General features: G+C 32.5%; 2 long non-coding RNA genes, 1 other non-coding gene and 1 pseudogene across 4 annotated transcripts; 1 reads left to right on the forward strand and 3 right to left on the reverse strand.

Moving 5' to 3' along the window:
- Positions 1–21195: 21195 nt before the first annotated feature.
- LOC110661913 (TPR repeat-containing thioredoxin TTL4-like) lies at positions 21196–24179 on the forward strand (annotated as a pseudogene).
- A 2628-nt stretch (positions 24180–26807) lies between these two features.
- Positions 26808–27342, reverse strand: LOC131177462 (uncharacterized). The gene is made up of 3 exons (XR_009146932.1): positions 27257–27342; positions 27020–27124; positions 26808–26905 (listed from the first exon to the last, which is right to left on the reverse strand). It is a non-coding gene; the product is annotated as an uncharacterized LOC131177462 (long non-coding RNA).
- A 10-nt stretch (positions 27343–27352) lies between these two features.
- Positions 27353–37000, reverse strand: LOC131177463 (uncharacterized). 2 transcript variants are annotated; one of them, XR_009146934.1, is made up of 5 exons: positions 35857–37000; positions 35695–35785; positions 33325–33552; positions 32529–32593; positions 27353–27545 (listed from the first exon to the last, which is right to left on the reverse strand). It is a non-coding gene; the product is annotated as an uncharacterized LOC131177463 (long non-coding RNA). The 2 variants fall into 2 exon arrangements; XR_009146933.1 differs by lacking the exon at positions 33325–33552.
- A 2977-nt stretch (positions 37001–39977) lies between these two features.
- On the reverse strand, positions 39978–40085 carry LOC131177464 (small nucleolar RNA R71). Its single transcript, XR_009146935.1, has one exon. It is a non-coding gene; the product is annotated as a small nucleolar RNA R71 (small nucleolar RNA).
- Positions 40086–58568: the final 18483 nt, after the last annotated feature.

Consider the following 58568-nt stretch of genomic DNA (forward strand, 5'->3'; position numbering starts at 1 on the left):
AGTTTGTATTTATGTCATGTCTTGGTGTTATGTAATGTTAATGTATGTGATGTTAATGTATGTGATGTTTTAGTAGATATATGTTTTTATGTCTATAATGTAGGCATGTATGTTTAATGTATGATAGTATGTGAATGTGCTTGCTAGTAGGATTGTGTATAGTTACATGCGTTAGTGAGTTATTTCCTTTAGAATGAAATGGAAGAGCATAACGAATATTGAAGGCATAAGATATAATTGAATATATCACACCCTACCCCTCTATAAGGCATAACATGATCCCGTAGTATACCTAATGAATTACCAACTTCGTCTACTGGTAACCCATTAAATACACTACAAGGGATTTTAAAACTTTTCTTACTTCTCTTTACAATGGTAAGCACTATTTACAGGTGTTAAAAACTTTTTGAATCAAGTGAAACATCTAACACATTTGAATTATTAGTAATTTCAGAAAATTTTGGAGGAGTGCCATCTGTATTTTGAATAAAGCAGTTCTTCAAAAACTCAGAAAAGCACTTCAAATATATTTCTCAATCTCAACTCCAATATTTGATCAACTCAATATGTTTCTCAACTCAAATCCACAGTAATTTTTCAGTATTTTCAAAGACTGAGATAAAAGAAATATAGTACAAATTTTACAAGTCAAAATAATTCACAATTTATTTTACAACTTCAATGTACAACTTTAATTTACAACTGCTCAAAACCAAGAACACTATATACATACAGTGAAAATACATTACAATATAAAATGCAAAATATGGTATATTCAATATACCCGATGATCTCTCAGTGTAGTACTAGCAGCCTAGTCTGCTGCCCTGTTAGTCTGTCTACCTGCAACAGCAATAAAAAGCTATCACTGAGTAAAATTTACTCAGTGGTGCACAATAATAATTTGAAATGTGATACATAAATCTTTTATTGACAATTCACAAATCAAATAGTTCACAATTCCATTTCACAATTTACAAAGTTCATATAATACAAATTTGATCAAATAACTGAATAGTACAGTTTTGTCAATCAATAATACCATTTGATCAAATAACTGAACAATACAGTTTTGCCAATCAATAACACAATTTGATTAAATAACTAAATAATATCGTTTTGCAAATCAATAACACAATTCGATCAAATAACTGAAGAATACAGTGTTGCCAATCTATAACACAATTTAGGTCATGACACAATTTTTCCGCATATGCCGTGTTGTACACCACGACAAGACACACTCACCCCAATAATCGAAATCAATGAGGGAGGAAGCTAGCTGAATAATGAGTACTCATCTACACTCACCTCAGACTGGCAAGTCAAAGAGGGAGGAACATAATCACACTCACCCTAGACTGATAAGTCAAAGAGGGAGGAATATAATCACACTCACCTCATAAATGGAGGAGGAACATAGTAACAGTGTCATGCCAAATGTGAATCAAAACAATTCCAAATCATAATATTTCATACAATTCCCAAATCACATTTTATCTCAAAATTTCCATTTGCAAAGTAGGCAACATAATAATTTCCAAATAAGATTCTCAAAACCAAAACAATAAAAAATTATTCATAACTCATTTCTCCAAATAAATTTGCTAGTAAAAGTAGTGAATATAAAAGTATTGTGCACGGACACAATTTAAAACTATAATGTTCAAATAAAATTTTAAGTAGAAAATAAGAAATCAAAAGTATTGTGCACAAACACAATTTAAAACAATAAAATACAAATAGTCATAATTTATTTTAATTGAAAAATTCAAAAGAAATAACTATTGTGCACAAATACAATTTAAAACAATAACATACAAATAATCATAATTTATTTCAATTGAAAAATTCAAAAGAAATAACTATTGTGCACAAACCTCTGATAACTGTCTCTTGGCTCTGACTCAGTGTTTCCTTTCCTTTCCCTGAGTCTTTACTAACTGAAACATACAATTTGAAGTGTTTTAGTACTCATTTAAATTGTCTCTAACGATAATGTTTAATAATTAATTCATTGAATTATATCATTTCCTTAGTCAACCTAAGATGTTGACCCTCGATGCAGTCTAGGTGAATTAGGTTTTAATGTTACCAATATGTCACATTTGATAGCCTTTTAGTGTTGGTATATGTTACCCAATTCATTTCCATATTTGTTGCGTTTTATTGCAATTTGTCGGATTTCGATATACTAATTTGACCTAGCCGGACGACCTAGTTCCCTCAGTTTTCGGGTTTCAGTCAAAACTACAAACATTTAGATCTATGTCTTATTGCACTCGGGGAAAAATTTCAGGTCATTCTGAGTTTACTAGACCAAGTTATGGTCATTTTACTATTGCTGGTCAGAATGTACCAAAATTGGTCACTTTAGGTCATTTTAGGTTCGGCCAGTTTTTGGACCCGAACTTGTGCAAGCTATTTGACTTGCTTATGGTCATTTCTGGGATTTGGTGTCTTCACAAGACTTGTAGATATATGTCTCAGCTATTCATGATAAAAAGTTCAGGTCAATTGGACCTGTTTTGAGTGAGTTATGGCCAAAACACTAACTGCTGCCCAAATGGTCAATTTTCAGGCCTTAAATGCACTAATCCGGATTTGGTCATTTTTCAAGTTACCTTACAAGCAGAATTTTGGTAAGCTTCCTTCATGAAAGTTGGCACATTTTGTGTCTAGTTTCACCTCCAATTGGTCTCATACCAATTGGAGTCACACACTTAAGGTTCTAAGCCAATGTACACACTGCCCTGCTATTCATGGTTCATCAATCATCAAATACACATTTAACACTTATCAAGTCACTTCCTTCATGCCATTTCTGTTTTGTACCATAACATAAACACATTTCACAACAGATTTTTGGTCATTTTGGTAACTTATAACCACACTCAATGTGCTCCTTATTGTACAGAATTTATCAAGTCTAAATTACAACAATTTAACTACATAACCAAGCTCATTCACATGTCCAAACTCTAACCCTTATACACATGTACAAGCTGCCATAACGAGTACCATAATTCAACCATAATATTCCATAAACCAAACCATAAAGCAACATATTTTTGGTCCATAATTCAGGCTGCCGATTCATATCTCTCCTTGGATTAAATTCCAAGTTTCCAAAATCAAGTGTACATTCACAATATACTTAGTATACATTACCCAATTTATTCCTACACATATAAACACTTAATCAACACTTTAATCTACCATTTATATGCAAAGATAAACTGCCCTTAAGGAGTTTCTATGGCTGCCAAAAATAAACATCTCCCTTAGAACATCAAACTCCAAAATTCTTTCCACAATTCAAGTACCCATAACATCCTCACAAACTTTAATGAAGCAATAATAAAAAACACATACTTACCACTTTTGAAACTCTTCAAAACCTCACCAAAACATGATCTTCTTGCTGCCTATCTACTGCCCAAGTGGTGTAGAACAATTTTAGTGAAGGAAAAGGTAAGAAAATTGGCTTGGAGATGAAGGGATGAAGCTTGCATGAAGCTTGTAACAAATGGCCATGGAGGTTTTCTTCCTCCTTGGTCTCGGCTGGATTTTGAGATGTAGAAGAAAGTGACTTTCTGCTGTCCAAAAATCAGATTAATGGTCCACTTTAGGTGATAGTGGAGCACTAAGTGGAAATATAATGTTAATTTAATCTTAAGGTTTCATTTTCCCATATTTAACTCTCAATTTTTGCTATTTAAACTATGTACCACCAATTTAATTTTCTATGGCATTTTCCAAGTGTAATATCATGTATTTTTAATGGAAATTTAGGTCAAAAGACAACTCGGGTGTCAAATGACTACAATGCCCCTGTTCGGGTTGCAATTCCGATTTTTCGGTAATACCGAGTTTTGTCGTTCTCTCGATTTCTCACTTTTCTTTATATTAATTAATTAATTTTTCTTTGATATTTCTAATGATATTTATACTTCAATAGGTCTTTATTTAAGTCCTAAAAATATTTTCCAGGGTTCTCCGCGGTCCAGGGCTAGTTAACGGTCCACGCCGCAACTTCCCGGTGCGATCACCCATCGCTAGGGTTCTCGGCTTGTTTAACTTGGTTACACTTCATTGCTATTATTTTCCTTTATTTTTCTTATCTTTCCTTTTCTTGTATTTCATTATTCTATGTCTCCTCACTAATATTTAAATATAGTTCTAGGCATTCTAGCTGTCTGGACAGACACTAGTCACCGGAACAGTAGAACGCACTACCGAACATAGGGGTGTTACAGAATAAGTTTAAAAAGGGAATGTGAAGTCCCCTAAAAGGAAATAGATGTAATTAGTGAAATGAAAAAGATAAAAGAATGGACTAATCGGTCAAGCCTCCTCCATAGTCAACTGAAATAGAATGCATAAATGAAGTAATGTTTAAAAGAGGAATTTGTGTCCTACTAATCACACTAAATAAGAGAAATGTAATAAAAGTCCTATTAGGGTAACTAAAGACCTTCTTAGGTATTTTAATACCAAGGATAGACTAAATGATAAAAAAAAAGTAAAGTTTAGTGTCATTAATAGGGTACAGTTAAAGTTAAAATAATATGACCACGTAAAAGAGGTTCCTTAAAGGAAACTTCCCAAAATTAAGGTATTAAATATGTTGTACAACTGTAAAAGAAATAAGAAAGTAAATGTTTATGAGTATACTATTTCTAGGGGAACAATTCTAAGTACTCTTTTATTTAACAAAATAAGGTTATTTAGCTCATAACAGTCTTATAAAGGATACAGAAAAAGCTTAGTTTTATACAAATGAAGTGTTGTACAGTAATAATGGTAATGAAAGACAGAAACAAAAAAAGAAATTTTCACATGATGCACTTAAAGTTTTAAACTCTTTCTATTAAGTTTGAGTTTTAGGGAATAAAGAACCTCCCTTAGACTTTAAGAAAAGTTCAAAATTAGTAAATGGGCCCTTAGTAAGTCAAAATCTATAATCTTAGGCTTGTTATAGGATTTGGTAGCTTTAAGTTGACTCGTTCCTTAGCGCCAGTTACGACCCCCAAGTCGGGTTGTGACAAAGTGGTATTAGAGCTCTAGGTTTAAAATGTTGGACTTAGAAGCAAAAAATGTTATATGTAAGAAGTAAAGTGTCTAGTTATGGTTAACACAGTGACATACATTCCCTTTTAAGTGTGTAAGGCTTAGAATATCTCTACAAGTATTAGGGATGCTAAGCTTAATCTATGTTATATTTATGATGACATGATGTGATAAGTGTATAATGTGTATGTACTGCATTAGTTGCTTTTAGGTTTGTCTTTCTCTCTGAGGGGAAAGTGTACCCGACAACGTAGTAGGTTGGCTTATGAACCTCTATAGGCAGGAAAGAAGGAGAGTTATCTCCCATCTCCAACTCTAGAAAGAAGTACAAAGAAAAAGTAAAGAATGAGCGATAGAACAGATGTAAAAAGGTAGTTCTTTTTATAATTTTGATAGATAAAGGAAAAATGAGAGAAGACTAGTGAAGAGAAAAGTGGGAAGATGGGAAGGTCTTCCCATGAACCATAGGTAGGAGACATCAAGGATTTCCTCATATGTCTTACAGAAAGGTAAAAAAGCAAGGAACGAATGGGACAGATGATATGAGAGAATAAGAGTAAGAATGACGATTACAAGTGAGATATAAGCAAAGAAATAAGTTGAAAAGTAGGTAAGTGTTAAATGAATAAAAAAAAATGGAAAGTAATGAAAGAAGTGAAAAGTAAGGATTAATAAGAAAGAAGTCTTAAATGAAAAAAAAAAAAAAAAAGGAATTCAGGATATGTTGCAAAGGAAAAGAAGAGATGAGTTAGCAAGGGTTTTAGTGTCATCATCGAATAGGTGTGATACATTGAGTACCATAAAGGAAAAATGGGCGAGTTTGACCTGCAAGAGAACAGAGGAACTTTTGAGGGAGTTGTGACCCTAGGAAACCTCACCACAAAAGTATACTTCTAATGTTAGAGGTACTATTCCATGAGCTATGAAGAGTAATGTATAGAAGGTTTTGGGATGGATCGCTTCTACCTAAAAAGGCAGTGGCAACCTTTTCTAAAAAGGTGGAGGCAAACCTAAGAAATAGAGGCCAGAAGTATAGTAAAGTTATCAGAGTATGCAGCGGAAGCATAATGGGTTGCGTCAGTGCCACCAAAATAGGTAAGATGGTGAGTAATAAAATAAATAATAGAAAAAAAGAGAATGTAATGTGTAAGAAAAAGAGAAGGTGAGAAAGGAAGTTGCTAGAAAGTGAAATAAAAAGAATGAGATAAGAGACGAGTTAAAAGATATAAGAAAAGTATGATTAGGGAGTCTAGATGTAAGAAGTATGTATGAAGTGCCTTGTGTTGTGGAATCTCCAATGCCAGGAATAACCATTAAATGTAAGGATTAAGAAATATCATAGCTTAGCATATAAAAGGAGACTCCCAACACTATTAAAGTGATGTGTTTCTATGTGAATTATGTTTTTCCCTTTGATGTTATGAGTTGTTCGTAAAGAGTAAATGTTTTCTCATGGTGCACCCCCAAATTGTTAAACATTCGAGGGTGAATGTTCCCAAAGGGAGAAGAATGTAACATCCACCATTTTCTAATGTTGAAATTCCTATCAGTGATGGGAAATCCCAGTGACACTTAGGGTTTCACGAATGGTGGATGTGACGGAATGTGCCTTATGTGTCAAGTGTTCGGTTGTAAGTTTAAGTATGAAGTTTCTTCTTGGGCAGTATGATATTTGATACACTTATATTATATAGATGTTTTTAAGAACATTTGTACAGCATTTCGTAGCATTTGGATAAGTAATTTCATGCATAATCATCAAATTCATTAACTTTCATAAATCTCATTACTCTGCACTAAATTCTATGTTTTCTACATATTTTCAGGTGTTTTGAGGGAGTTCCAAAGCATAGGAGTAAAGAAGGAAGCTTGGAAAAACTTAAGAAGAAGAGCATTATTACTGATACACTTTAATGAGTCATGTAAACATACCACAGACCCGTGCAACTTACTGCCAGGAGAAAATCAATGAAGTCAAAGAGGAGACGCAGTACACGGACTGTGTAACACGACCCGTGTAACCTGCGGAGAGCCATGTAAGATTTTGCCTGGCCAAGCTTGAAGAATTTTTAGAAGAACAACAGAACACTGGCCGTGTAATTAGACCCGTGTAACTAGCCAAGACCCGTGTAACCTTCTACCTAAAAACGAGATGCAACCTTTAAGTTCCAATAAGTTACATGACCCTGGGTCGTATAGTGACACACGAACCATATATCAACCGACAATCAATTTCCTAATTTGATTCCAGCTCTAGTTTTTACACTCAGAACAGACTTTTGATACCTTTGGGACTCTAAAAACTTAACCCTAGGACATTGAATATAAATAGAAGCAGCAGAAAATAGAGAAAGGAATTCGATCCTCATACATACATCCTCATATACATACATATTCATTATTCTCTCTAAGCTGTCTTGAAGAATAGTGCATGAGCATCAAGGGGAAGTTCTCAGCCAAAGTTTCGCAAGTTCAAAGCTGCAGAGAATTCTCCTCGGTTCTTTTGTTCTATTTCTTTAGGCTATTTTTATGTTCTTTTGTTTTACTTTTGTTATGTTTTTTAGACTCACCATGAGTGAGTAGTTTCTTTATTCTAGAATTAGGAGAGTAACGCTTGTAATCATTATTATGGATAAATATTGAGTTTTATCTTTGATTTAATGTTCTGTGTTCTTAATGCATGCTATGTTCTGGTACCCACTTAGACATGATATAAGATACTAATTGAAGAACTGAAAGGTGAAGGTTAGTATTGAAAAATTAGAGTATTAAACTTAGAAAATCTGACTTAGAGATAGGCTGAAATCCTTCGTGAAATTCCATAATTAATCATAGATCTTAAAGGGTTTTTATTAGGACTAATCACCAACAAAAGTAGGGTTTAGCTCTAATTGAAATACACCTTAGGTGCCTTGAGAGAGGACCTAGGATACCTGAGGATTAATTTCCATCAAAGAAATGATTCTCAAACCAATGAATAGACAAGATTGAATCCATAATAAAGTTAAAGTGTGAAATCTTAATTCTAAAATTGTTTTGATAGATTCTTTCATTTTAAGTTCATTGTTCTCTTAGTTTTAGCACTCAAAATAAATTAGATTCACCCTCCCATTATATTCGATAGCCTAGACAGCCATAATTGCTGTGTAGTTTAGTACTTGCTAATTAAATTCCTTGTGGGACGATACTCTACTCACTACTTTATTACTTGTTAGCAATCCATGTACTTGCGGGGTTATAAAACCAACAAACAACTTCGATAGCCAAAAATTTGGTTTTTGATAGCTGAAGGTCCTCTTATTATCGAGGCTTGGTTCTGGATAGCATGAACTTTGGTAATCGAAGCTAGGCTTTCGGCAACCAAAAGTCATTCTCCAACTTATGGTATAAAAGGCCTAGCTGACAAAATTTTGAGGAAGGACCTTGAAATTTTGTCAAGTAGGTTCCTTTTATCCTTTGTTTCCTTTTTTCTTTCTTTTTCTTATCAAGATAAGTTGTTTAAGTCAAGGATATTTCTTGATTTGCTTTTGCATGTTGGAGTTGCGTGAAGAATAAAAGACCTTAAGGAGATTCCTTTTCTTACTAGGAAAGAGTTCAAATTGAGGCTTCAAAAAGGTATGTCTTTCTTACCTTTTTCACTTACATGTAGGTTTTTTAGAGGGTTTGTTGTCCAAAAGCTTGATTTTATTGTATGACTAAGCTTTTGATATTAGGGTTTCAACTCACAATAAGAGTTTTGCAAATGAGTTTCAAATTAGTGAGAATTGTTTCCAGACCTAGTTTCCTTAGCAATTGGTAGTTGCATGTGCCTTGTAGGAAACTTTGTTATGGTATTGAAATGTTTGTTTCCTTTTTTGTTTGGATTGTTTTGGTCACGTTTGAAGTTGGAGGGGGTTTGAGAAACCTTGGGGGTTTAAAATTTTAGTTTTAGGGACTAAAATGTAATTTTTTAATTTTATGAGTATTGCTTGTTTTGGAGGGTCCAGGAGGGGTCACATGATGTTGATGAGATGTGGATATGGGAGATATAATTTAGAAGTGTTATTTGGATTATTTTGCAGATTGAGTAGGTCCTAGGTATAAGGGGAACTAGATTTTCGGCAAAATTTTGGATGTCCTTTGATTCTTTAAAGTTTTGCTTTAAGTAAGTATTGATAAATTTGTAATGTAATTGTTTAGGTGAGCTGGGCCAGCCTTCCTCCTTCGCACAGGAGCCGCAGTGACTTATGAAGTATTGTGAGTAGATATTGATTTTACTTATAATTTCAATATTATTATGTATTCACGGCATGTTCATGCATCACTTATAGATATATGTACATAGCTATTTGCTAGGCATGCCTTGTATTGCATTTGTATTTGATGACATTACTATGGGACAGGGATGGAGCTACAGTTAACTGGTAGTAGATAAAAAGATCCTTCCAGCAAACTTGGTTCCTTTGCTAGTGATGGACTTTGATGTAATCTTGGGAATGAATTGGCTATTAACTCTTTATGCCACCCTGGATTGCAGAAGTAAAAAGGTGTATTTTCATATACCTGGAGTAGAAGAGTTTAGTTTCAATGGTGATAAAAGCATGGCTCCATACAACCTAGTGTCAGCTATTAGCGCTAGGAATATGTTGATGCTCAGATGTCAGGGATATTTGGCATTAGTAAGGGACACATCTATTGAATGCGTCAATGTAAAGGATGTTCCTGTGGTCAAGGAATTTGTAGATGTATTTCTAGATGAGCTTCCAGGGTTGCCACCAGAGAGGGAAATAGAGTTCTATATAGACATTGTGCCAAGTACCAACCCCATCTTTATGCCACCTTACAGGATGGCACCAGCAGAGTTGAAGGAACTGAAGGAGCAACTATAAGAGCTTCTGGACAAGGATTTCATCCATCTAAGTACTTTACCCTGAGGTGCTCCTATTCTGTTTACGAGGAAAAAGAATGGATCTTTCAAATTGTGCATAGACTACAGGTAGTTAAACAAGGTGACAATTAAGAACAACTATCCACTTTCTCAGATTGATGACTTGTTTGACCAACTACAAGGAGCGAGGTACTTTTCCAAAATATACCTGCGGTCAGGTTATCACCAGCTAAGAATTCGAAGTTAGAATGTGCCAAAGACAGCGTCCAGGACTAGGTATGGTTATTATGAGTTCCTGGTAATGTCTTTAGGACTCACTAATGCACCAGCGGCCTTCATGGACTTAATGAACATGGTGTTTAGACCGTTCCTAGATCATTTTGTCATTGTATATATAGATGCCATTTTGGTGTATTCCCACACCAAAGAAGAGCATGTTTGGCATCTGAGGATGGTATTGCAGACTCTAAGGGAGTTCTAGTTGTATGCCAAATTTTCAAAATGTGAATTTTGGCTGGAGAGCATCTCATTCTTGGGCCATGTGGTTTCTAGTGAAGGTATTCAAGTGGATTTCAAGAAAATTGAGGTAGTAACTGACGGGCTTAGGTCCACAATAGTCACTGAAGTGCGGAGTTTTCTAAGCCTAGCAGGTTATTATGGGTGCTTTATGCAGAATTTCTTTAGGATAGCAGCTCCGCTAACCAAGTTAACTCGAAAGGATGTCCCATTCTTTTGGTTAGATGAGTGTGAGAAAAGCTTCCAGAAGCTGAAGGAATGTTTAACTGCAGCCCCTTTGTTGATGTTGCGTGTGAGTGGAGAAGGATATACGGTGTACTATGATACTTCTAGAGTTGGGTTGGGGTGTGTTTTAATGCAGCACAGAAAAGTAGTGGCTTATGCTTTAAGACAGCTAAAGAGACATGAGCAGAACTACCCCACTCAAGATCTAGAGATGGTGGCTGTATGTTTGCATTAAAGATTTGGAGGCACTATCTCTATGGTGAAGTATGTGAGATATACACTAACCATAAAAGCTTGAAGTATAATTTTCAGCAAAGGGACTTGAATCTGAGGTAGAGGAGGTGGATGGAACTTCTGAAAGATTATGATTACACCATTCAATACCATCTTGGAAAGGCAAATGTAGTGGCAGATGCTTTAAGTAAAAAATCATTGGGCAGTTTAGCACATATATCAACAGAAAGGAGGCCATTGATCCTAGAGTTGTATGAATTAATGGATCAAGGACAGGTCTTGGATATAGCAGATGCAGGTGCACTCTTAGCACATTTTAGAGAGAGGCCAGACCTACGGAATAGAATTAGAGTTTTTCAACACAGAGACCCGCAATTGATGAGAATTGTGGAAAAGGTACAATAGGAAGAAGACTGTGAGTTTGGATTTGGGGCAGATGGTGCTCTTATGCAAGGCTTCAGAATATGTGTGCAAGATGTGGACAACCTTAGAGCTGAGATCATGCAAGAGGCACACTACACACCCTATAATGTCCACCTAGGCTCCACCAAGATATATCATAATGTGAAGGATAGGTACTGGTGGAATAGCATGAAGAGAGACATAGCAGATTTTGTGTCCAAGTGCTTGACTTGTCAGAAGGTGAAGTTTGAATACCAAAGGCCATCAGGAAAGTTACAGGAGATTCTCATTCCGGAGTGGAAGTGGAAAATGATTACTATGGATTTCGTGATTGGGTTGCCTTGTACCACACGTGGATATGACTCAATATGGGTAATAGTGGATCATTTAACTAAGTCAGCTCATTTCTTACCTGTACGGACCACCTACTCTGCTACCCAATATGCTAGGCGCTGTATTCGTAAAATAGTCAGATTACATGGAGTTCCTACTTTCATAATATCTGACAGGGGATCCCAGTTTACTTCTCAATTTTGGAGAAAGCTGCAGGAGGCACTTGGCACACAGCTAAACTTTAGTACAACCTTTTACCCTCAGACAGATGGGTAGTCTAAAAGAACAATTCAAATATTAGAAGATATGCTTCGTATGTGTGTCTTGGATTTTTGGGGACAGTGGGATGATCAGTTGCTATTAGTGGAATTTGCCTATAACAACAGCTATGATTCTAGCATTGGAATGGCACCTTATGAGGCCCTACACGATAGAAAGTGTAGGTCCCCTCTGTGTTGGACAAAAGTTAGAGAGGTAAAGGTACATGATGTAAACCTAATGCAATACACTTCAGAGATGATCCCTTTAATCAGAGAATGGTTGAAGATAGCCTTTAGTAGACAAAAGAGCTATGTAAATCCTAGATAAAAGGATATAGAGTTCGCAGTGGGTGACTATGTATTCTTAAAGGTCTCCCCAATGAAAGGAGTCATGAGATTTGGGAAGAAAGGCAATTTGGCACTTAGATACATAGGACCTTTTAAGGTCATTAATAGAGTTGGGGTAGTTGCCTCTCGATTAGAGTTACTACCAAGCCTTTCTCATGTCTACCCAGTATTTCACATCTCCATGTTGAGGAAGTATGTTCTTGACCCTTCACATGTGTTGTAACCAGATGTAGTAGAGTTGAATGAGAACTTGACCTTCAAGGAGCAGCCTATAGCCATTGTGGACTATCAGATGAGGCAGCTAATGTCAAAGCGGTTCTCTATGGTTAAGGTTTTATAGTGGAGCCAGTCAGTGGAAGAATACACTTGGGAGTCAAAGCAAGATATACGCAGCAAGTACTCGTACTTATTCAATATGTAATCCTGTATTTCTATCTGCCTTGTGTAAAATTCAAGGACGAATTTTTATAAGGGGGGAAAAATGTAACACCCTGAATTTTTAATATAATTATTTTATATGTAAATATTAGTATTTTATTAAATATTTTGGAAATTTATTTGAAATTTTCTGAATTTTAAAAATCGGGTTTAATTTTCTTAAAATAATAAATTTCATTAATTTTTAGAAATTAATTTAAAGACCACGTGGCAAATTTAAAAATATATTTTGACTCCACGAATTTTTCTGAGTTTTTTGAAATTTTTTGGAAACTTTCAGGCCTTATTTTAGGTTTCAGGGTAGAGTAAAAATTTAATTTTGGGTATTCTGAATCGGGCTGACTGAATCAAATCGGACCAGATTAGACTGGTCGAATCAGGCAAGCCGTTTTTCCTTCTTTTTCTCCCCTACTTCGGCGAGCCTGACAGCACCCCTTTCCCCCTTGATTTCTCTCTCATCTCCCCTCGCCTCTCCCTTCCCCAGTCACCAGTGCACCACCCCCAAGCCTTCCCACCATTGGCCGATGTCCCATGTGGCTAGAAAACGCATCCAAAGAAGCCTTCACGTGCAGCGTGACTTTTGGTCTTTTAGGCCAAAATTTGGTCGATCCGGCCACCAATCAGATCGGGTCTTATCCCAAACACCTTCTACTCCTCGAGAGCTTTCCATAGACACTAAGATCACAAATTTTCATTGAGCGGATTGTCCAATTTTAGCCCAGAAAATTTTAGCCTATTTTGAAATTTGGGCTAAATTTCACCCAAACCGGAAGCCCCACAGAAATTTTGAGAGTACCAGTGTGCTCCACTCGACGAGAGCTTCACGACAATATAAAGTTCAAAATTTTTTGACATAAAAAATTCGATGAGTCCCATGGACTTCACAGTATTTTTTTTAGCTTCAAATGAGCTTACTTAATTTTGTAATAATTTTATTTTAACCCCTAGTGTTGTGGGCTTCGCATAGGTACCTTTGTTTCATAGAAATTTGACCATCACCCAAATCTGCAATTCCAGGCCGGACAGATAAGTTGTCGGAGTCGCTTCGGAATTGGGTCAAACTTATAATCTATCCTACCATTTTGAGACACCTCAAACACGTTCCAAGTGTCAGAATTGATGTAGATAAACCTGAACTCAAGTTTCTTCAATTAACTAGTGCTGGATTTAGAATAAAAGTCTATAAAATATTCATGGGTAGTTAGAAAATTTCAATTTCTTTTGCATTAGCTTTGTAATATTGTTAAGGACCGTGGGGCAAAATTTTAGAAATTTTAGAGCTCTTTTGAAGGATTTTTTAATAAAATATTAGTTTTAGAGACTAAAACGTATGTTTTCAATTTTGTGAGTATTGCCTGTTTTGGAGGGCCTAGAAGGAGCCATATGATATTGATGAGATGTGGATATGGGGGATGTGATTTAGAAGTATTATTTGGATCATTTTGTAAGTTGGATAGGCTTTAGGTATAAGAGAAACTCTGTCGAATTTTTGGTAAAACTTAGGATGTCCTTTGATTCTTTAAAGTTTTGCTTTAAGTAAATATTGATAAATTTGTAATATAATTGTTTAGGTGAGTCGGGCTAGCCTTCCTCCTCTGCCCAACCACCGCAGTGACTTTGTGAAGTACTGTGAGTAGATATTAATTTTACTTATAATTTCAATATTATTATATATTCAAGGCACGTTCATGCATCACTTATAGATATATGTACATAGCTATTTGCTAGGCATGCCTTGTATTGCATTTGTATTTAATGACATTGCTGTGGTTATTGCTTTGCGGCAATCAGGAGCTGCGTATGTGAGTCGGTATGCATGTGGTGTGTATATAGATATGGGTAGGACGGGTAGACGCGGTTGGAGCTTAATTCACTGGGGCCCGATCCTTATTATGGAAAAGTTGAGGTAGGCGCGGCTCGAGTTGATCTCACTAGCCCCCGCATTTGGATATTAAGAGAAAGTTCGGCTTTGAGTTGATATCACTTGCAGAAGTTGGAACTAAGAAAGCTGTATTGGGGATCAACTCCCATAAATATATATGTGTGAGTATGGATTTGACACACTAGTGTGTGAGTGCTCCAGATTGCCTTTGGTCTGATTATGACTTGACTTGTTTGAATTGAGTGAAGATGATATGTTTCATTCTTAGGGATGCACTAGACTTAGATAGTTATAGAAATTGTATGTAAAATCAATAGCTTACTTTATGAGTCGAATGCTCACTCTTGTTCATCCTTTTTTTTTAGGCTATAGAATGACTTACTTGTTTTCTTCCTCACAGGTCTATTAATCGTTGTATTTATACTTATGTTATGTTATTGATTTAAACTCTAGAACTCCGCATGTGCTAGAAATATTTTATTGATTTGAGGCTGTAGAAGATTATTAATTGAAGTTGTAAACTTAATATTATGAATGTATGGTTGAATGGGATGGATATATGTGTTGGATGAGGGAGCTAAACTCCCATTTAATAAAACTGATTGATTGTAGATTATGAGAGTGAACTGAGCTCCCCATATTTATATATAATGGGATCACAAGTTGGGCGAGCTAAAAACTCTCCGTTAGATAGTCTAGTTTATTGTCAGACTCTATCTGGTTAATCTATTGAAAATGGGCTTAAATATGGGCTTTAAAGTTGGGTAAATAATAATTAGACTTACTATAAGCTTTAGGGGCCTTATGCTGAACTAAGTCCTAGTGCCGACTTGGCTCAGAATATGAGTCGCGACAACAATATTTGTTCTTAAGAGTCTTATGTACTCTATTTATAGTTTGATTCTTTCTATTTTTTTTATTATCTAAAAGAAATTTTAAAAAATATGGCCTTTTAATTTTTTTTTAATTTAATTCAAGCAATAAAAAAAATAATCTTTTAAATTATTAAAATATTGGCACGTTAAATTTTTTTATTTAATCTGATCAATTAAAAATATCAATCAATGATCAATGCAACATTTAAATATAGAGGTCATAAAAATTTTGTTAGATGTGAGAGTTTATTTATATATATATATATATATATGAAAGCTATAGACTCAAAATTTGGTTAACAAAAACTTGCACATGTGTGTTCACAATTATTTGACACATGGCATAATTAAAATAATAATTTTATTTAATTTTAGTTTATCTATAAATCTAATTATTGGTATTAAATAATGCTTATATAAAAAAATAACAGTTTTTAATCAAATTTTCAATTAGATTAGAAAAAAGGTAAAATTATTTTTAAATAATATATATATATATATATATAATTATTCACTGCAAAAATTATTTATTAGATTTGAGAATTTATTTTAACAATATTTTTTATATTTAAAATTTAAGAATTTTAATACTGATAATTTAAATATAAAAAACGTCATGTGATATATGTATTTTTTCTTCTATTTTATTTATACTTTTATTTTAAAAATAACTTGGAATTTTTTTTTAACAGACTAACTTGGACTTCAATTTTTATGGAAAAAAACTGTGGGCATTTATTTTCCACCACTTCCAATTTACGGTTTACCATTGGAGATTGAGAATATGGAGCTCAAGTCTCACTCTCCACATCAATTGCTTGAGATTTTCTTTCTATCTAAAACCTACTGAACTAATTTCTATGGAATTTTGAATATTCAAACTAATGATCTATTTATATTTATATCTATATCTATATTTATCTATCTATCTACATTAAAGTTAAATAAAAAAGAAAGTGATTCTCTCTTTGTTTAGTATTTTATTTTTTTAATTTTATAAATTTTTTAATTTTTTCTATTTTTTTAAATTTTAATTGAACTAATTGAAATTTTATAATCTTAAATTAATATTTATCAAATATAACTATATTAATTATTATATTCATTAATATTTTTAATTCATGAATATTAATTAATATAAAAATATCTATCTATATATTTATATAATAAATAAATTAATAATAAAAAAATAATAAATAAATAAAAATAAAAGTCTATATAAATATATAAAGGTTGAAATAATGAGAAACTCACAATAATATCTATCTAAACAGCTTTTCTATTTTTTTTTTTTTTAGAATTTCAAGTTTTTACTATTTTTTTAAAAATTTAAAATTAATAAAAAATTAAAAAATTTAATATTGGTATAACACACCTATTTGGTATTAAAAAAATATGCCCATCCATTGTATCTATTTTGTTTAATGAAGCTGTCCTTCTTATACTACCTATTAATTAGGACAAATGCTATATATAATGAATTGCAAGCAATATTCAGAACAAAAATAAAAGGAACTTACTTCGCTAAACTATCCTAAAAAATTGATTGCTCGGTTACGCTCCAATATGTAGAGATACCATGGTTATGTTTCAACATTGTCCCAGAAATATGGGATCTGAATTCTCATGTCTGTTGGCGGGATTTACTCCACCGAAGTGGGTATGTCAAAAGATGGATTTCTATTTGAGAGAGACGAATGTGTACGGAATCGAACAGAAAGTTTTTAAAGTTTGGAGGTGAAAATAAACTTTTTTATTTGGTCTTTTTTTTTTTGTAATTTTATGAGTTGTTTTCTTTTTGTTACATGTAAAAAAACAATTAATTTTCTAAAACTAAATCAAAACCCTATGTTTTACCTTTAGAAAATTTAAATTATAAAATTAAAAAAAAAGAAATTTAGGCTGTATTACCTAAATAGACTTCTAATTGTTCTTAATTTTTTGAAATATAATTGTTCTTGATTTTTCTTTCAGTTGATTTGATTGAATAGATTATTTTATATCTATATAAATATATTAAAAATATATTTATCTTAGTTTATAAGCTAGTCAAACCAGCTTATAAGTTTTAAATATATGAATCTATTTGTTTATAATAATATATAGGCTTATTAATTCAATTCATAAGCTAAAAAAACAAGTTAGGAGGATTTAATTTTTTATTTTGGTACTTATAAGCCCTTTACTTATAATATAGTTTAATTAAATATTTTACTATATTATCATTATTTAATTTTTAAAATTTTATCATAAATCTCATTTATTCCTTGTTTATTATTTTAAAAATAAATATGCTTATAATCTATTTTTTACCAAACACATTAACTGATTATCAGTTACTTAGAAACACTTTAATCAAATATGTAACTACTTAAAATTTTAAATATTTATAAATTTAAATTAATTTATAAACTAATTTTTATAATTTAAGTAAGATATCCTCTAAGGTTTAAATAAAGACAAATTCTTACATATATACAAGAGTTTCTATTTTTTTTTATTAAGAGAATTTTGAACTTTTCTATGAAATTCTTGGATATTATTATGAATATTTCCTATTAAATTTAGGAATGTATTTGAAAACTTCATTAAAACGAATGGATTGTATAGAATATGTAAAATGTGCAGGGCGCAACTTTAGTTTATATCAACTCTTGTGCATTAAAAATAAAAAAATTAAAATAAAAAATAAAACTTAAAATATATAAAAAAAAGTAAAAATTAAGAAGCAAATGTTTTTAAAACATTTCAAAATAAAGAGAGATATTATGTAATATCTAATAAAAATATTATATTTTAATTTAATAAAAGTGTTTACATCTTCTATGTCTAATTTCACTTTATATTCGATTTTAATAATATATATTTATTAAAATATAAGATAAAATTAATTTTATATTAAAATATCAATTAAATAATTTAGCATTTATAATTATTCATGCATGGCGTGGTAATTTGATTAGTTTGAATTATTCTAAATTAAAAATTAATTTTTTTAAGGACAATGACTCTTTTTCAATCCCTAGAGTCCATTGTTGGACATGTGCAAAATTCTAACTTGTGTGTTGTGATTTTACTCACAAATTTAAATCTTTTAAAATTTTTTATTACTTAAAAGCGAATTTTAAAATATGAATCAATAAAAAATAATTTCTTTAAATTATTAAAATATGTGTTCATAATTTTTTTTAATTGAATAAAAAAATCAATCAAAAGTTTTTTGAAGAGATGAGAATCTATTAAATACATGTTCATATGAAAAATTCCTCAAAATTAAAAATTAAAATCTTTAAAGTTAGTAAGCTTCTGTTATCCCTTGGGTCTGTCGTTGCCTGGGAGACACAAGTTGAACTCCTTTATATATATATATATATATATATATATATATATATATATATATATATATATATATATATATTAATTTTCGAACTTATAAATTAAGTATATAAGTTAAAAAAAAATTAGAAGGATGCAGTTTTTCATTTTAACGTTTATAAGTGTTGTACTTATAATCTAATTTAATTAAGTATTTTATTATATTATTTTAATTTAATTTTTAAAATTTCATCATAAATATCAATTTATATCTTTGTTTGTCATTTTAATAATAAATATATTTATAAGCTATTTCTTTTTAAACACATAAATTATTTATCAATCACTTATAAATATTTTAACTAAATAAATTTTAAATATTTATAAGTTTATAATAGCTTTTAAATTGATTTTTATGAGTTAAGTCAAATATTCTTTAAAGTTTAAATAAAGACAAATTCTTACATATTTACTAGAGTTTTTTTTTTTTTAATTTTGAATTTTTTTTTTTTTTTTTTATTTATTATTATATATTATTATTATTTAATTTAGTATTATTTGTAAAAAAAAAAAAAAAAAATTATGGATTGTTATAGAATATGTAAAACATGCAGACAATTTTAGTTTATATCAAAGCATGTATATTATTAAAAATAAAACTTAAAATATAGAAAAGAGCAAAATTAAGAAGCAAATGTTTTTTTAAACATTTTAAAATAAAGAGAGATATAATATAATACCTAATAAAAGTAATATATTTTTAATTTAATGAAAGTGTTTATATTTTTTATATCTAATTTTATTTTATATTTAGTTTTAACAATATACATTTATCAAAATATAAGATAAATTAATTTTATATTAAAATATCAATTAAATAATTTAACATTTATAATTATTTGCACGGAACACGAGAATTTGACTAGTTTTAACTATTCTTAATTAAAAATTAAAATTTTTTTAAGAGCAATGACTATTTTTCAACCCCTAGAGTCTATTGTTGGACAGATACAAAATTCTAACCTGTGTGTTGTGATTTTACTCACAAATTTAAATCTTTTAAAATTTTTTATTACTTAAAAGTGAATTTTAAAATACGAGTTAATAAAAAAAATAATCTTTTTAAATTATTAACATATGGATTTATTAATTTTTTTTTAATTGAGTAAAAAAATTTAACTAAAAATTTTTTGAATAAATAAAATAAAAATCTATTAAATGCATGTTCTTATTAAAAATTCCTCAAAATTAAAAATTAAAATCTTTAAAGTTAGTACCTTCTGTCATCCATTGGGTCTGTCCTTGCCTGGAGGACACAAGTTGAACTCCTTTACATATATAATCAAATTACAAAAAAAAAAAAAAAAAAAAAAAAAAAAAAAAAAAATCCTTACATGCGCATAGGAGAAATTTTAGATACTCTTAAACTTTTTATATTTAAATAATTATAAAACTAAATTTTATATTTATATGAGTAAAAAGATATTACTCTCTGTACATTTAATAATTTTCATAATTTTTATGGCATTTTTTTAATTTATATTAATTTCATGTGACTATGCGTTAATTTTGGTTACACATCTAAATTTTAGGGTAAAAATTGAATCTTTATATATGTATGCAATTAGAGAGCACACACCAACTAGTCAATGGAAGGATGGAAGACAAAAAGAAATGTTTGGTAGAACAATAATAGTAATAATAAAGAGATAACTGTGCACAAACGTGGGATGCTCAAAGTATATATATTTTTTTTTATCTCAACTCAGTTCACCATATATTGATCCTACAATATATATCTTATGCGCTAGATATTTTCCGCAAGCCAAGGTGCCCTCCTCTCTATATGTTGATTTCATGTTATGTATTAGTATTTGCTGCAAAGGATATTCGACTGAGAGAGGATCGATAGTGACCAATTCTCCAAATGCAAAGGAAAAAATGAACCTCTTTTCTTTTCTAAAAATCTAGGGATCCAAGATTCAAATAAGACCGAGTCTCTTGCTTCCCTTTTATCACCACACAAGATACCAAAAATTAACACAAATAAGTGTAAGTTAATTACCATTTGTTTTCCCACTTGGACGGAAATTTCTTTCTCGCTTTCACCAGCGTTATGCCGTCTAATATCATTTAGCTGACTTTCTTTCATGGTTGCCAGTCCAGGAGGGCTTGTAATTCATCTAATGGGGCTAGGCTAGTTTCAAACCCCACTTCTCTTCTCCCACCTTATAATTCTTTTTCTTTTTCTTTTTATTTTTCCGGTTTAATTTTCATCTAGGCTTTGATTTCATTGTGTTCTATGTCAACCCAAAACAGTAATGTTTGTGTATTTGTATTTAGATTTTAATGCCTTCTTTGGCATGAAAATATACAATTCTTCCCTATCATAGCAACTGCATCGTCAATAAGAATTAACGAGAAATGGGAGACTCTTCACCTCATAAGAGAACTAGTTGCGGCCTATTCAATGCAGTTTTTGGACGGGGAAATTTTTTGCCAAGAAGAACCCTTTCTTCTAGTTAACTTATCACGTTGAGCGGAGAAACCTGTGTCTGGACGCCGACTACGCCAAAGAGGCGGAGGAGTGGCTCTGATGAGGCTGCATTTTTAGATAACTCACCACCCATATCAGATGGTCCTCTAAAACCTATCACAAAAGCTCTTGATCAACCCAAGATCCCTGCTGTACAGCAACAACAACATCACCATCCTCCACAGCACCAACAAAATTATGGGAGTAAACCTGCGGAGGAAGCAACAAAAATATCGCAACCTCCAGAGGAAGCAACAAAAATATCGCCTGTTCAAGTTCATTTTAATAACCAAAACTATGGTTATCCTCGTCGAGGTAGGAAGATATTCAAGGAGGCAGTTAGCATCTTCGGCGAGCTTGAAAACATGATTGCTGATCACCAAAAGACTAAAGGAAATAGCACGCTTGTCCGGGCTTCATCTAGCAATGTCATGCTTTTTGGCAATTTAGGTAACCTGAGGCAATCAGGGGGAGGTGGTGGTGGAAATAACGATTCATATATTTTTCTTGATTACCTTCCTCAGCCTGCAAGAGAAGTGAACCAAATGCCTAATGGGAAATACCCAAATAGCGTGATGGAAAATGTAGTGGAGAAACCATTTGAAGATCAGAAACCAAGTGCAGAGCAGCCTGGAGGTTCCTTATGCAGGGCTCTCTCTACTAGAATGGATCCTGAACAATTGAAAATTATGGGCAATGAAGATTATAAGAATGGGAATTTTGCAGAGGCATTGGCTTTTTATGATGCAGCAATCTCCATCGATCCCAATAAAGCTTCTTATCGAAGTAATAAAAGTGCGGCATTGACAGCTCTAGGTAGACTTCTTGAGGCAGTTTTCGAGTGCAGGGAAGCCATTCGAATTGAACCTCATTATCATAGAGCTCACCATCGTTTAGCAAATTTGTATCTCAGGTGATAATTATAAGTTATTGTCATGTTAGTGTTCTAAGACAAGTGATTCATGGCCGACAGTGCTAATTTCCTAAACATTTTTTGCATCTACCTTGTATAGATTAGGGGATGGAGAGAAAGCTATATATCAATACAAACATTCAGGACCAGAAGCTGATCACGTAGAGATTGCCAAAGCTAAAGGTCTTCAGGTCCATCTCAACAAGTGCACCGAGGCTCGAAGACAACGAGACTGGAACGCCTTGATCAAGGAGACACAGGCTGCCATTTCTTCTGGTACAGATTCGGCACCTCCAGTAAGGCACTAAATTTATCATATATCTTGTAACATTCTCCATATGTTATTGTTTACCCTGAGACTAACATGGGTCACTTTTGTTATGCACTGAAAAGATATATGCATTGCAAGCAGACGCCCTGATAAAGCTACATAGGCACCAAGAAGCAGACGAAGCATTGACAAAGGCTCCAAATTTCCAAGATGATGAATGTACCAAATATTTTGGCCCTATTTGTAATGCAAATTTGTTAATGGTACGAACACAGGTCGACATGGCTGTCGGCAGGTTAGTGATACAATTTTCAGTCATGTGTAAACTATAATTGCACTACGGGAGTATTGTGTTGGGGAACAACTCAAAAGGCTAAATTCTTGCTAGAAAAAGTGGAACCAAAGTCAAGGCTATGTAAAATGTGAACCCCTACCCACCAGTCATCAACTTGCCTAAATATTCCCAAATGATTGACATGGGTTGATTTATTTTTTACTTTAGCTCTAAAAGGGTTTAAACATTCAACTTTCTAATCTCTTTATGTAAATGGGTTAATAATTTCTCAAAGAAAAATAATATATATGTTGAAAATTTCCTGTTATGAATAGCTCAATGCCTCAATCCCTTGATTATGTTGTTGAGCATTGTGGGTGGGATTCAAGTTTTGAGACAAGCCATTATATATATGTTTATATGGATTTTTCTAGCATAGACCCAGTCTATCATAGACCAAGACACAAGATATATGGTGAGACCCACCTATTAAATATATTAGTTTCACATGATTGTATCTTGGGTCCATGATGGATAAGAATTTCCCAATTTATATATATGTTAATATATGAGAGGCTGATAATAATGGTTGAACATTGGCAGATTTGATGATGCATTGGCTGCGGCTCAACGAGCAACGAGGCTTGATTCAAACAATAAAGAAGCAAACATGGTAATGAGGAAGGCGAGAGCTGTGGCAGCAGCTCGATCAACAGGAAATCAGCTTTTCAAGGCAGCAAAATTCTATGAAGCATCAAATGCATACGGTGAAGGACTTGAACATGATCCTTACAACTCGGTTTTATTATGCAACAGAGCCGCCTGCCGGTCTAAGCTTGGCCAGTATGAAAAAGCTGTGGAGGACTGCAATGTTGCTCTCAATGTGCGCCCTAATTACTCCAAGGCTAGATTAAGGAGAGCAGATTGCTACGCTAAGGTCACTATTACATATAATACAAAATATCAATATCTAGAAAATTTCAATTTCAAATTTTAGATTTTGGACTCTTAATTACTTAAAAAAGGATCCAAAAATTATAATTATAATGCTGTAATTTTTAGCTATCATATTATGCTCCTTTAATCACTAAAATTTAGCTGCAGATCATCAATAACCAAACATAATTGCTTAACCAAGAAATCCTAATTTTTTGCCATAAGATTTATGGGTTTATCACAAATCTTACATAATGAAGAATTTCTACTTAATCTGATGTTTATTTTGGTGATATAGTTGGAAAAATGGGAAGCTTCAATACAAGACTATGAGATCTTGCATAAAGAAGCACCAGACGATGACGAGGTGAGCGAGGGATTGTTAGAGGCCAAAGCACAACAGCATAAGAAGCATAGGGGTAGGGACATGAAGAACCAGATGAAGCATGTGATGCACACATTTTGCATAGTCATTTAGGTCTAATTTCACAATCATTTTATTTGATTATTAGTCATTTTTAGCTAATTTCATTAGTTAATTAGTTAGTTTTTCATAGTTGTCAATTTTGCACTAATTTGTAATTTTTACTTTGTTTTGTAGGAAAAATGGTGTTTTTGAAGGACTAAAGAGAATTTTGCCATTGAGGAGTGTCTTCTACAGCAAAAAGATGCCAAAAACAAGTTTTCAAGCTGAAATATGCATTGACCAAACTGTGCATAACTTGCCGCATAAGCTATGCAGTTCTGCATAAGGAGGAAGATCACTGTTCCAGAACTAGCCGAAATGTGCATAAGGAGACTGCATAGCTTATGCACATTCTCACCTCCCTTATGCACATTCACGAATTTGTGCATAACCTATGCACCAAGTCATGCAGCTTCGCATAAGTGACCTGAGAACAGTAAGCGCATAAGGGACTGCATAACTTATGCACCACTTATGCATCCCATGAAGAGTTCATTAATGAGTCGTGAGATTCCCTCAAATAATTCCTCCTAGAACATACCATTTTAGGGCTCCATGTCAGAAAAATGCTATAAATAGTCCCATTTTCTCATTTTAAAAGGGAGGCAAGGAGCAAAGAAAGAAAGGAGGAGGCTAAGCAGAATTTGAAGAGTCATTTCCACCTTCCACACCATTTTCAACTAAGATTTGCAGATTTCTTTCTTTCTTTACACTTTTCTACATTTCTAGTGTTTAATTCCTTACTTCTTAGCTTAGATTAAAGCTTTATTTCCATTTAAACTCATCATATCTTGTAAGCATTATGGATAGTGAGTAGTTTACTTTTGATTGGAGTAAGGGTTGTAATATTTGAGATATTTGTGGATTTTGATTGGGTAATCCATATTTTGTGGCCTTAATGAGTTTTATTCACTTCTTGTAAGCTTAATGACATGCTTAATGTAGGATCCCATTGAGTAATGTTCTTAATCCATGGTTGAAGCAATCAAAGGAGAAGGCCTTGTGATAGATAATCAGGAAATTGGACTTAATTAACTTAGACCTAGAAATAGGCTAAGGATTAAGAGGATTCACAGATTAATTAAGGAACTTAATGGGTCTTAATTAATTCTAACTCCACGAAAGTAGGATTAGTTTGATTAAGGCACTCTTTGTCTCACCCGAAAGGGAATTCAAAGGATTTAAGAATTAATCTCCTTAAAACTCATAAGTTTCATAAGATTGGACAACCAATTTAAAATCCCAAAATAGCTCGAATATGAAATCCCGAACTCCGGAATCAGCTTTTTACCATTGTTAATTTCTAATCGAATTTAATCATTTGCCAATTTAAATATTGCCATATTTGAACTTGCTTATTTCTATTTGATGCAATTTTAGTTTAATTAATACATTGTTGAATAGAATATTAATTTTGCACATTTAGATTTCATACTCCATTACCCATTAATTCATCATTTTAATCTCATAAATACTTCAATTTAGTCAACTTTTATATCGAAAATTCAATCATTAACACAACTCCTCGTGGGATCGATATTTTTCTATACTACTTGTACGACCCGTGCACTTGCGGTTGGGACGCATCAAGTTTTTGGCGCCGTTGCCGGGGAGTTGTTTGTTTAAGATTGAATTCTTGATCATTTTAGTTGTTTTTAGTTTTATCTTTCACTACAAGAAAAAAGGAGATTTGAAACCGAATATTCGGTTTCAAATCAGTTAAAATCGGTTTCTAAATACATTTAGAAACCGATTTGAAACCGAAATATTCAGTTTTAAATCCGCAAGTTTCTAAATGAATTTGAAACGGAAAATGGCGTCCGTTTCAAATTCTGAATCTATTTTCAAACCACTATTCCGTTTCAAATTTAGAAACCGCATATATTCGGTTTCAAATTCCGCTTTAATTTAAAAGCGATATTTCGTTTCAATTTTTTGAAACAGAAATTCCGCAAATCGGTTTCTAAATTTCAAACCGATACTTGTGTTGTTGGATTAGAAACGGAAAAATTCGTTTTAATCCGTTTCAAATTACTAGTAGAAAATTTTTATTTTTTATTTAATATATTATTTCTGTATTGAAGCATATAATATAATATTAATTTTAAATGCTCAATATCATAATATTTATAATATCGCTATCAAATATCAAATATCACCAATATTATATATAAATATGACAGTGAAGGGTTATGACAATAATATACCGTATGGAAAAATAAAATATCATAATAACAAAAACAAGCTACTTGTCATCAACAAGATAATCACTCATCACCACTATCACCTCTCTACCATCATCTTGATGAGTCGCATGTGGAGTTGGGGTCAGAACCGCTGCACTGCATCATTTGTGACATCATGTTTTGCATCATTTGTTGCATGCGCTCCTCCAATGTCTGCTCACGTTGTCTATATCTCTCCTCTAGCATCAACTCGCGTTGTCGATCTCTCTCCTCCATTGCAACCAAACTATCCTTGAGCGTTGCAATAGTCTGATGCAATTGTTGAATCTCTTCCTGCATTGCCTCTGACTGAGCACAATAGGATGCAGTAGAAGATGATCCATGTGATGAGCTAGGGTAAAAAATTGATGCTTGAGATCCAATGCCATAAACCCTGTTATTCTTATCACACACAACAACTTGATAATATAGTGCGACCTCATCTACAATAGGAGGGTCACTGCACCCCTCTTGTGGTTGAGACGACTGCTCCTTAAGCGCCAAAAATGCATCCTGCATAAGTCAATACACATATTTTAAATTTATTTTTCTTGGCAATTGAATAAACAAACTCACTTATTCATTTTTTTCATATAATTGAAAGACATAAAATACTTGTTCACTTACCTTAATTGATTGCGCTCGTGAATCAACCATATCGGAGGTGCCTTTCCTAGTGTGGGTCTTATGGAAAAGTTCATAAGGAAAAGGTCTTCGGCCAAGCTGGGCTTCCTGAAAAGATATAATGATTTTAGTGATGTTTATAATAATGTTCGATTATTTGCTACTAATATGTAGACAGACAATAACAAAACTAGTAAATATGAAATCATTACCATCCTATAGTAAATATGAAATCATTACCATTCTATCTGCGTGAGTAGCATGTGAAACTGAACCCCCTGTGTGTCTAGAGATGCCTGCCCCAACTCCCCCTATCTCACTACAACTAAGTAGCAGTGAATTGATGGCTCTTGGCTTTAAACTCTGGGCTACTCCATGCCTCCTTCCATTTTTGCATTGTACTATTAGGCACGATGACCTTGGATTTTCCTTTCCTGACATTGCACATTAGGGCCTTATAGCGCTCTGCAGCCTTACGCCTCCAAGCTTCCTTTACTAGTGGAGTCACCTCTTGCCAATCAAAGTATTTCTGGTATAAAATAAATAAAAATTAAGACAGTTGTATTAGTATGATAATATTTTAGAAAAAAATTGACAGCATTTCCCCTAAATTTTGGACAATCCAACCTAGTTATTAGGTATTAATTGCACCTGTTAAAAACACTTCATATATTCTCAACAATAAATAACATCCACCCCAACTACAACAACTCACAACAATATATATTTTCAATATCACACAAGCTGTACATATAGATCATTTAAGCATTAATATACTTCAATTGTGTTCTTTTACATTAATTCACAAATTCTCATCACTTAAATGATATTTGTTCATAACATTCTTTTTTGAGGTTTCATAAACTATGCAAATTAGTTATCTGATAGCTAATATTTAAATATTTATTTTATTACTTGAAATTCATCCCAGTAAAACTCTTTTGTTTCAGGCGTGATAGTTTTCCAACAAAGGCCTCCGGTCCATCCTCTCCTTGAAGATATTCTTCATCTTCTTAGCACATTCCTCGGATGGATGTAACCTGCATAAAAGAAAGACAAGAAATATATTGATTTTATGTAAATGTAGAAACACAAGATTTCAATTCCCAATGATATGAAATACCAAATCATAGATAAAGTTAATTAATTTTAAATACTTACGTGCCATTAATGAGCGTATTTCTTTTCTTACTTCCAAATGTAGTGAGTGATAGGCCCTCCATCGATGATATTGGTGCTGGCCCAACCGAATGACCTTCATGACCGCAGGTTGATCCAATTGCGTGCTCGTAAGATGGGGTAATAGGTGGTGGCGGTGGAGGTGGAGGTATAGCTCGATCTTGTCAGGTTGAAGCAAGAGACCCTCTCGATCCGTGCCGACCTCCCAAAGGATCGTGAAGGAACCCGAGGCCGACCTGTGTAGATTGGTCTAGTTGATCATTGGGCTCATCCTCGCATGTAATCGCCTGACGTGAATGACCCAACAAACCTCCCCGCGACTGCCTCGCATCCTGCATACATAATTGTATTAATTAGTTATCTTCATTCAACTTATGTTACATAATACGATGAAATTAGTTAGAATTTATACTTCAAGTTTAGAAATATAAATTCATTAAGAGAAATACCTAATTCTAATTAGTATCACTATCATATACATCATCGCATTCCTCATCGCTTTCTGAGTCCAATTCAAGCTCTTCTTCATTTGCAACATCCTCTTCATTAATTTCAACTAGTACACCATTTTGATCATTCAAATATTGTTGTTGATCATCATCATCGTCAATTTGAATCAAAGGGAATTCCATTTCATCTTCTTGAAATGGTTCTTCCCGTGCAGGGGGTTGTCACATTCACTTGCTCAGGAAGATCAATAACAGATCTCGCTTTGATTTTGAACACAGCCCACCAATCATCCTTGTCACGCTTTAAGCTTGGATATATGGAATAATTCACCTGAGCAGCTTAGATAGCAAGAACAAATGGTTCATACCTATTGAAGGATCTTTTATTATTAATATCCACAAGTTTATATTTTGGATGAATCTTTGTTCCCACGTTTGGTGTTGGATCAAACCAATCACATTTAAACAATACAGTTCTTTTGATTGGTAATTCAGGGTACTCCAATCGTAGCACTTTAATTAATTATCCATAGTAGTCACTTTCATTAGTACTGTAATTAGTCCCCTTGATACATACCCCACTGCTCATCGCTGCCTATGCGAACCATAACCTTTAGTGTGAAATTTATAACCATTAACTACATAACTATTGTAGCACATAACACTTCTTAATGGACCCTTTGATAGATCCTTTAAAAACTGGCTTGATATATTGTTGGAGGGATTGTGAACATATTGATTGAACCACTTATCAAATTCACGCCTAGTTTCTCATCAACTTGTTTATCATTGATATTTGGATTGGCCATGTGTAACTCATTAACAAAAATGCTGCACACAATGAAAATAGTTAATTACATGTTTGGAATCAATAATGGCATTGCAACAATTATAATAATTGAATATTAGAAAACTTACTCAATGTACGGTTTTACTTCTATACAATTCAACAAGATGTACATTTGTGCCGCTTGAAATTCTTGTTCGTGAGATATCTAACCTTTCCTTTTCCAGTGGCCTACCTGAATGAGTGAAAATTGATAGATTCCTAGATGTTCATCCATATGTTCGATCAGATCATCATTGCGTGGAACCTTTCGATGCCTTGTGTTGACATGGGGTTCAAAATAATGAGCGCAGAATGACGATGCTTCTTCAACTAAGTATGCATTGCATATGGAACCTTCCACTTTGGCTTTATTTTTCACATTATTTTTTAACTTCCTAAGGTACCTTTACCATTTACTATTTAGTCACAACAAAGTTTTTATTTCTCCATGTAATGATAGTAAAAAACAATACATTAAACTAGTTACCTCTCAAATGGATACATCCACCGATATTGCACAGACCAAAGAATCCATGCTTCATAAGCCAAATGCACTCGAGATGTTCCATGGAGTCAAAGAAACTTGGAGGGAATATACGCCTAGTTTACATAATATAATAGGAATCTCTTCATTGAGTAACATGGCTTCTTCTCTAAGTGTTGTTGAAGTTAACTCTCTAAAGAAATTGCTCAATTCGGTCAATGCTTGCCACACATTTTTTGGAAGCAATTCCCTAAATGCTATTGGGAGTAATCTTTGCATAAAGACATGACAATCATGGCTTTTCATCCCAAACAACTTTAGTTTTCTCATGTCTATACACCTACCCATGTTTGACACATAACCATCTGGGAATCTAAGATTTTTAAGCCATTCACACAACATCGCTTTTGATTGTTTGTCTAATGTGTAACATGCTTTAGGATACTTTCTGTTGCCATATCCTCTCTAACTCAGTGCCGGTGACAAAACTCTTTCAAATCTTCTCTTGATTTTGCATTGTCCTTCGTCTTCCCTTCAACATTCATCACAGTATTAAAAATATTTTCAAATACATTTTTCTCTATATGCATGACATCCAAGTTGTGGCGAAGCATGTTAGTACTCCAATATGGCAAATCCCAAAAAATGCTCCGTCTCTTCCAACCCGTGTTTTTTGCTTTGCAACTGTTATTCTCATCTGCACCCATATCTGTGACACACATTAATCCTAGATGTTCTATTTGTTCTAAAATTTCCTCACCAGATAGAATGGGGGGAGCACTTTTTGTAACTGTCTTGTTCTTTCTAAAAGCAATTTTATTCCGTCTAAAAGGATGGTTAGCTGGTAAGAATTTACGGTGATTGTCAAACCATGATTGTTTACCACCCTTTGTCAATGTGAATGCATCTGAATCGTCCCTACAATATGGACAAGCGCCTTGCTTGTGCTCCAACCGATAACATTGAATATGCAGGAAATCACTTATTGTCCATAATAACGCAACCTCATATTAAAATTATTCTTCTTTGATGCATCATATGTCTCAACTCCAACTTCCCACAATCGTTTCAACTCGCAATAAGGGGTCAAGTACACATCCAATTTGTCTTTTGGGTTTCTGACCAGAACTAGTACCGTTAGGAACATATACTCTTCCTTCATACATAACCAAGGAGGCAAATTGTAAGGAGTGACAATGACTGCCAAGATGAATATTGTTGTCCGTGATCGACCGAATGGTTGAAACCCATCGTGCACAAATCCTAGCCTTACATTCCAACCTCAAGAAGAAATGAAGGATGTGTTTTATTAAAATGCTTCCATGTAGTTGCATCGAACAATGACACATTACCCCATCTTCATGGTCATGCTCGATGCCATCTCATTTCTTTTCTTTGTTGCATTCAAGCATATAATCTTTGCAATCTCTGTGTGAGAGGAAAGTAGTACATTTTCTTATGTGGCACATTGGTTTGAAAATTAGAAGCGCCTGACTATGTCGCTTGAACCGTGGATGGTCACAAAATTTGCAATTCGTTAACTCACTATCTTCAAATTTCAATATAACATACATCCATTAGTACAACAATGAATCTTCTCAACAGTAGGCCCAATGCTTGAACCAACTTCTTCAGATCGTAAAAGTTTTCACTATTAAATTTTCATCCAGAACACCTCTTTCATAAGTTGACAAATGTCATCAAAACACCTTCGACAAATGATGTTCGCCTTGATGTTCAACATCCTTGCAACAACCGAGAGTCGCGAATGGCTTTCACAACTGCCACACCTCTTGATTAACAACTTGCAACATGTCATACAATTTTTGAGTGATGGATTTGGAGGCTCCTCCATTACATCCTCGAAGAAATCAGACTCGCATCCATTACCATTTGCTCATAGGTATTGCTTGTGCTATTATCAACCTCTTGAACAGACTCCGCTATCATAACATTTATGTTTTGACTATCAATATTACTTGTGCGGGTTCCCATGTAGAATCCATTTATAATAATATGGCACAAATCCATGCTTCATCAAATGTAACCGAATTGTATTCTCATCAAGATAATTACGATTCGACACTTTCGATGATTACATGGACACTTCGCTTATCCCCATCCATCCACTGGATGTTGCTTAGCAAATGTTATGAATTGTTCAATACCTTCTATGAATTCTGAGGTCAATAGACCATCTTTTAACCTAGCATACATCCATCTCCGATCCGATCCCATTTTCCTAATAGCAATTGTAATAATTAAGTGAATATTAGTAATGATATGTCATATATCGTAATTACATCATATCCCCAATCATGCGTTGAAAGGTAAGGCCCTAACCTAATTAGAATTGTATCATCTCTACCAATAATGCATGATAATGACATGTCATATATTTGTAAAATTCAAGAAGATCTCCCATTAGTTCTCCAAGTGCACAACATAAAATTTGCACCCCGAGAACAATGAGAGATGTTACAAAATTTCTACAAATAGAAAAAATTATCACCTCAAAAATTGATATGCATGCATCTACAAATTAAAACGCCATATTAAAATATTACTTACCTGTGTGATACTGAAAGCAAGGGACAAAATAACGAGAGATAGTGACCAAAAGAGAATGAGACAGACTGTAGTTAAAAAAAAAAAAAAAAAAGAAATTCCGTAAGTAAATTATTGTATAAAATTTAACACCTCAAAGTAAATAAATAAATAAATAACTACATTATATGGCATAATAGTATAAAATTAAAAAACATAATAATCATTAAAATTAAAGGACATGAAAAAATAGATATTAGTATAGCAATAAAATAAACATACAATCTTTTATTTGTAATTTTATTTATTTCTTCAATTTTCAATAAAGTTTCTTTACTTTATTTTTATCTCTTTCTTCTTGAAGTTTTGGATTAAACCTTTGCTGTTCTTTGAAGATTTGTTCATGTAATTATCTCTACACACTACACATTGCATCACATTGACTAATAGAAAACTTAATTTAAATTGGATAGACGGACTAAAGAATAAAATAGAAAGACTAAATAACAATTTTTCCTAAAATAAAACCTATATTTCTCTTCTCTATCTTCTCAAACCCTGCACAACATGGTGGCCTGAGAGTTTCTGGTTCTACCATGCAACATGGGGCCGCTTGGCATGATGTACTAGTCCATTTTCACAATGACAAGATCCATCTTCTTAAATGTAAAACTAAAATATTATCTCAGATCCAACAATTGGCATTCATTGCAAGCAGAAGATTATTAAAGGCATTTGAAATGTAATCAAGCCTCCTGTTTGCTTATACAACCATGAATGAAACAAATTCTCATGCTGAAAAATGCAAAGAGAAAAGGACCTCACTCAGTTTCAACCCAACCTAAGCTGATATATACTTGCCTTCAGCTTAAAATTCTCCTGAGTATTTAATAAAATAGATCTATTGCTAAAGATAGCAACTTCAAATCCAATTTGACACCTGATGATGTAAGAAAAATCGCACCAAATTGGTAAGGTTAAAGATAATAGAGATAGAGACAAACCAACAAAGGTCAAGTGCTCGAAGAACCAAATGGAATATACATACCTATAAAAAAAAAAAAAAAAAAAACACGAAATTAGAATTCATTTATGAAATCATACAATCATACAAATGATTTCCCAGGCTGTATTCTACTGCTTGTATTCTATGATGTTAATATGTCAGTATTCAGGTTAATTATACTAGCTTGATTATTGTCATCCCATGTACATACAATAAGAATAAGCATTTGTTGGTAGTTTATTTATTTTACTTGAAAATTTTACCATAGTGGATTCACAATACATCAAATTATATATATATATATATATATATATATATATATATATATATATATATATATATTTAGAGAATTTTTTAGAATATTTTAATTTTATTTATTTTACATAAAAAATTTACTATATGTATTATATTGTAGATTCAAGATAAATTAAATTTAATTAAAAAATTTTCATAAATTAAAAATGTTGTGATTAATTTCTTTATTTTATGTAAATTTAGTATCATTATTTATATTTATTTTTTTCAGAAATTCTTATTTAATCTTTTTTTATTATAGATTTAAAGCACAATAGGCATGATGCAATTTACGTATAAAATAAGTTAAATATACATATTTATTTATGTTTTGGTTCCTAATTTTACCTTTCATTTTCTCAATCTCTTACGCATATGTTATGGGAATAGAGTTGGATTTCTATTCATGACCCCTTACTTATAAGAGACGACACTAGGTTTACTAACTATGTTGATCCTAATTACCACTTAATCTCACTTTTAAACTTACACCTAACTATAATTTTTAATGCCTTTGAAGTTCAAAATAAGAAATCAAACTGGCTTGGATGGGAACTAATCATCAATTAAAATTTTATTTAATTGATTTTTAAAATACTTTTTGTAAATAACTAAAATTGTTTTATTTATTTATTTTTTTAAATATTGTAACTAACAAAGAGAAAGAACGTGAACATATAATGATGATTAATGGAGAGGAAACAAGATTATGAAGAGTGGACCCAGAGGCTAATGTGGGCTGGACCTTATTCCTTAAAATAGGGATATAGGGTTACACAGAAATAGCAATCGCAAAATGTAATTTGTACGCTAAGTTTTTGCCATAATCACCCAAACTCTAGTTGGTATGTTGGATCCACCGCTTAAATCATTTGTGGGACAATCCTCATTGTCACCCTCCCATAGTACTACACGTGGCCCTATAATTTTTTTTTACTAATTAAATTTCAAACTTAAAATCTATTTAGCTTCCATCTTACAAAAGAATGTAGCTTTAAATTAGAGGGGAAATGGCGAGACAAGTAATATTGTATAAATATTATAATAGATAAAATTAAAAATGATTACACATGATAAATAAAGCATATGATACATGTTGAAAATAAAATAGAAATAATTAATTAAAATAGTGAAAAAAATAAAAAAAATTAAAATAACGTAAATAAAAGTAATACTAGATGATTTATAAGTTATGAATATTGATAAAGATTTGATATGTTAATAGAATTAAATGATAAAAAAAATAGTATTATGGATCTTAACTAATTTGGAATAAGAGTTAATTGTTGTTGATATAAAATTCATTGATATTTTTTTTTGCAAAAATTTAATTTATTATATTTTAAATATAATAATTGGTATTATAAGAACATCACTAGACATATTTATCCAAATATAAAAATTGAAAGTCTACCAAATAAAAAAAAGGTGAAAACTTTTGACATGAAAACGGACCAAACATATGTACAAAATAAGAAAAGTAGAAGGGTAAAAAGACGGCAAAAATTCTTTTAAGCACTGGAAGGGATGGAATTTTTGATGCCTTAAATGGGTAAATTTTGCACCTTAGTCCTTAGCTACGAACAGAAAAGAAGAAGGACGAGACGTAATGGTATAGAAGAGAGAGAGAGAGAGGGGGTAAATGCCAAAGGGCAAAGACGTTTGGTAATGAGTTGCAGCCAGGCAGAATACCAATGGCAAATGATTATTCATTATTCATCAGCCAGGCAGAATACCAGGCAGAATACCTAAATTTGTACTCATACTAGCTTTCAAATAATTCCAAAATATAGTTCAAATACTCACCTTGCAGCTGTCCTACATCAAGAAAACCAACCAAAATTAAATAATTCATCACACTTTAGCATGATAATGTATCAGGAGTGCTACCTTCAATAAGAAATTTTTATTGGCCTGCCAGGATGCAGCAACTTGAAAGGTGGATTCTGGGATATTCTTTGATGTATTGGCATCATCAACCCTTTAAAATATGATCATATTAAAATCAGATATAATTGCTTCAGTTATAGACTAAATTTGCACTTTGAATACCTTGTCTGCAACTCAAACCCAAAGTCAATATAATTTGTAATTCCAACTATTTCATTTTCTTCAAACGGATTCTTGACCTGTGCAGTTTAAGCAGTTCAAAGCTTGTCAGGATTCAGGAAAAAATATTCCTCATTGGCAGCTACAATTTAAAGAGAACTTTTATAACCAAACCAGAATCCCAAATGAAATACAGTCACATCCAAATTTTGATAGTGCTTGACCTTTCTAAATAAAAAGCTAGTAATAATACCAACTTGTAATTAAGACTTCAATATCAATTTAATAAGCTGATTTATAGCATTACATATACATTTTCCTTCTTGAAAGATTCATTGATTTCATTCAACATTTTCACTGCTACAACTAGTCAGAACACAATGTAACTAGTCTCTATCTTCTTCTACATTAGATCTAGGATCGGATTATTGACCACCATATGCAAAATCTCCCTCTCAATTTTTTCTCCTGCAATTTCAATATGTCCAACCTTTCATACTGATACTGGTTATATCACTAATATACAATGCATATATACAAAGCATCTCAATCTTTCATCTCTCAAATTTTCCTCACTGGGTGCTATTTCCACCTTCATACAAATGCATTCATGCCTTATCCAACCCATCATTTCATTTCTGCATATTTATCTTTGTTCCACTTCCATAGGATAACTTATGAGTTTGAATGCTCATGTTGTGGATTTTATACAATTCATAATTAATGCAATAAAATTATCCATCTGTAAAATATACTTATCCACATCGTTAGGTTAAACAGGTAGAGATGATACCTAGTCTTTCAAGTTTTGATTTATTGGCATAAAACAGAAGGTTTGTGTTCAAGGCTTTCTTTCATGTTAACCCACTCACATGAAACCATTATTTAGCAAATAATGTGTTCAAGCCCATCTAAAAAGTCGATTTGATCTACCAAAAGTAAACAGATAAACTAAATATTGTACTAAATAAATTGAATTTAAAGGAAAAATTGCATTGCCAACGTGACAGCTAAAAGAACATGCTTATGAGTTGTGGCACAAATCTTAAACCGCCAATGGAAGTTTCTAAGGAATTAAAACCAAAACCCTAATCAACGGAACAGTAAATGTAACCGCAGATACTCTGTACTATTAAACCAAAAATTCAAAACCCACGATGCAGCTTCACATGGAAACAAAAAAAAAAAAAAATGAGATCTCACAACCGTGGAATGAACCATTGGTTTGGGAAATTATGGAAGAGAAGAGGCAATGGTTTGTTAATCAAAAGTGAAAATTCAAGTACTCACTGCAAAGCACCACGAATTGCTTGGTGATGCGGCAAGACAAAGATGTGAGGAATGGGAAGAAAGAGGTAAGAGGGAGCTGGGGCTTTGGGGACGGGGGAGGCGGCGGCGTGACTCAATGGCCTAATGATATAGAGGAGCTGCTGAGTATTTTTCTTTATGCGCCTTATTTTACTCTCACCATTTAATTTTTTTACATAATTGCCTTTTCTATGGGATAGAGCATATGAAATTTCTACCAAGATCCGAACACAGAAAGAAGGAATAAAAAAAAAACAAATAAACAAAAAAAGAGAGTGAGAGAGAGGGAAATAGAAAATTACAGGAGCTTCACTTGAAAATAGAGGTAAAAATGCACAAAATTTGAACGATGAGCTTCGTGAAGGAATGCAACAAAGCAGTTTGACAAAGAAGACACTGCTCAACCGAGGGCGCTGCCTAGGAGTGATCGAAACTTTAAGAAGCAAGGGGCGGCAATGAAGAACAGAGGAGCGTTTTAGGTTTGTTAAGGTCACCTATCCTTAAAACTACGTAGTTTTATGTAATTTAGCACTCTCATTTAAAAAAAAAATTTCTATTTTATTTGTTATTTTATAAAATTATGAAAATATTAATTATTTTTTAACTTTACTTTAATTATTATTATTCTCAATATATTTATTTTTTTCACATATTTTTACATTTCAATGATATTATAAAGAAATTTTAATTAATTTTTAATATTATTTTTATAAAAATATTTATCCAATAATTTTTTAATTCTTATAAAAAATTTTAAAAATTATTGACATAGAATGGAGCTAGTATTAAATTAGTATTTACTTGTAAATATTTTTTTATTTTTATAAATATAATTAATTATTGATTTAAATTATTTTAATAGCGTAAGTTTATGAAAGACATTTCTCTAGAATGGTATAAAAAATTAATATAGTTGAAAAAAAATTAATATAATATATATATTTGAAATTAAATTATCCCTATAGTTTTATGAAAATAAAATTAATATAATTCTATATAATTAAAATTAAAATTAAATAAAAATAATTAGATAACACTTTAATTTTTGAAACCAAAGCTATCGGTTTCTAAATATAACTAAAAGAATTAGAAACCGATATAAATCGGTTCCTAATTTATTTTAAAATTTCATTGATTTTGAAACCGATGTAAATCGGTTTCTAACTTTACTTTAAAATTTATTAAATCAAATATATAATCGATAAATTTTGAAACCGAAAGTTATCGCTTTCTAAGCATCGTGAAAATTAGAAACCGATAATAATCGGTTTCTATTTTGAAAATTTAGTAAATAATATAGAAATTATAAATATAATTAGAGAACAATTTAATATTTGAAACCGAAAGCAATCGGTTTCTAAATTACTTTCAATTAGAAACCGACATAAATCGGTTTCTAAATATAATAAAAGAAAATAGAAACCGATAGGAATCGGTTTCTAACGTTTTAAGTAAAATTTGAAACCGAAAGAAATCGGTTTCTAAATTTATTGAGTAATTAGAAACCGAAAGGAATCGGTTTCTATTTTATTTTAAAATTTAGTAAATAAAATAGAAATTACATTACTTTTGAAACCGATATAAATCGGTTTCTAAATTGTTTAATTAGAAACCGATATGAATCGGTTCCTAATTTATCCTTAAAATTTAATAAATAAAATTAATGATTAGATTTATTTTGAAACCGAAATAAATCGGTTTCTAAATATAACAAAGGAAAATTGAAACCGATAGGAATCGGTTTCTATACAATTTAATTTTTAGTAAATAAAATGGAAATTATATGAATGTTGAAACCGATACGAATCGGTTTCTAAATATAAATAGATAATACTTTTATTTTGAAACCGAATGAAATCGGTTTCTAAATTAAAGTGAAAGAAATTAGGAACCGATATATTCGGTTTCTAATATGACAAATATTAGAAACGGAAAATTATTCGGTTTCAAAAAGCGGTTTGTAATCGGTTTATAAACAGTTGCTAAATTTGCCATCAAAATGTTCTTCATAATTTAGAAACCGACGAGTTTCGCTTCTAATTTCGGTTTCTAATCAGCTATTTGGTTTTATTGTATTTAAGTTGTTCTAACAGATTTCAGTTTCAAAATCCGTTTCAAATTATAAACCGATATAAATCCGTTTCTAAATTCGGTTTCTATTCTGATATTTTCTTGTAGTGTTTGTTATCTTTTCATTTTGTGTTTGTTTGTTTTTTTTCAGGTACTTTAATCTTTTATGAGAAGAGCTAGAAGCTCAAGTGACACAACCTTACTGTTCAATCCTGAAATTGAGAAATTTTGTAAGGCCAACAAGAAAGAAACCAGAAAAAGGAAAGAAGCTTCGAGAGAAACTGAATTAGAAGCGACATGGTGATGAAAAAATTAGAATTGGTGTTGGTAATGCCGAAATGGTCAAAATAATGAAAATGCAGCCCATGGTGAAGAGGTAGTAAATGCTAATCTTTAGGGGAAGTATGATGGATCATGCTTTTCCTCGTTTTGATGACTTGAGAGAGAGCATAGCAAGACCAAGAATTGATGTAAATAGTTACAAGATGGATTTTGGAGTCCTTCAAATGATTGAATTCTCAATTTGGGGTCATCCTTCAAAATCCACACACACATCCAAGAAGTTTGCTATGATTTGTGACATGCAAAACAACCGAGTATCGATGATGCAAGAAGGCTAAAATTGTTTCCATTCTCTTTGAAAGATAGAGCATTGGATTGGCTTGATTCTTTACCTCACAACTCAATTACAAATTGGGAGCACTCACCGATGTATTTCTTGCCCAATACTTTCCACTGAAAACTCAAGAGTTGAGGAATCAAATGATTGCTTTTAGACCAAGAGAAGATGAGACTCTTTATGAGTCATGGATGAGATGGAAGGAGTTGGAGAGACAATGTCCACATCATGCCATTCCTAAATGGATGATAAACCAGAATTTTTACACAAATGTCACTCCTGCTATCAGAGGAATCATTGATGCTCAAACCGAGGGGAATTCATCATTAAGCATGAAGATGAAGCTTATGAGTTATTAGAGAAAATAGCAAAGAACAGTCATCTATGGAGTAGTCCAAGAGGGTCAACTCCAACTCAAAAAAGGCAAGTTGCTGGAATGTATGAGCTTGATCCATTCAACATGATCAATGCCAAATTTGATGCACTCACTAATGTCCTTGCTAAGAAAATGGAGGATTTAAGTATGCTAGTCGGTTCATCATCATGCTCGAAGTTCTCAACAAGTTACTTATGCAGAAGGAACAATGAGCTGTGGAGTAGATTATCCTTCATATGCTTGGAGGAATCATCCCAATTTTTCATGGGAGAATCAATAAAATCAAGCTTCAACTCAGAACTTTCCATCACAACAACAAGAGCATCAATACCAACAACCTATGCAACCACCACCTAGTTTTCAAAGAAAAGAATGCAAATCGCACCTTTACCAAGACAAAGAAGAACAAAGTTCCACCACATTGGTTTTATTATAACAAATTGTTGCTAATCAAATTATGCGTTATGAAGAGTTGAGATAGATGATATCAAGGCTGGAACATATGAAAACACACAATAGGATGTGGAAAATCAGATTGCACAACAAGCATGCTCATCAAGTACCAATTCTATGGGAAACTTCCTAGTCAAACAGAAAATCCAAGGGAGCAATGTCATGCCATCACACCGAGGAGTGGTAAAATAGTGCATAATGAGAAGAGTGAAAAAGTTGAAAAGAGAGAAAATGAGGAAGATTTTGAGGAGATGAAAAACAAAAGAGTGAAAAAGGGAGTGCAAGAAAAGGTAAAGAGGAGGTTGGAGAGAAAGAAGAGAAATATATACCTCCAGAGCCTTACAAGCCACACTTCCCTTTCCACAGAGATTTCAAAAGCCAAGCTTGATAAGCAATTTGGGAAGTTCTTAGAGGTTTTGAAGAAGCTATATCTAAATGTGCCTTTATCGATGCTCTTTCCCAAATGCCTTCTTATGCTAAGTTTTTGAAAGAAATTCTCTCAAACAAAAGAAGACTTGAAGATTATGAGATCAGAGCCTTAATCGAGGAATGCAAAGCTATCCTCCAAAGGAAACTTCCTCCAAAGCTCAAGGATCCAGGAGTTTTTCAATTCCATGCCATATTGGGGAATCATGTTCTATAAAAGCTTTATGTGATTTAGGGGCTAGTGTAAGCCTTATGCCCCTCTCCATCTATGAGAAGCTTAACATGGAGATCTTAAGCCAACCCACATTTCTCTTCAGCCATGCAGATCAATTAAATATCCGTAAGGGATCTTGGAAAATATACCATCAAGGTTGGAAAATTTTACATCCCATTGACTTTGTCATTTTGGACATGGAAGAGGATTCTCATATGCCAATCATTTTGGGAGGCCTTTCTGGCTACACTGGTGCTTTGATTGACGTGAAAGGTGAAAAGCTTACTCTTAGAATCGGAGAGGATCGCTTAGTCTTCAATATTGGCAATGATAAGAAGAAGCAACATGAAGATGTAGACTCTTGTTTGAGAATTGATATAGTTGATGAGTTAGTAAAAGAGCACTTTAGAAAGAGCTATCCAAGGCTTCTCTTGAAAGTTGTCTTATCCATGAAGGAGTATCAATGATGAAAATCCAAAAGAGGCTGCATTTGCACAAGATTTGAATAGTAATCCACCTTGTCCTATGGCACCAATCTTTCAAGTTGAGGAAGTGGAGAAAAGTGAAGTAAAGCAACCATCTCTCAAAGAAAAAGATGCACCAAAGGTTGTCAAGAAAGAAATGGTCGGATTTTTAGACAAAGCAACAAGGATCTTCTCATGTGATGGAAAGAAAATGAAGTATAGATTCATTGAAGCACCTATTGGAAACAGAGGCAACAAATTCCAATTTCAGCCACCATGAAACATGAAAAGAGTCTAGCTAATGACTATAATTAGCGCTCTTGGGAGGCATCCCAAGTCCTTTTATTTTGCTTTTGTTGATTTACTTTCATTTTCATTAGTTTTGTTTTTATCTTAAATTTCCTCAAATTCAATTTTTGACATTATTAAATCTTGTCCCTTGTAGATGTATATCAATGAAGAAAGGCTGGTGAACTATTGGGAGCTGTAACTGTTATTGCAGAGGAAAATGCAATCTGCAGAAAAGGAAAAGTCTGCAGCAGATAGATTCTGTCCTTGAGCCGCAACTGGTTTATGCAGAGAGGAAGAAGAAATTCTGCAGCAAAGAGGGTGTTTGCAGCAGATGGCTTGTGTTTTTGGTGAGGTTGGGTGTGAGACTTTTAAATATGTGTGATTTTAATCTTAATATGGTGGTAAGTGAGTCATTTTTGCAGTTTTGAGCTTCTTTGGGTTGTAGGATTCAAGGTAAAAATGCTGCATTTTCTTGGCAAAACTTGGAGACTTCATTTCATCATTTGTGGTTAGATGCAACTTCATGCAAATTTTATGGAGTTTTATGTGCTAAATGTTGATTTGCAGAATTTGTCTTAAAATGGCATAGTTCTCAAAGGTCTTTTATGTAGGATCCATTTTTACATGCTTGTGTGATGCCTTTTTGATATACTTTGTATATATTGATGTGTTTTTGGTGAAACTTCTCATGGTTTATGCTTCATGGAATTATATTTCCTCATTCTAGGGTATTTTTCACACTTGCAATCCATGTTCTATTGCATTCTTGATCTTGTTAAATTGTGCATAAGCAACTGCATAGCTTATGCAATCCTGCATAACCATAATTCTTGCCATTTTTCACCTTTATTGCAAGTGCATAAGGAGGGTGCATAGCTTATGCAACTCTGCATAACCTCATTTTGTCAAATTTCATATCTGTCAAAACTTGCATAAGGTGAGTGCATAACTTATGCACTTCTGCATAACCAAAAATTCTGCATTTTCTCTCTCTGCCGAAGTCTGCATAAGCAGAGTGCATAGCCTATGCACTTCTGCATGACCAGAAACTCCAAAAATTCAAACCTGCCGAGGGGTGCATAAGGAAGGTGCATAAGTTATGCACTTCTGCATAACCAAAAACTCTGAATTTCCAATTCTGCCGAGGGGTGCATAAGCAGAGTGCATAGCCTATGCACTTCTGCATGACCAGAAACTCCAAAAATTCAAACCTGCCGAGGGGTGCATAAGGAAGGTGCATAAGTTATGCACTTCTGCATAACCAAAAACTCTGAATTTCCAATTCTGCCGAGGGGTGCATAAGCAGAGTGCATAACCTATGCACTTGTGCATGACCAGAAATCAGAAAATTCCAAAAGTTGCCGAGACCTGCATAAGCAATGTGCATAGCTTATGCACTTCTGCATAACCAAAGACTCTGAATTTCAAAACCCACCGAAGAGTGCATAAGGAGAGTGCATAACTTATGCACTTCCGCATGACCAAAAAAAAAAAAAATGCAACCCTTATTGCCACTCATGCAGAACCGCACGGCTTATGCACCCTACTTATGCACATGTTCTGGAAAAGTTAAAACCTGCTGAGACTTGCATAAGGAGAGTGCATAACTTATGCACTTCCGCATGACCAAAAAAAAAAAAAAAAAAAAAAAATTTTTGCAAATATTTTACATAGCCTATGCAACCCTTATTGCCACTCATGCAGAACCGCACGGCTTATGCACCCTACTTATGCACATGTTTTGGACAGCACTTTACTCTGCATAACTGTGCTGACCTCTTATGCATCACCATTATTCCTTGAATTCTCATCGGCTCTATAACATGTAACTCTTTCCTTTTGCTCTTAAATTTCACAATTCCTGGTAATTTCTCTTTACTTTGAATTTTGATAATGCACTACTTGAGACATTGAGGACAATGTCTAATTTTGAGTTTGGGGGTGCACATTCATTTTGATTTTTGCTTCATTTTTTTTTACATTTTGAGTATAGGAACATCTCATCCCATTTCATTTACATATATTGTAAATATTTTACATATACATCCATACATACATATACATAACACATTTACACACACATTATACATCACTTAGAAATTATACACTTTGCACACAAATAGACTTCTTCCATTTAGTTAATGCATTGCTCATTTTTAGGAATCATGCATCATGCATTAAAATCTTTTGCCAAATCCCTTGAGTATTGAAAAGTTGCCTATGAGAGTGATTTGACTTACCTTTAGTTGGGTTTGTGGATTGAAAGTTTCCTAAGAGGTGCAAAGTTTTGAAGTGTCTATCCCTTGCCTATATCTTCTTAGCCAAAAAGCCACCCAACTAGTCCTTTAGAGATTGGAGTGTTTAGAGGGAGTTATTGGATATAAGGTAGTCAAATGATGTCTCACCAATCCTAGAACAAATTTTCTAAACCTTTCAAGGCGAAATATCACTATACTTGAAAAGAGAGATGATTAGGCATTTTTTGATTTAAACCTTCTCATTTTAAACCTTTGGCCCTTTTTCCTAATTAAAATTGACCTTTGAAAACCCCTTTGAGCCTTTTTATCCCTAATTTTTCTTGAAATCCTTATTGCTACCTAGCCAATGAACCAAACACTCCAACCCTTTTCATGAGAATAATATTGAATATTAGGTACACTTTCTAAAAAATAAAAATAAAAAAAAAAGAAAAAATATACAAAAAAAGGGAGAAGAAGTGCTTGTCATCTTGTAAAAGTGCTAGTATATGTGCTTTTCACTATTGCCATTCAAAATGAAAGAAATCCACCCAAAGTATTAAAAGAAATGAGTTTGGGGGTGGCATTTTTAGGGACAATCATCAAAATAAAAGTCAAATTAAAAGTCTAATTTTTAAAAATGTCCCTCCATTTTTATGTGTTTTGTAAACTATGCTAGCACTTGACAATTCTCATTGTGTACTTCTCTCCTTCATATATACAAAAAAAAAAAAAAAGAAAAAGAAGAAAAAGAAAAAAATTATAATAAAATAAGAAGTGTACCTTATGTTTAAAAATTGAAAATATTCTCATGCTTTGAATACTTTTTACCCATCTTTCTTCTTAGCCTCATTTTAAACCCCATGGCCTCATTACATCCCTAAAAAGACCTTTGATCTCTTGATAGTACTTGCTACATTAGTGGAGATAGGAGTAGGGAATTTGCCTATGGGATTGGAAAACTATTCATCTATTCATTCAATTCTATCATTCCATGTTGAGACACTTTGACTATTGATTGTTCTAGAAATCATATTGAGCATGACTCTCTCTCATTATATTGTTTGGTTAGGGGATTTTGAATGATAATTGACTTGATGGCTAAGTGGTGAAAGCTTGGATAAGCATTAGATTCTTTGCATTTTGAAGGATGGGTATATGGATTGTTAGTATGGCTAAAGGTGTGTTTAGTTACTTTAATAGGTAATTTTCATAGCTCTTTGGATCAGACAACCCTAAAAATTTTGAATTACATTTTAAAGTTTGCTGGAGGACAAGCAAAAGCTTGAGTTTGGGGGTATTTGATGCACACATTTTGCATAGTCATTTAGGTCTAATTTCACAATCATTTTATTTGATTATTAGTCATTTTTAGCTAATTTCATTAGTTAATTAGTTAGTTTTTCATAGTTGTCAATTTTGCACTAATTTGTAATTTTTACTTTGTTTTGTAGGAAAAATGGTGTTTTTGAAGGACTAAAGAGAATTTTGCCATTGAGGAGTGTCTTCTACAGCAAAAAGATGCCAAAAACAAGTTTTCAAGCTGAAATATGCATTGACCAAACTGTGCATAACTTGCCGCATAAGCTATGCGATTACTGCATAAGGAGGAAGATCACTGTTCAGAACTAGCGAAATGTGCATAAGGAGATCTGATAGCTTATGCACATTCTCACCTCCCTTATGCACATTCACGAATTTGTGCATAACCTATGCACAAGTCATGCACTTCGCATAAGTGACCCGAACCAGCTGAATCGCATAAGGGACTGCATAACTTATGCAGTCCACTTATGCAGTCCCATGAAGAGTTCATTAATGAGCTGGCAGGAGATTCCCTCAAATAATTCCTCCTAGAACATACCATTTTAGGGCTCCATGTCAGAAAAATGCTATAAATAGTCCCATTTTCTCATTTTAAAAGGGAGGCAAGGAGCAAAGAAAGAAAGGAGGAGGCTAAGCAGAATTTGAAGAGTCATTTCCACCTTCCACACCATTTTCAACTAAGATTTGCAGATTTCTTTCTTTCTTTACACTTTTCTACATTTCTAGTGTTTAATTCCTTACTTCTTAGCTTAGATTAAAGCTTTATTTCCATTTAAACTCATCATATCTTGTAAGCATTATGGATAGTGAGTAGTTTACTTTTGATTCTGGAGTAAGGGTTGTAATATTTGAGATATTTGTGGATTTTGATTGGGTAATCCATATTTTGTGGCCTTAATGAGTTTTATTCACTTCTTGTAAGCTTAATGACATGCTTAATGTAGGATCCCATTGAGTAATGTTCTTAATCCATGGTTGAAGCAATCAAAGGAGAAGGCCTTGTGATAGATAATCGTGAAATTGGACTTAATTAACTTAGACCTAGAAATAGGCTAAGGATTAAGAGGATTCATGATTAATTAAGGAACTTAATGGGTCTTAATTAATTCTAACTCCACGAAAGTAGGATTAGTTTGATTAAGGCACACTTTTACACACACCAAAGGGAATTCAAAGGATTTAAGAATTAAAATCATAAAAAATCATAAGATTCAAAAGATTGGACAACCAATTTAAAATCCCAAAATAGCTCGAATATGAAATCCCGAACTTCGGAATCAGCTTTTTACCATTGTTAATTTCTAATCGAATTTAATCATTTGCCAATTTAAATATTGCCATATTTGAACTTGCTTATTTCTATTTGATGCAATTTTAGTTTAATTAATACATTGTTGAATAGAATATTAATTTTGCACATTTAGATTTCATACTCCATTACCCATTAATTCATCATTTTAATCTCATAAATACTTCAATTTAGTCAACTTTTATATCGAAAATTCAATCATTAACACAACTCCTCGTGGGATCGATATTTTTCTATACTACTTGTACGACCCGTGCACTTGCGGTTGGGACGCATCAGCATGGTGCAGCTTGAACTTATTAAGAGAGCGGTGCAACAGGAGTGAAAAAAAAAAAAAAAAGACACCATATGCAGGAAATAAACCTGCAGCGACTTTGAGGCCTGTAGAACCAAAAACTGAGGAACTCATTATGGCTGCCATTGTTGGGGGCATATGTTAAGAGAAGGAGAAAACAAGATCGAATAAGACAAAGAAAATGATATAATTTAGAGAAGAAAAATTGGCACCATATCTAGAATAAGATGTAAATTAAATATACATAGCACAATTTTTCGTATAGTTGTATGCTTGTATGAAAATTGTTTGGGAGAATTTGTTTGATGCTACTTTTAAGAATACGCAAAAATACAACTTTGCAAGGATGAAGAGGATACCGTTCATTAATTTTTTTTTTAAATTATTTTTCTTATACTGATACTTTCTAAAAAAATGCATTGGCTACCCTTCATTAAGGGTGAGTAGAATTCTATATTCAAACAGAAAAATTCAATCAAACTGCTTTAATTTAAAATTTTAGCTCAATTTTTTAGGTTATGTTTGGATTTTAAGAAAAATTTAGAATTTGAATTTCATAAATTTAAAAATATTTTGTTTGACTAATAAAAATATTTTCATGAAAGTACTTACAGGTTGTGATATTATGTAGAGTTGATACATTTGATTATAGCAAAATGGATTTAAAATAACAATGTAAAAATAGTTATTTTAAATCTTTAATTTTTAAGCTTATCTTTTGCATTCATAATATTTAAATAATTTATTTAGTCTAAATATAAATCTATAGGATCAAATCTCTGAATCCAAATATAACATAAATCAGCAAGCAAACCAGCCCATACATTAAGATTAATCAAAGTTGTAATGTAATTATAATTACATTACATATTTGATTACGTTATTTAGTTGTATAAAAAAATTTAACATAATAAAATAACAATTACATAATGTAATTAAGTATATTTAAAGTAACGTAATAATCATTACATGTAAAAATGGATGTAATCACGATTATTTATTTTGATTTTTTATTTATTTATCATCAATAGTACTACTACCACTATCACTATCACTATGCACTACTATTGCATGTGCCACTACCACCACCTCTATAACTACCACCACCACTATTATCTTACTACTACCATTGCTATCACTACCGCTACCATTATCACCTGATCGCCACTATCACTATTTAGCCATTGTCATCTCTACACCGCTTACCTTGTCACCAGTACTATCTCACCTTGTCACTACCACCACCACCACCATTACTTAGCCACTATTACTACTCGACTACTAATCACTACAACCATTATCATTTATTATTAACACTATAGATAAATTAAATATTAAAATAAAATTATCATTACATTACACTATTTATATTTTTATTTTGCAATCAAATATAGGAATATAATGATAATTTACATTACATTATAACTTTGATTGCGTTACATAATTAATTATATTGCATTGCATTACATTCTATCAAATATAATATGAGGGTGTAACTAATCAACTACTTTATTTGACTAAAAAAATACTCAAAATCAGCTGGATTTTAATTGAATCGAATTCTAGTGTAATTAACTTATATATTAATGTATGGTTAAAAAATATTAATTTATTTTTAATTCAAATTCAATCGAGCTTATTTGAGATTATACTTGAGTATTCTATTGAGACAAATTTGAATTTAAAAAAAAAAAAATTAAGTTTAATCTAGTAAAGTTGAATTTTAAATTTTGAGTTTTAAAATTATGTAAAACAAAAACTTGGTATTATTCAATATTGTTTGATTTTAATATATATATATATATATATATATATATATATATATATTAATTTATTCGTTCGATTTTTACTTAAAAAAGGACTGAGCTGAACCTATTCAAAACTCAACGTTTTGGAACATCTCTGCTATTTAAGTTTTTCTTTCTTTCTCCTAGCTACTGCGCCGCCCCTCCTACTCCCTGTCCAATTTCCTCTCAATTTTCTTTTTCTCTTCTCTGTTCTTTCATCTTCATTTCTCGCGTTCCTTTCTTTTCCCTTACGCCTATAGTTTCTCCTCATCTTTATTTTAAAATCTTTTAAAATTTTCCTCTTCACTGTCACTCTCTTTCTTGTAGATTTAGTTACTAGCTTGTTTAGTTGTTAGATATAGTTAAAACTGACAGTAATATAAAATGACTAATAGCTTAATATTTAGTAAAATTATGTCTAGTTATTAATGTTATATATAATATGATTAAAAAAAATATATATCATATTATTTATTTTATTATTAAAATAAATATATAATTATTAATATAATATATTAAAAATATAATAATTTTTTTTAAATATATATAAAAATAACATTACAATTATTATATTAATTTTTTTGTGTAGTTATATGAAAATTTGCCTTTTGAGGTCTTCAAACGCGCGGATGTGAGATCGTGGGAAAGCCATCTTTGCGAGCAGGCAGTGGTGCAAGAAAATTGATAGGTTTCGTCACCTCTAGGGCTCCTTCCAATACCTGCTACAATCAAGTTATATGACTTTATTTTATTTATTTTTTTATCGTACGTTGGGTCGATCATTTTGTTTTACTTGTGTCGGTTGCATGAATTAACTTGGGATTTTATTTATTTTTTTAATTTAATTTGAGGGTAAGGATTATGGACTAAGAAGAAATAAGATTGAATATATGTATTGCAAATTAAGTGCTCGTAAAAGGAATGGAAGGGAGGGCAAATTGGAGGGAGTGCGACAGATGGAAGGTATGGATGAAATGGAGGAGTGCGATAGGTGTGATATGGATCAAATGGATAAGTATATCACTTATAGGATTAAAATAGTATGGAGAAATTGATATATGCGACAAATGTGCTATATATGATCCCAAAACATAAATGCGAGAGATGTGCTTTATATGATCCCAAAACAAAGTGCAAGTTAAGTTCCACAGAATTGTGGTTGGACTAACTATGTTATATGAGAGTGCATATTGGGCATTTAAGGTACAACATATTCTCTACATGCACCCTATTCTAGATGTGATCATTCTTACTTTTATCCATTATCATAATAATAGACATATATCACACATTAGGAATAAAATGAGAGACCGTCAATTAGGTAGCTAATTTATATAGCTATATTTGTATGATATAATAATATGAATGAATAAAGTTCAAGATGGTTTGATCATATATAATATAAAGAATCAAATACTCTAGTATAAAAATGTAATAAATTAGTGGCAAAAAGTGTGAGAGGGAAAGTGGAAACCTAAATTGTAGATGAAAGGAAGTAATATTAAAAAATTTACAGTTTTTGAATATAAATGCGAAATTCATCTCAATTAAAGTTGAATGGTGAAAAAAATTTATGCATAGCTGACTCTAACTAGTTTAGGATTAACTCTTAGTTATTACTATTGTTATTGTGCTATTGTTTTAATTTGAATTTTATTAATTAGATTATATTTGCAATTTAATAAAATTGAAAGCTGCAACTTAATTTGCTTGCAAGGAGTGGCTTAGTCATCTTCGCATCATTCCCTTTTCTGAAAATATTTGTCCCAGATGTAACTTAGAGGGTGAATCTGTTTCCCATATCTTTTTGTATTGTAAGAGCTCTTGGCTAGTTTAGTGTTGGTTCATGAATTGGTGGGGCGTTTGGCTTTGCTAGTGCTTGCTTCAGGATCTTTTTAGGGTAAGTTTTGGGTCACTCTTACTTATGTTATCTTATGGTCTCTTTGGATAGCCCGAACTAAAAAAGTGTTCAATGCCAAGGATTTCTCTACACCAAATATGTTATTTTTATGTGGCTTGAAATTTGGATATGTTTTCATGGATCCAAATTGTAACCTGATCCGAAAGCTTCATGCTAAGACCCGATTGGGATCAAAAGTGAGATCTGTGGTGGTAGCAGAGGGCACGGGTTGATGCGGGGGCAATACCCCCACGGTATGGACCAGTATAAACATTATAATATTCTGCCCTTTGTGATAGAGTTGTAAGATATTCGAAAAATATACTGGGGTTAGGGTGCTTTTTTCATCATAGTGTAACCTTTTCTTTTGTCTTGCCTGTGGACGTAAACCTTACGGTCAAACTATGTTAAATTCTGTGTTATTCTTCTTCTTTGTTTTATACTGTGTGATTGTGCGATTTGTGTGTGTGCCTTAAAATTGCATGCTTGTTATAACCAACTAGTATCAGAGCTTTGTGCACGCAATTTAGGGTTTATAGATGGCATCATCTTCAATGAAGTATGAGATGGAGAAGTTTGATGGCGGATCGAGTTTCAATCTATGGAAGATTAAAATCAAATCTTCCTTGATCCTGCAAGGTCTATGAAAGACAATCGAGGATAACTTTCTAGAAGGTATGAAAGAGGCGAAGAAGGCTAATTTGAAGGAGAGAGCCTTGAGTGTGATTTTTATGAGCGTAACTAATAATATCCTATGCGAGATTGTTGGTGAAAGCTTAGCATTTGAGACATGAAAGAAATTAGAGGAGTTGTACTCTGCTAAATCGCTGACCAATCACCTGCATCTGAAGAAAAGGCTTTACAATCTGAGAATGATCGAAGGTATGCTTATTAAAGAATATCTAGATGAATTTAATTCAATCATTATGTACCTGAAGAACATTGATATTGATATTAATAGTGAGGATTAGGACCTTATTATGTTATGTTCTTTGCCACCCTCCTATAAGACTTTTGTTGATACTCTATTGTATAGGAAAGATAGTATTTCACTAAATAATGTTAGTAATTCTCTAAAATCGAAGGAGTTGAAAAAGAATTTTCTAGATAATAGAGAAAGATTTAAGGGGAAAGGTTTAGTGAGCAAGGGAAGAACACATTCAAGGGAGGGTTCTTTTAGCATAAAGAAATCTAAGGCCAGATCTAAGTCAAGAATGAAAAAGGCTAACTGTTTTGAGTGTAGGGAGTAAGGGCACTACAGGAGAGATTGTCCCGAGTTGAAAAATAAAAAGGGAAAGTAACTAGAAAGTTTTGTGAATATGGTTAACAGGTTTATCGATTCTGATGACGATGACAGTGCTAGGGGAATTCTATCCGTGAGTTCAGATCATGGATAGAATTCCTGGATTCTTGATACTAGTGCTACTTATAACATATGACCACACAAAAACTGGTTTGTCACTTATAAATAAATGAGTGGCAAGGTGTTTTTAAGCAATGATCATGCATTACCTGTGAAAGGAATTGGTAACATCAAATTGAGGATGTTTAATAGCGTTGTTAAAACTATAGAGTGTTAGCATGTTTTAGGACTGAAGAGGAATTTAATTTATTTTGGGACACTTGACTCTCATGGATTCAAATATCATGTAGAAAATGGAGTTCTCAAAGTGTGTAAGGGCTCTATGATACTCATGAACAACAGTTTGGTTTTAGGATTGTATTTTCTTTAGGGCAGAACAGTTTCAAGGGAAACTATAGTAGCATCCAGAAGCAATAATCAGGATTAGGCTCAATTGTGGCATCTGCGTCTTGGTCATATGAGTGAAAGAGGGTTACCTATGTTGAACAAGCGGGATTTATTGGATGAGAAGAAAACAAAATCTATGGAATTTTGTGAACACTGTGTGTTTAGCAAATAGACCAGGGTGAACTTCAATAAAAAGGCAGTGCACAAAATTAGAGGAACGGTGGATTATATCCACTTAGATGTATGGGGTCTTAATAGAATCCCTTCCAAGAGTAGTGCCAAATACTTCATGACTTTGATTGATGATTACTATCGGATGGTGTGAGTCTATTTTCTGAAAACCAAAGATGAGGCATTTTCAACCTTTGTAAAGTGGAAGACGATGATTGAGAAGTAGATAAAAAAGAAGGTCAAGCATCTTAGAATTGATAACGGGTTAGGATTTTACAATTGTGAGTTCGATGCATTCTACAGCAATGAAGGTGTAGTGAGACACTACACTTATGCAAGGACACCATAACAAAATGGCATTACAGAATGCATGAACAGAATGCTTTGTGATAAAGCACGAAGCATACTCTCACATTTAGGATTGGAAAAGGATTTTTGGGCCGAAGCAATTAATACATCCTGTTTTTTAGTTAATAATCTCCATCTACAGCTATTGAGTGAAAAACTCCTTTTGAGATCTAATCTGCTTCACTTGTTGATTAATCTCAGCTAAGAGTGTTTGGTTGCCTTGCTTATACTCATGTTAGGGATGGTAAGCTTGAGCCAAGTGCAAGAAAATGCATATTTCTAGGGTATGCATTTGGAGTGAAAGGTTACAGGTTGTGGTGTAATGATCCAAAGTCTCCAAGATTAATTATCAGTAGGGATGTGACATGTAATGAGTCTACTTCATTGGATAGTCAAAGGGAGAAGTTAATAGCAGAATCAGATCACGGTGTGAGAGAACAAGTGGAGCTTAACATTGACAGTTCAGTAGTTCAATCCAGTGATTCAGAGGATGAGGTGCAAGATCCTAATTAATAAGAGGATGCACCTGAGCAACAGCAATAGGAACCATATAGCATTGACTCTGGTAGAGAGAGAAGACAAATTAGACCCCCACAATGATATGCATATGCAGATCTAGTTGCATTTGCCTTATCAGTTACTGAGATATTTGATGTGCATGAACCTAGCAATTATAGAGAAACTATCTCTTGTTTAGATGCAAATCAGTGGGTCAGTGCTATAGGTAAAGAAATTGAATCTCTTTTCAAGAATTAGACTTAGGAGCTTGTAACATTGCCTAAGGGATAGAAAGTGGTAGGCTACAAATGGGTGTTCAAGAAAAAGGAAGGCACTCCAGGGGTTGAAACACCTCGATGTAAGGCACGGTTGGTAGCAAAAGGCAAAAGGCTTTATTCAAAGGGAGGGAATTGACTTTAATAAAGTGTTTTCTCTAGTTGTGAAACACAGTTCTATCGGAGTCTTATTTGCTATGGTTGCTCTTCATGATCTAGAGCTTCAGCAACTAGATGCAAAAATAACATTTTTGCATGGTGAGCTGGAGGAGAAAATTTATATAAGTCAGCCTGAGAGATTTGTTATTCTAGGTATGGAAAACTATATTTGCTTACTCAAGAAGTCTTTATATGGTCTAAAATAGTCCCCTAGGCAATGGTACAAAAGATTTGATACATTCATGGTTCATAATAGCTTTATTCATAATTCATGTGACAGTTATATGTATCATAAGAAGCTTTTAGATGATTCCTTTGTCTATTTGATATTATATGTGGATGAAATGCTTATTGCTACTAAAAGTATGTCACAAATTAAGATTCTGAAAAAGCAGTTGAGTGATGAGTTTGAGATGAAGGATATGGGTGCTGCAAAAAAGATATTGGCAATGGAAATTATTAGGGATAGAAGTGTTGGGAAGCTTTTCTTGTCTCAGTAGGCATCTGTTGAGAAAGTGCTTAGGCATTTCAACATGAATAATGCTAAGCTTGTGACTATCCCATTTGCTGCCCATTTCAAGTTATCTGCAGATATGTCACCAAAAATAGATAAGGAGATGGAGCATATGTCTAATGTTCCTTATTTGAGTATTATTGGTAGCATTATGTATGCTATGGTTTGCACCCGACTTGACATTTCACATGCAGTTAGTGTCATGAGTAGATACATAGTGTGTTCTGGGAAAGAGCATTGGTAGGTAGTGAAATGGATTCTAAGGTATTTGAAGGGTACTACAGATATTGGTTTAACATTTGACAGGGCCAATATGAGTGATTTAGTTATTGGTTATGTGAATTCATATTTTGTAGGGGACTTAGACAAGTGGAGATCTCTGACAGGTTATTTGTTTACTCTCTCTAAAAGTGCTATTAGTTGGAAGGCAATATTGCAAGCTACTGTTGCTTTGTTTACCACAGAGGCTGAATATATGGCTTTAGTAGAGGCAGTAAAGGAAGCTTTATGGTTACAAGGTTTGGTGGGTGATCTTGGGTTAATACAGAATAAGCCAATAGTATTTTGTGATAGGCAGAGTGTAATACAGCTCACAAAAAATCAGATGTACTATGAGCGAACTAAGCACATTGATGTCAGATATCACTTTATTTGAGGCATTATATCTAAGGAGACTGTAGTTGTGCAAAAAGTCTTTACACATGATAATCCAGTAGATATGATGACCAAGGGAGTCCCAATTAGCAAATTTAAGCATTGCCTAGATTTAGTTAGTGTTTGTAGCGCTCAGTAGTGCCCTTACGAGGGTATATAACAAGACAGAGTGTTTGTAGTTATTTTATTGAAGATGGAGGGAATTCAAACCAAAGGGAAGAATTGTTATTTTTATGTGGCTTGAAATTTGGATATATTTTCATGGACTTGAATTATGACCCGACTCAAAATTTTCATGCTGTGACTCGATTGGTATAAAAAGTGAGATTTGTGGTGGTAGCGGAGGGTATGGGCCATGCAGGGGTAACACCCTAACAGTATGGACCAGTATAAATATTGTAATATTCTACCATTTGAGGTAGAGTTGTGAGATATTCAGGGAATGCACGAGAGTTAGGGTTTAAGAGTTCAAAGTGATTGTATCTTGCTCTTTTCATCATAGTGAAACTTTTTTTTTCATCTTGCCCATAGACGTAGACCTTACAATTGAACTATATTAAATCCTGTGTTATTTTTTTTCTCTATTCTATCATGTGTGATTGTGCGATTTGTGTGTGTGCCTTAAAATTGCGTGCTTGTTATAACAAAATCTTTGTAGCTTAATTCTACATTGAGTTGCCACTTGGTTGAAAGCCATGGATCTAAGCTTTCCTTATATCATCCAAGTGTTGGACAAATCCTTTGAAATATCATCCAAGTGTTGCCTGGTCTCCTCATGCCCATAATTGGCTCAAATGGAATGTCGATGGCTCAACTATTGGTAAACTTGGCTATATTATATGGTAGTGAATGTTGAGCACTGAAAGAGTTGTATGTATCTAAGATAAGAGTTGTAGAGATGAGAATGTTAAGGTGGATGAGTGGCCATACTAGACTAGATAAAGTCCGTAATGAGACTATTAGAGAAAAGGTAGGAGTGGTGCCAATTGAAGATAAGTTGAGAGAAGGGAGATTGAGGTGGTTTGGTTATGTGAAGCATAGACATACGGAGGCTCCAGTTAGACAAGTAGAGCACATTAGGTTAGAGGATAGAAAGAAAAAAAGGGGTAGACCTAAATTGACTTGGAGAATATTAATACAACATGACCTAGAAACATTACACATTTCTGAGGATTTAACCCAAAACCGTTCAGAGTGGAGAAAGCGAATCCATATAGCCGACCCCAAATTTTTGGGATAAAGGCTTAGTTGAGTTGAGTTGAGTTGAGCTAATAAAAAAAATTATTTACTCACTTATTTCTTTCTTTCTTTTAGTTGTCTTTCATCTGGATTTTGTTATTTGAATTTGCAATCCATTGAATTGAAATTGAAATTAATGTTCTCTTGTTGCTTTTTTTTTGTAAAGAAAATTGAAACTGATGTTCTCTTGTATTTCATCTGAGTTTTTTTTTTTTATTCTTATATTTAATTTATAATATGAGTTTCTCCTTTTTCTTGGATTTAATCTAAGTTGAAAAGAGAAAGAAAATTGATGAACTGAAGCAACATATTTTGGTTCGATTCATTTCATTTCATTTTTCTCTTTATTTAGTCAGTTTTTCAAAAATATTAGATTTATTTATTGGATTTTATGCACTTTCAAACAACCAATTGTTATTCATCCATTCTTCATACAAATTGTACAAGAACATCTTTATTTTGAAAATATAAAAAAAAAATTCTTTATAATCTTCTGAGAAATATAGAAAGAAAAAAGATCGAATTTATTCAATTTAACATGAATTAAATTAACTACTGTAGAATTCAAATTTTTGTTCCTTTCATCCAGCTTTTGGTGGGCCAAATTGACCCACAAGAAAATAAGGTGAATAAACAAGGAGAAGGAAAAAGATGAAAAAAAAAAGAAGAAAAAGTTTATTAGTTAAATAGAGAAAAGGATGGTTTTGGTGTAGTTTGGAGGTGAAATGCCGAAAAGAGATATATATTATCTGATTCTTTTTTTACTAGTGGGTAGGGGTGATCACGGTTTAGGAACCTCCAATTTAAGTTCAAGAAAATATGAATTTGAACCAAACCATCAACGGACGATTTGAAGTATGGTTTTGAAATTGTTGGTTTCGATTCAAAATAGTTCAAGGACAGTTTGAAATAAGGCGATTCAAGATGATTTGGAGGGGTTTAGAGGCGATTTAGCGACTTGGAACCAAAAAATTAGAGAAAAAAATTTATGTATTTGAAATTAAGTTATATTTTTAAAAATATTTTATTTTCCTTAGAAATATTTCCTTTCGAATAAAATAAGAAAAAAATTAATTTCTTTTTTAAGAAAATCTAATAAAAAAAGGGTTTGGAGTTAATTAAATTTAAAGAAATAAAAGAAAAGAAATTAATAATTTTTCCTTAAATTTTTTTTTGAAAAAATACTTAATTTTATTGCATTACTTGAACTTAATCGTGTTGCATAAATTTCTTACTTGAAGTTAAAAGTAAAAATTAAGTTGCATAAATATTCTCTTGGGATTACAAGAATCAAAGTTTTCAATTTTATTGCTTATCTTTTTTTTTTGAAAAATTTTATGATAAAATTTAATTATTAAAAAAATATAGAGTATAAGAGAAAAAAAAAATTAAAATAGAGGATAGGGCTAATCATTTGGTCGGTTTAGGTCAAAATCAAATCAAACCAAATAAACTAAAAACTAAACTTCTTATATATGTAAAAACTGAATCAAATCGAATTATGTAAACAATCAAATTGAATCAAACCAAATGAAATTGGTTCTGCTCGATATTATTTTTTGATTTCAAAATTTTCCATTGCTTTCTAGATTTTCTCTAGTTTTCTCACGTATTTTCTCAAGCCAAACATGAGGTTATTTTATCTAATTTTCTTGAATTCCCTCAAGTTAAACACAAATCAAAAGATTAAAAAAAATGCAAAGTTAAAATTAATTCAAATCAAAAAGCACAAATCAACAACATACAAAAAACCCAAAATAATACAAATTATCTATAACTAAAAAAATAATGAACAAAATGAAGGATTGAACTTTTGTTACTTCTAGATCCAGTGTAGATCCATTTATAAAACACTAGCAAAATTCATGCAAGTTGAGGATTCACTTTTGTTTTGTATTTATTAGCAATGTTACTGATATGCCCTTAGATTCACACATTTTTTGAATTAACTCATTATATTTCTTTGTACACACTTCTTTTTCATCATGGCTTCCTCTATTCTTTTTTTTTTTTTTTTTCAAAGGAATCAAAT

This window comes from Hevea brasiliensis, unplaced genomic scaffold (genome assembly GCF_030052815.1).
Source record: "Hevea brasiliensis isolate MT/VB/25A 57/8 unplaced genomic scaffold, ASM3005281v1 Scaf498, whole genome shotgun sequence".
NCBI lineage: Eukaryota > Viridiplantae > Streptophyta > Magnoliopsida > Malpighiales > Euphorbiaceae > Hevea > Hevea brasiliensis.